The 61,395-nt window shown below is 25.0% G+C and overlaps 6 protein-coding genes across 10 annotated transcripts in view; 3 read left to right on the forward strand and 3 right to left on the reverse strand.

The window, feature by feature from the left end:
- Nucleotides 1–6,243, forward strand: part of LOC126897180 (centrosomin) — a 6,571-nt gene extending 328 nt beyond the window's left edge. For 2 of the 3 annotated variants that reach the window (XM_050670555.1, XM_050670556.1), the window contains exons 2-8: nt 1–117; nt 200–261; nt 1,193–1,374; nt 1,494–1,784; nt 2,566–3,679; nt 3,960–4,003; nt 4,499–6,243. The exon at nt 1–117 is cut by the window's left edge and continues 91 nt beyond it. In XM_050670555.1, the coding sequence (XP_050526512.1) occupies nt 74–117; nt 200–261; nt 1,193–1,374; nt 1,494–1,784; nt 2,566–3,679; nt 3,960–4,003; nt 4,499–5,821 (3,060 nt within the window). In that variant the 5' untranslated portion in view covers nt 1–73 and the 3' untranslated portion in view covers nt 5,822–6,243. The remainder of the gene's footprint in view (nt 118–199; nt 262–1,192; nt 1,375–1,493; nt 1,785–2,565; nt 3,680–3,959; nt 4,004–4,498) is intronic. The other variant, XM_050670557.1, reaches the window with a different exon arrangement.
- A 4,050-nt stretch (nt 6,244–10,293) lies between these two features.
- LOC126897177 (probable serine/threonine-protein kinase DDB_G0275165) lies at nt 10,294–24,100 on the forward strand. The gene is made up of 7 exons (XM_050670546.1): nt 10,294–10,637; nt 19,651–21,913; nt 22,288–22,403; nt 22,881–23,018; nt 23,081–23,312; nt 23,408–23,686; nt 23,750–24,100. Exons 1-7 carry the CDS (start codon nt 10,458–10,460, stop codon nt 23,836–23,838), a joined length of 3,297 nt encoding a protein of 1,098 aa, XP_050526503.1. The 5' UTR covers nt 10,294–10,457; the 3' UTR covers nt 23,839–24,100.
- An 87-nt stretch (nt 24,101–24,187) lies between these two features.
- LOC126897183 (breast cancer anti-estrogen resistance protein 3 homolog) lies at nt 24,188–32,587 on the reverse strand. Its single transcript, XM_050670565.1, has 6 exons — nt 32,233–32,587; nt 31,767–32,126; nt 30,437–31,698; nt 30,188–30,356; nt 29,411–29,681; nt 24,188–28,032 (listed from the first exon to the last, which is right to left on the reverse strand). The coding sequence occupies exons 1-6, from the start codon at nt 32,272–32,274 to the stop codon at nt 27,434–27,436; spliced, it is 2,703 nt and encodes a 900-aa protein (XP_050526522.1). The 5' UTR covers nt 32,275–32,587; the 3' UTR covers nt 24,188–27,433.
- A 1,877-nt stretch (nt 32,588–34,464) lies between these two features.
- Nucleotides 34,465–35,365, reverse strand: LOC126897205 (uncharacterized). The gene is made up of 4 exons (XM_050670616.1): nt 35,163–35,365; nt 34,901–35,092; nt 34,676–34,840; nt 34,465–34,615 (listed from the first exon to the last, which is right to left on the reverse strand). Exons 1-4 carry the CDS (start codon nt 35,253–35,255, stop codon nt 34,508–34,510), a joined length of 558 nt encoding a protein of 185 aa, XP_050526573.1. The 5' UTR covers nt 35,256–35,365; the 3' UTR covers nt 34,465–34,507.
- Nucleotides 35,366–35,394: 29 nt separating this feature from the next.
- LOC126897178 (anillin) lies at nt 35,395–44,024 on the forward strand. 3 transcript variants are annotated; one of them, XM_050670548.1, is made up of 15 exons: nt 35,395–35,519; nt 37,033–37,315; nt 38,627–38,868; nt 39,040–39,664; nt 39,752–39,984; nt 40,055–40,231; nt 40,292–40,474; nt 40,811–40,948; nt 41,025–41,145; nt 41,278–41,457; nt 41,643–41,965; nt 42,040–42,225; nt 42,292–42,522; nt 42,583–42,767; nt 43,653–44,024. In XM_050670548.1, exons 1-15 carry the CDS (start codon nt 35,481–35,483, stop codon nt 43,780–43,782), a joined length of 3,276 nt encoding a protein of 1,091 aa, XP_050526505.1. In that variant the 5' UTR covers nt 35,395–35,480; the 3' UTR covers nt 43,783–44,024. The 3 variants fall into 3 exon arrangements, with proteins under 3 accessions (XP_050526505.1, XP_050526506.1, XP_050526507.1); XM_050670549.1 differs by having other exon boundaries at nt 40,055–40,216; XM_050670550.1 differs by lacking the exon at nt 35,395–35,519 and adding an exon at nt 36,698–36,972.
- Nucleotides 44,025–44,263: 239 nt separating this feature from the next.
- LOC126897190 (uncharacterized protein KIAA0930 homolog) lies at nt 44,264–56,531 on the reverse strand. The gene is made up of 10 exons (XM_050670596.1): nt 56,292–56,531; nt 55,304–55,464; nt 53,860–54,039; nt 52,596–52,697; nt 50,527–50,667; nt 47,243–47,381; nt 47,049–47,158; nt 45,326–45,491; nt 44,581–44,730; nt 44,264–44,493 (listed from the first exon to the last, which is right to left on the reverse strand). The coding sequence occupies exons 1-10, from the start codon at nt 56,395–56,397 to the stop codon at nt 44,453–44,455; spliced, it is 1,296 nt and encodes a 431-aa protein (XP_050526553.1). The 5' UTR covers nt 56,398–56,531; the 3' UTR covers nt 44,264–44,452.
- Between the last annotated feature and the right edge of the window lie 4,864 nt (nt 56,532–61,395).

Below are 61,395 nucleotides of genomic sequence, written 5' to 3' on the forward strand. Positions count from 1 at the left end.
AAAATAATTTCTAATTTAAATAAGAAGAACATATTTTCCATTAGTAGTAGAATTTGATGTATAAATAATTGTAATGGATTCTAATAAAAATAATAAGAGTTTGTTACTGAAACAAAGGTATTTTTAACAAGTTGTAATACTTGAGTGCATTAAATTGATTTTAACTTATATAAATACAATCAAATGTAAACGATTTTAGGAAATCTTCAAGTTTTGATGGTGGCGCAAGCTTAAATTGTTCATCTAATTTACCATATAATTGTAAGTATATGAATTATATAAATATATTTACATAAATCTGATATTTTTTTCATGTAGTTCAAAGTATATATACTTAACTAAATGAAAAAGACTACTAAATTTTAATTAAATAAAATTATTAAAATTATATACTTCAATTGTTTGATGATTTTTACTAGCATAATAATTTTTTATAACTATTTATTTTTAGGTTTTATGTATTCAATTTATTAATTAGAACAACTTTAAAAGTCAAAATTTTTAAAATTGATAAATATTTAATGAAACTGAATTTTTTATAATAATAATTCAACAAAAAAAAATATATATTTATTATAAATATTATATTATATTAATAATTATATTATAAATATAAATATATATTTATTTTAATTTATATTTTCATTAAAAATTATTATTAAAAATGTGTTTCATCTTAATGGTTATTCTTATTTTATAATGTAATAATATAATCTTAAGTAGAAGCCTCATATATGTTTTTAGTTATTAAAAATATATCCATTACATTTTATTAAATTGTTATCTTAGTACATTTTTTTTCTTATTTTACCTAGTTTTTAATAATTAAAAAATTAAAATATAGGTACTTTTATATGTTTAAAGACAGTTATGATAAAAATATAATTATATTCCCTTTGAGGACAAACATGCCAATTAAAATTAATTTATCATATTCTGTGTCCTTGATTTTTATTAAAATCTGCATAACAAAATATTCTAAGTTCATAAATGTTTCAAGAATATTATTATGTTTTTACATCACTATTAATAACACTTATTAATAATTTCTAAATTTATTCTTACTTGTATAAAATTATAACTTTATATTTTTGAAAAAATTGATTTTTTTATAATAAATGTCATGCCTTATTTTAGGATTTATTTTTGAAGTCAATTTTTTATTATATTTTAACATATACTATTTTCATAGGTTCAACTACTAACAATATGAATGCTAATAAATATGGACAAACTGTTTCTGTAAAAGAATATGAGGAACAATTAGAAACATTGAGAACTGAAAATTATAATTTACGTTTAAGAATATATATTATGGAAGAAAAATACAACAATGAAAAACACTTGACTGAAAATGAAATCCTTCCTATAAAAGTCAGTAAATATTTAATTTATATTTGTATTATAGAATTGAGTTTTAAGAATAAATATTTATCAATCTCATAAGGCATATATTTTTTATCAGTTGATAATAAGTTTTTGTGATATTTTAGAATTTTGAAGATAAAAAAAGCCAACCTGATTTAAGCATATACAATTCCGACAATGATCAAGATTTAAAAAATTTAGAACAAATCTCAAAAGAGCATAAATGTAATAATATTAATATTAAAGCATTTAAAACAATACAAGATTTATTGAATGTTAACAAAAGAATAATGAAAATAAATTGTCAACTGAAAAAACAGCTTGAAACAGGGCAGTCATCAAACAATTCTTGTAAGGATTCTTTGAAAAGTCCATTATTAGAAGATATAACTGGAAATAGCTCCAAAAACAATGAGGTATCTGAACTTTTTTTTTTATCTATTATAGTATTATTCATTATGTTTTCTGAAAATTTTTCTTAAGTTGTAAATCATTTATTTAGCTTATTTAAATTATAACATAACCATAAAATTACATTTTTAATGTTTAAATATAATATAGTACTTGCTTACTTGCTTCTAGTCAGAATAAAATAGTATTGACATGTCAATCTTAAGTGTGTAGTGTAATTATAAATTTCATCTATACAACACTTTGAGTCTTTGACTATTATTCTGTACTAAACTTCTTTTTTAAGTTTTGGTTACACTTAAAGAAGTTTAATTTATATTAGAGCTGTTAATATAAGATTAGTCTTCATTGGCTGACACATTATATTTTCAAACTATTCTAAATATAACATAAATTATTAATTATTCAAAATAAGTTTTAAATTTTCATATATTACATAACTCAAATTATAAAATCACGATTAAAACAGAAGTTAAACCAAGGTTTTTGGCAAACATACATTATCATTTAATAGGTTTGTATGTAATATTATCTATTATCTTATTACTTTTATTATATAATATAATTTAATATTTATGAAAGATAAAATTGAGTACTACTTTGTCTTAAAACAAAATATTAAAATGATTTATTTTTAAAATCCTAATAAAAATTAATAAATCTTACTTTAGAATACTTAGATCTAATTTCCATGAAAATTTTCTTTAAATTAATTTTTTATGTAAAATTTCTCACAATTTCTTTGAAAGTATTTTGATTATAATTATTATTATTTTTTTTATTAAGGAGTTGATAAAGGAACCTAACAAATATTGTAATGAAATTTCTGACTTAAAAAGTGAGTTGAATAAAAAACACATTGAAATCTGTCAACTTCAGTCTCAACTGGATTCTTTAAAATTACTAGAATCTGATGAAATTATTTCATTGAGATCAAAATTAGTTTTAAAAAATAAAGAAGTGGAAGATCTGAATCAACAAGTTAAAAAACTTCACCATAATCTTCAAGAACTAGTCAATACAGAACTTTGGGAAAAAAATAAAGAAATTTCTAAGTTAATATTAAAAGAAGCAAAAAGAAAACAATTTTTTTGTTCTTTAAACAAATCTAGTAACACTCCTATTAATGAAGGTTGTAAAGTAATTTATAATTCTAGTCAAACTAATGAAAATGAAACTAGTCAACAGTTATTATCTTATTCTGAAGTTAATCAACTTATTGAAAAAATAGGAAATTTATCAACCATGCTCCAAACAAATGATAGTGTTACTTCAACTGTTAATTATGAACAGTTGAAAAATAGGTACATTCAAGTTGTGGAAGAATTAGAGGCAATGAAATGGAAACAAAAAGAAACTTCAAAATCGTATTCTGCATTAGCTTCTCATCTTGATGAACTCTCTGTGTTCTTAGATGTAATAAGCACAAATTTTTCAGAATCAAAAAAATTAAAAAATGAATTAGACAGAATGATTAAAAGTAATAAGGAATTTTCAAAATCATTGACTGAATTATTATTTAAGGGGAGTGATTCAAATATAACTCATGTTCCTGTATTACCAGATTATTCAGAAATAAATTTCTTTAGTTGTGATGAAATTTCACCATCTGAAGAATTAATTATTAATACTAAACATACTTCAAATATTTTTGATAAACACTTTGGTAATGATTCATTAGAAAAAAACAACCAAAATTCTGATAATTTAACTTTGAGTAATAACCAAAATAGAAAAGAAAATATGAATGAAGATAATGAATCTGATAACTGGTCAGAACCTGATAAGTATGTGTCATCTACTCGTATTGGATTGACTGATCTCTCTACCATTCCTAACACTATTAGTGATTCTTCTGAAGATGATTTAAAAGAAAATGAGGAAATTATTCACCATAAAGGTATAATACAATAATTTAAATGATAAACATTCAACACATAATTAAAAAGTAATACGTATACTTTAATTAAATCGGTTATTTTTAGCGATTAAATATTTACTAAATTTAAAGCACAATAAAAAATATATTTATATATAGAAACCAAATAAAATAATATTATAAATTAATTTTCTTTTCAATAAATTTAATTATATTAAATTTTATTGAATTTTTTTGTTAATTGAAAGTGCATTGGATAAAAAAAAATTGTGTTCTAATATTAAATAAAAATCTTTTTCAGAATATCTTAGAAGACAGTGTAATAGTAATCGAGTATCCATAAAGGTGATTATTTAAATTTTTTATGATAAAACCTATTAAATATATTAAGAAATTGTGAATGTTTCTGAAAACATTGTAGTACTTGCTAACTAAATTGTTTAGTTTAAGAAGTCCTAATACTTAAATTTTAATTTAAATGAAAAAGTTCAAACTATTATTTTTATTTTAATAAACACAATGAAAAATATTTTTTTCAAATTTATTCAATTTACACATTTTTCCTAACATAGCGTAAAAAATAAGAAATTACCTATATCTAATTTAAATTAAGATTAGTGTAGATTAACAATTATATTTTTCTTTGTGCTAACATTGAAAATACTCAAAATTCCTTAGTGTCTGGTCATTTTTAGAAAAAAGTTGGGTATGTTCCAACTATATCCTCTTCTAGTAATAAAATAAAAATAAACACATTTCTATTTAATTAACACCATTGGTTTCTTAAAAATTATTATTTATAGTAATTATCTTCTAACTTGTGTATTGTTTAAATTTTAGATAACAAAAGAAGAATATAAAAGGCTCAAATCTGCTCTACAATTTTTCACAAAATACTCAGAAATGCTTTTCCAAAATAGTGCATGTGAAAGGAATATGGAAAAACTTGTTCTTGTTAATGCTTACCTAAGAGAAATAAATGATAAAAATATGGAGAAAATTAAACGACTAGTCTCCCAAGTTAATAATTTGAAGACTAAAAATATTCAATTACAATTTTCTAGTGATAATGTTTTATTGAATCAAAATATTGCTTTGGATGATCAAAAGTGTGCTGTATCACTAAGTGATATACATTATTATTCAGATCAAATGGCAGAACAACAAAAAGCTGAAAATATTCTTCTGAACACACAATTGGAGGAGTCTAGATTTAAATTAGAGCAGATGAAGCAACAGCTAGAAACTTGTCGCATTACTGAAAAGGAATTAGTAGAATTTAAAGAAACCTACTGTAAAGAACTCAAGATAATGTTAGATGCTGAAATGCAAAATAAATTTGATATTTTCAGCAGGAATTATGAAATTCTTAGTACATTAGTGGAAAAAACAATGGCAAAAATAAAAAAATTAGAAGATATGGTAAAAGAGATTTCAACAAACTTTGATAGTATTGAAGAGAGCCAATCAGAAGTCTCTAGACTTACGAATGAATTACAAATTGTTAAAAAAGACTTAGAAATGAAGAATGTTATAACTAGAGAATATGAAGGAGAGTTAAAAAGTGTAACAGAATTATTGAAATCTACACAGTGTCAAAATGAAGAATCCTTAAATAGTGTTTCATATTTAAATGATGTAATTACATGTAAATCTAAACTGATAGATGCATATCAAGATCAAAGAAAAACTTTAGAGAGTAAAATGGCAGAACTTGAAACTGAATTAAATGAAACTCTTAATGCATTAAGTATGCGAGAGAGAGAAAACAAAGAGTTGTATTTAATTTTACTTCAGTATGAAAAAGAAAAAGAAAAAATAAACAATGATTCTATAGCTTATGTAAAAGAAATGAACCAAATTAAAGAAGAACATAGACATGAAATATTGATGCTCACCAAACAACTTTATGAGTATAAAAAAGAAGAAGAAGGAAATTTTGCAATGCATATGAATGTTTTGGATGAATTACCCAAACAAATAGAACTTTTAAAACTAAATAAACAAAAGTGGCAGGAAATGTTTGAAAAATCTGAAAATGATAAGAATCACTTTAAGAGTATGCTTGAGCTTATTTTGAATTTAAGTGATTCAAAATCTCAATGTTTCACTACAGATTCAACTTTGAAAAATCAAAAGGATCCTGTTGATCAAGTATTTTAAATTGTGTTTCTACTTATAGCACATTTCAACATTGACTTAGATCTTAAATATTTCATTTAATATTTAAAAAAAAATTTTAAATACTTTAACACCATAAAAATAATAATCTTAAATGTCTTGCCTTAGTCAATTATCCTAATTATTTAACTTAGAATGGATTGTTTTTACTAGTAATTAAAAAATTAAAATTATTTTCATAGAATTTTATTTTTAATTATGATAGAATGATAAGAACTATCATAACTAACAAAATTAACAAATCTTGTATAGGTTTGCTATCAAAAATTAATTACACTTGTTATAAATCTATATACATAAAATAAGTAACTGTTGCCAAAGATTTGTGCCAATTTTTATAATAAATTAAACTAATTGATTGAATTTTTATATAATATTATTGTTGCCAATGACTTTTTTTATTTTATTTATTTTTAGTCTATGTGTTAAATTAATTTTACTAACTTTATGTTATTAACAAAAATAAATATATAAATATACGTTTTTTTTAATAAACTGTATTTATTTTCTTTTTGTGTATATATTATAAATTTATATGACTTATTCAAAATTATAATAAGGAATATAATTTATCATTAAAATAAACTTTCAGGTTTTTATTTTTCTTAAAATAGAAATATTAAACTAGATATTTTTTATGTAAGACTATTTAAAAAACACATTAAAAGAAACATTTTTGTCAATCATCAAATTAGAATAGTAAAATATTATTTTATTAAAACATAATCTAATATTAAATATTATTTATGTTAAGTTAATGGGGAGTAGCAATACTCCTTGTAACACTTCCAGAGACAAACAAATCTGTTTATCAATGTATAATTTGATATGAATTACATCTTTTATTTGATTTCTGCTCAAAAAATATAATAAAAAATTATTAAATTACAAAGTAAAATGATTTAATTTAGTGGTTGAAACCTATCATATCAAACTTGATTCGTCAATAAATACTTTGAAAACATTAGAAATTAATGATTTTAATTGTCTGTATGGAGAACATGGGATAAGTAACTGTTTAATAAATTTGAATTTTTTTTAATTTTTTAATTATTGAGGGTAATATCTTCAACTAGATATGAATTGTATTAATTTGACGTATCGTTGAAGAAAGTAGGTCAAGTTAGAGCAGAGAAAATAAATGATAGTCACAAAAAATATCTTCTCAGCTTTGCATTGAAGCTAAAACCTAAAATACAGTAAAATAATTTTAATATGAATAAGAAATTACTTCACGCGAGGGGCGACTACAGTGATAGGATCCTTGATCTTTATTGAATATAAAGGAGATAAAAATCAAAGGAGTTGAAAATTTTTTTTAACTTAAAAAGAATTAAGAAAAAAATGCAAAAAATTCCTTGCCACACACGGGTTGAAACTTTGTACCCCAAGCGCGTAACACATAAGTGTTACCGACTCGGCAACTGTACGTCTCATACGAAGTTTGATAAAAATGGCATTTAAGCTAGTTTATATTTCTAAGTTATTTTTCTCGACTTAAAAAAAAAAAACAAAAAAATTTAACTTTCTATGCTATATCAATTTGATTTATATAATATTTATGAAAATCTATGTACTCCTCTTGTCAAGTATTTTAAAATAAAATAAAATACAAAACCCAGCATTTTAACACAATAATAGCATATTTTTAAATACGGTTGCCATTTTCACCATAAAGACAAATCCAGAAGCAAACATTTTTTTTTTTCAAATTAAAGTATATTACATAAGCTTTAATTTAAGGTATATATAAAAGTATCACACTTTCCGGAACATTTTCGAAAGTTATTTTTTTGTGAAAATGTTGCCACTTTGAAACCCTTCCTATAGGCTGTGAAAGAGTCAAATGTTCACAAAAATATATCAAATGATAGGTAAATACCTAAGGTATCTATAAAAAAAAAATTATATTTATTTGGTCATTTTTAAAAAATGTATGGCAGTTTTAAGTAAAAGAAATTGAAAAAAATGGCGACTTTTAAATTTGTAATTTTTGGGGTATTTCCCCCGTTTACGTGGAACGAGGGAATTTTTTTCAATATTTGAGGGTAATGTCTTTGACTAAATACGATTTGTGATCTTTTGACGTATTGTTCATCAAAATCGGTCCAGCGAGAGCTGAGATTGAGCATTCAGACACAAAAAAAAATTACATCATAGTAAAATGAATACCTTCTCAACTTCGCATCAAAGCTAAAATAGTCAATTAAAATTAAGTATTCAAAATTAATTTTACAAAAATTACATTGTTAAAGAAACACATTTCTTTGAACAATGTTTTTAAGCATAACATAAACAAATACATTTACTAAATTATAGACATTTTTAAATAAAGGAAAATAAGTAGGAATTTCCAATTAATATTTATTTTCATGTTTTATTTTCTAATTTTTATGTAATATACCAAGAATATCACTCTTGGTATAAACAAGTTAAAAATTATTATTGTCAATCATAATGTCTAAATATATGCTTCCTAATATATTACTATTACTCCTTATTTCATAACCCTTTAACATTAATAAGTAATTAATATTTATAAAAAGAAAATTATATCACGAGTTTTTTTATCGAATTAGCATAAATATGATATCTATCATTTGGTAGTAACTTTTTAGTTTTTGATTTTTTTTGTCAGTATCAGCTAACACACTAGGCATGCTAATGTAGAATTAAGAGAATCATTATGCTTTTTTAAGGATGTCAGTGAATAGTGAAGAATAAATATTATAAGGCTCAGCAAAACCCAATCCTTTAAGTGTTTTTTAAACTACACAATGATTGACCATTTCATTACAAACAATGGAAAGGGCTGACTGACTAGTTCTTCTTAGTCGAATTAAAAATGTTCCATTGCGTTTTCCTTTTAAAATTCGTTTAGTATCTGCTCGAGAACATTGTTGTATCAACCACATAGTTACAATCGAAATAAGAAACGCTGAACTGTAGGACTATATCTTCTGGTTTGCGAGTTCACCAATCAGTGCTATTAAACACATGATCAATTGCTTCTAAAGATACACAAGGTGTTAAAAGCCACATAACTAATTTTTATTTTTGGTCAGTAAATGATGCAATTTCTTGTTTTAATTGATACATTTGTCGCTCTAAAGTTTGGCTATAACACACTTGCCTAGTGAAAAATAAACAAAACTGTTAGATGTATTACTTAAGACATTTCTATATATTTTTCATTAGAAATAAGATTTCAAATGAAATATCGTATTTAAAATAATTAAACCAGTCTTTGAGAATGTTTGTAAATGATAAATTGTAAATATTTAAATGATTAAATTTTAATTAAAAATGAATTTAAATCATAATTAAATTCGTTGCATCAATAATTTTTGAATACTCTACTTTCAATTTCTTTCTAAATATGTTTATTAGTTTAATATTTTAAACATAAATTGAAATAAAAAAGTGGAAATCGAAATAATGATACTTGGCGGCTGTTAAAACATTAACAACCAAACAAAAAATATATTTTATTTTTATTTATTATTTTATAAATCCAGATAAAATTAATTTTAAGTTAGCATTTATAAAATGTTAAGTACTATTTTAATGTTGAATAAATGAAGGATATAGTGGAAAGATGGTAGTAGTCCATTTCTGTACATTTTTCAAAAGAGTAAAAACAAAGTTTAAATTTCTATCCTTGTAATAATAAAACAGAAACAGACATTATAATAAAAAAAAAATTTTAATGTTTTTCACCAAATTTTGTACTAATCTGATAACTGAAGCAAAGGAGCGGCAAAAACCCTAAAAAAATTGGACAATCATGAGAAGATGTCTTAAGAACGCCTCTCCCCCCAGATTGTGACAATTCAAATCGTAAAATATCTTACATTATGTCTTTATTTTTATGTTATTTTTTAATATATTCATTATTATTTAAACCCTCAAAGTATATTTTATTGGTTTATATTTAATAATTTTGAGTCGATATTCTTTTATATTCGGTGAAGTTTTACATTCATTGTCTGGAAACGGTCCATACTTGGTCAAAAATTATAAAAATAAAATTAAAGTCTGATTTAATTTGTTCTACTCCAAAGTCCTATAATGGTTTTTATACTTGCGGAACATTATTGCAAATCTTTCATTGAATAAGCAGAAGTAGCGGAGAAAAAAGAAAACGGCTACCAATGTCTTTAGTTTTTTAATTGGTCAAAAAGTGATAGGGACGTTAGAAGGAGGAGANGTCCTATAATGGTTTTTATACTTGCGGAACATTATTGCAAATCTTTCATTGAATAAGCAGAAGTAGCGGAGAAAAAAGAAAACTGCTACCAATGTCTTTAGTTTTTTAATTGGTCAAAAAGTGATAGGAGGAGGNTAGTTTTTTAATTGGTCAAAAAGTGATAGGGACGTTAGAAGGAGGAGAAACAGTATCAAGAAATATTATATTTCTTGTCACTTTTCACCTTCTTATTTCCACAGTTCTATCGCTTCTTTTGATGCCACCGGTTTTGTAATATAACAGTGTTAAATATACTTATTAAATAAACTACGTACACGTTATTTTCTATAACCGATATAAAAGTTACTTCACGTGAATTATTATTGTGGTCGATTATCAAATAGAAGTTAAAAATAGATAGTAAACGAAATGAAGACTGTTTTTTTCAGGCGATATCGCCGATTGTCGTTCTTTAAGGCTTTATGTTTTATGGTGGTAGTTTTTACAACATATATTCGCGGAGCTTATGGTATAACAACTAAATTGCAATCAATTAGAAATCATCAACAGATTGATAATTCCGACACTTCTATATCATCCACTTACCAAGTAATACATTTAAGTATTTATAACAATTGTAAATAATTTTTTATCACTGTATTAATTTTTTGTAATTTATTTATTTTATTAATCGTTTCAATGAATTCTATTATTAATTTATTAAACCTAACGGGCTCTGTAGAAATACAATGGCTCTATTTCTTATAGTATTAGATGTTGGTGGTTTTTAATCATGATTTAAATCAGAATACTTACCAATCTAAGGAAAAATTTGTTACGACCAATTATATAACAAATATAACATTTTTTTAATTTTTTGGTAGGTAAGGATACATTTAAAAATTCTAGAAATTTTGGTTTCCTGTAAATTGAATTCATTTTATTTTGCACAGAAACCTTCAATTTATAAAAAAATCTTGAATAATTTCCATAAAAAAAAAAAATAGTGAAAAAGTTAGAATAAAAACACAAATTTGATTAGACATCTTATATAGCAATATATTTATTAGAGAAAAAATGAAATTAGAAAAATAAAACTATACAAATTTAGACTTTCAAAAAACCTATGCGAATTTACTGAGAAAATTTCAACCTTGACATAGGAATATTTTGAATTAGCTCTGTCACAGCTGGCTTAAAAATGTGTTATAAATATTTACATAACTTTATGATAATATAATTTAACTATATATCAATAAAGTAAATTAAGTTTTTGTAATCTATAAGATGGAACGGGTCAAATATAAACTTAGTTCAATCAAACCAGTTAACCAGAGAAAAAAATATGCAAAAAAGTCATCACATCTAAATGTGGATTCGATTTTCTCAAATTCTCTTTTCTGAAATTCGTTCTCTTTTTTGTATGGCTGTCGAAATAAATATTTTTAATATAATTAATATTAACTAAAAAAATAATCATAATGTATCATTCCAAAGGAACTATTAAATCAACGTAAATTTTGCCAAAAGATAAACATTACTTATCGTAGTCTTTTGTCATGTAGGTGACTAGATAGTAGATAATTTAGTTATTTAATATCATAGTTATAATATATATGTAATTTTAATAATATTGTTAGAGGTAGTATTTAAGATAAAACAATTAATTTCGGAGACATATATTACAAAAATTCTAAACGCACCACGCTTTTACTTTTGTTTAATTTCAAATGATATACGCTATAAAATTATGAACAAAATTTAGCGTCTATACTAACAACAAATAAATGTCTATAGTATGTAATAAACAAATAATAGAAATTATTGAATAGACAATGAATATACTAAAATAAAAATGATAAAGGTAATGTAGTGTAAATTGGTCTATAAACAGATTTACGCTTCGAGTATTAAATATTACATTACGAGGTGCTATTATATATAATAATTCTAAACAAAATTATTCTCGTTTCGCTCTTTTGTTGATTCTAATTTTATTGTATCGTAAAAAGTAAACAATATTATGTATTTATTATCCATTGATAAATCACCAAGCAAACTTAAATGATTGCTTCCAAATTAATGTTGGTTTTAAAATGGAATCGACATTATACAAGTACTTACGAAGCGGAAACTATTTATCATGATTGTGATATTTCATGTAACCAAATAATTTACAATGTTTGATTTGTCTGTCGCGTCAAATGCGTAAAAGTAAAAACTTTCATTTTTCGCGTTTGCAAACTAAAAATAAATGACTGGTTATCAAATTAACTTTTTCTTGCTGCTTATATACATTTATCTGTTTTCAATTATTGTTAAAAGGTGAAGGTGAAGTGAACTTTGGTTGACCGGTTATTAGTATTTATTGAAACACGAACACGTGTTTAGAATTATCTTAAACATCTCGCCTTTAAGCCTAAGTTAGAAAAAAATTGCTATTGGAAACTTAAATAAAATTTATAAGAAAAAAATTAACTTATTGTATTGATTATTGTCAATTATTTGTTTAAAATTAAATAACAATTTAATCCGCATTTAGATTTTTTGATGCGTCTTAACTGCGAAAAACATTGTAACAACAGAATCATAATAAATTTGTACGTCCAATTATTCTTTGTTATATTATAGTGATCATTTAAAATTTTAGACTAAAGAACGTAGTATTTCATAAAACAAAATAATCAATTTTATCCAAAGAAAATTTCTCTCATTTCTATTTTGAAATTTAATAAAGTATTGAAATTAATTATTTTATAAATATTTTACATTAAATTTACAGAGTATAATTATATAGATTCTAACTATATCAAATCTGTACATAGCAGCTTAGTAATTTACACGAGTTATTTATTATATAGAGTTTGTATTAACACTCATCTAGTTATTATAGAACTAATAGATCCACATGTATTTGAATAATTATACATTTCTTTAGAGTAAAACAATTTTCTTTCGCCTTAATCTAAATAAATTAAAAAAGAAAGCTTATATCTGTTCAGGATAGAGGAAGGTAATCTCTTTTAGAGGTAATAATTTAAACTTTGATGTTTAAGGTAACTTTTCTTAAACTCATTATTATTACTATTGTATAACAAGAGTAAATAGCAAATGCAAAGTTATTTATTTTAAGTGAATGATGAAAAAAAAATCATTACTTCGAAAAACTCTTAAAATTATCAAAATAACATGAGTTTCAAGCATAGATTATAATACGACTTAAATTTGTTAGTTTTAATTAATCACATGTTTTACCTATTTAATAATAATAATAATAATTACTATAAAGTTATCATTAATCAAAGCCTTCTATTTTTTATGTAATATAAGAAATTTATAGTTATAAATTTTGCTATAAATTAACTGAATAGATAGCTGTATAATTATTGTTCAGCTAATATAAAAGTAAACTCAAAATATATAATTGTCTTAAAATTATAGAATCTCACGTGCCAATTAAAACCGTTTTTCCTTAATGATTTTAATTATTAATTATGGTAACCTGTACTTAAATATTTAATAGAATTATTAATGAATTGAAATTTTGTGCTGACTTTTACATTGAGGAATAATATCATGTGGGCCAAGACGTTCATAATTGAATTATTTAGTTAGGTAACTCTCATCATTGCTTCAATAGAACTTCATTGCAAGTAATACGTTCTCTAATAGTTATTTCTTAACTATCTCGTTCTTTTTATATTAAACTATGTATGTAGATGCATTTATATTCATTGTAAACCAGTAGAAAGGGACTGTAAAATTAGTATTCAATAATCTATTTCAACAAGCAATAAAAAAAATATGAATTTACATCATCACGTGTTTTATGGTTATTTGACACATATTTTTACCATATATTATCTTAAAGTTCAAATTTATTAAACTTTACAACCACATTAAATAAAGTATAATAAACTTATACTTAAAAAAGCAAAAAATCAAAAAAATTACAAAACTATCTCCCGAACGTAAAATATATATCAAACCATTATAACTTTGATTTGCAATCATTAATCCATCTTTCAATTTTAATAGGGTTATATTCTTAACTCTAATGAAGTTAATAATTTAGATTTTTTTCAATGGCTACTTGTAAATTTATGAGAAAATATTGTGTTAACATTACCAAGTGTACTTAAGAATAGTACATGATATTAAAATTGATTTTTTTTTTTTAATGAGTTTCTAGACATTAGATATTTCATTATCGCTTTGTAAAATAATTTAAGGTTTAACTATGACGATCGTCATATCTTCTCTTTTCAATCATCTCTTTTTATGACCCAAACATCCGATACTTATACGAGTTGCAACTTTACATTTAGAATTTTTAAACATCTGGCTTCTAGAGTTGATTTTTCACTTATAAACTTAAAAATACACTCCCGAATAAAAGCGTTAGTTGTTACTTTTTTGAGAACATTTTGAAAATTCATACAATTGTTAACAAATAAAATTAAGGCAAAATAAAGTTTCTATTCATTGTTTTGTTAAAATGAAAAGGAATAAATAACTGCGCTTACTAAAAAATTACTTAGTGGAATTAACCATATTATTAATGATGAATGAACCATTCGTATTATTAATGTTTAGTATCTATTTAATTCTTAACAATTTTCTTTTTCTATAATTCGTTATATATACACTATTTTGAATAAATAATTTTATGTGTAAATAGGTGTAGATCCATTAATGAAAAACATATTAAATTATATAAAATACCAAAATTTAAATGAAATATTTATTTATTTTTAGTATAACGTCTGAATAACATTTCCAAGAAATAATAATAAATAAATTTTATTTAAAGACAAAAATACATAAATATTTATGTGCATGTATAAATACTTAAATATAATCCATACAAAATTGAGAAACATTCATTGCATATAAAACTAAATTAATGCGCACAATGGACCAATAGGTGTGAGTGCATGGACAGTTCTTTCCCAACTCTATAATAACTAAATATATAACTAAATTAATATCTATTTAGTGAAAAAATCTTCTTCGGTTTAAGCTTAAATTATTAATTATAGCATTACCGATCCAATAATAAAAATATTTTTTGAACACAAACACTTTTTAAGTATTATATCATGGTAATAGTAAAAATTATTGATATTGTCTCTTTTCGTCATGTGCTTTAAACGCATAATCAGGAAGACGGCTAATTATTTGGTAATTTATTTTAAAAATTTATCTTAAATATGTTAAAAAGCGTTTAAGCATATCATCTTTTTACACCAAGCCCACATTTTATTTCGAGGTCTATAAATTACACGAAAATAGTGCAAAACAAATATTTTTACTGTAATATTAAATAATTTATATAAAATTTATCTCTTTGATCAAACAAATATTATTTACAACCTTATTTATTATGCAACCAAAATACTTGATGCAAGATACATAATTTAAATATTTTAACAATTATAACTATACAACATCTGATTATAACGAAAAATGAAAGCATTTTGTTAACTGAAAATTAAAAAATATTTCGAATTTAAAATCCACAAACATTTTTTACGGTATTTTCTCATTATCCATCTCACACCATGATAATGACGAACGGTAACACAATTCATTCTCTAGACTTCCGCACAATAATATAATTTCTTTTTTTTAAGTCGCCGGTGTGATATAGTATACATTATAATAAATTGTGCAGATAATCTCAACAGTTAATATGCGTGCGAAGCCATTCGCTTCTTATTGTTCTACTATTTTTACGTATAGAGTAGTAAACAGTACATAATGCATATTTTATCGCATATCATCTACTTGGTTACGTAAAGTTAACTCTAGAAATTACTCTGTAAGGACAATTAATGAGCTCAATGAGTCAAAATTCAATTGTAACCTGAACACTTTCTGCGGGCTGTAATCTTTAAATTGTCTAGGCCATCCGAACAACAATAGGATAACGAGAGAAGCAATTACCCGTGTAGCTTGTTAAATCATTTGTAGTTTGCGTATTGAATTGTAACGAACAGTAGATTTTATCTATTTATATCATTGTAAACATGATTCCCGAAACGTGATTTTTGTGAATATGTTTTCGTGTAATCAGCTTAATGGCGTTTAAGTTTCTTCAGAAACTCTCTAATTTGCATTTTATTGTATCGTTTTCTTTTTTGGAATCGAACGAGATATTTTACTAGGCCTTTGGCATGATATTTAAGATTATTTAAAACTAAACCATTATATTAGATAATAATTGGCCGAGTTTATAGTTATCTACATGACTACCATACGCTTTAAATATTATTATTAATAATACTATGTTATTGCGGATACTGTGGCAGTTTTTTTTTTCTCTTATACATAAAGCTAAAATTGTTTTGTTATTCTAAACATTATTTATTGTGCACTGTCTTAAAAATATACTTTAGAAGTGTCGTGTTTTCTATATTTTAATCGCAAAATGTTATAAAATTTACTCGAATGAATACAGGCAATCCAATAATTGAGAATGTTTAATGGTATCCATGTCGTTGTTTTTGATAAACCATAATTATTGAAAGGCAATTCTTGAGCTATATGGGAGAACGTATAAGGTGGTCGAAGCGGATGATTATCTTTCGACGGTTACTTTTAAATGCATAAAAAACATCTTTATTTGCCTCGTGACATAAGTAAACGGGCACGCGCGTTCTTTCTATTTAAATTCAGCGCATCACGAAGTGCCAAAAGCAACTACGTAACGTATCATCAATCACATTACGACAATATTCTAAACCACATATCACTATAGCACGACTATTTAATGATTTTCATTAGAAAAATGAATACAAATATTATTGTAAAACGACATATTTGTCTACCACGTTAAACGTATGAAAGTACTTCCTTTTCTTTACCAACAACTAATCATCAATTTAAAAATTCCGTGAGAACTGTCGGTATATAAAATTATAAGCGCTGTTATTGCCGTTTTGCTTGTAGAAAGTGGTTTTTTGTTTGTTAGCGTTTTCCCGCTAAATACTGTTGCGCCGTCATCGCAACGGCAGCATTGACATTGAGAATCTCAGACGATTCTGGCCGATTTTACTTTCCTTTTCCACCTTACAACGGTCTGTAAATACTCACATGACTACTATGTACACGGGAGTTTAAATTATTAGAAGTAACACCGTGTCCAAAAGTATTAGAGCAACACAATAAAATCCCCGAGTTTTGGTTATTGTTTCGCGCAAAGCGAAAATAAGCCTATTAATATTCCAGTAACGACTAATTATTATTCATGAATGCACACTATACTTGACTTGAGATTTTCATACGCTTACCTTATTTTATCGGTTATTGCATGGGCTATTAACTTACCATAGAATTGAAATTCGAGAGAAAATAATAACGACTCATCTTAAATATATACGGTTAATTATTCACTTAATTTATTTACATTTATTATGGAAATTCAGTAGTTAATAATTATCAATTAAACATTGCAGCATTTACGACTCGGTGCTTATTTGCATGTACTATTGTTTTAAACGTTACATCCGTATGAGAGCTATTATATTTTCTATCCAATAATTCTAAAAAGAAACCATAGGTTATAAGTTAAATGTTGATTCGCTAGATGGATACTTTAAACAAAGTGGATAGTACAAATGTGTTACACTTTTCTTGTCTTGTATATTTTAGTTCAATGGAGAGTGTACTCAATACATTGGCGTTCACCGTGACACATACAAGGAAAAATAAGATGAATAGTTGATGTATATATTTATCCTATTGTTCGTAAATGCTCTACCGTATTACAACAATATTGTAACTATTTCCCATGTTCAACACATCGTATAAATACTTCAATTTTAGGTGTAACAACATAGTGGTGCGTGCGTCTTATACTTTGGTAGATAGAGCAGAATGTGAAACATCTTACAATGACAGAGATAACGGGATGAATGTTAAGTTGCACTAAATATTATTGACCGATAATGATGACTATGCAAATAACTAACAGAAATCGATACACGTTTTTGATTGATCGATCTGAAATAACTTTTTATTTAAGTGATTGTTTCAAAAAAATAATCATATAAATTTCTCTATGTTTTGTCTGTAATAAAAAGAAAAATATAGTTGATTATATAATATTCGGTATTACTATAAATAAAATGTATTATCTTTATTTGGATCTATAATTGATGTTGGTTTTAAGGGAATATTATAGGAATATCAAATTAGATAAATTTGAATATTACACGCACATAACTTCTTAAAGCTTAGAAAAATTTAATCTTTAAACTTACTTATTTAATCTCATTAGAATTTTTTATTTATTATTAACTCGATTCTTGTTTTAACTAAATCAAATAAATATTTTACAATGAGTTTTGAATATACAGTTATTAAATAAAAATCTATGAATTCTATATTCAAATGAATTGTTTTGTATTCAGAGTTTATTAAGCTTTATATACAATAATAATTACTATGGAAGTTTCATTAGGTATTCCTATAATAAACTGTTTCTATATTTACTCGAAGTTAACCTGCTATCTCATGTTCATATTTTAGGCATCCATTAACTTTTACTTTAATTTTGAATTAAAAAATATCGGATAGATTTCGTATCATTTTTATAGACTTCTCACTTTATAATCTAGAACTGTTTTTCCATTTCTTTAATATAAATAAAGAAATTTTGTCTAATATTGCATACAAATATTTTTTCTAACAGTTTTGTTCGTTTTTGATTAAATCGAATTCTTTAAAGTTAATTTTTTTGAAAATTCCATTACGTTTTTAGTTTTTAAATAAACGATAATAGGATTAATGGTGACTCAGAAATCTCCAACAAGTAATTTTTTTGTGTTTTTGTACCTCTATTAAATAATTCATATCAAAAGACTCAGTAAAATAACATGTTCAAGGTTAGATTATTTTTTAATAACTTATACGATTATGCCTCTAATTCTTGTATACAGTGGTTGAAGTCATCAGTTAAACCAATTTGTGTATCAGATTTTCAGTTATAATTATAATAAAAACTTGTTCATATAAACTAATAAATTAGAATTCCGATATTATACGGCACAAAAAATATAGGTTATATATTTGTGTTTATTAATTTATTGTTGGGTACCTATTTGACACTTTTGTTTAGTTTTCTAAATACATTATATATCTATTGTTGACGCAGTATGCCATACTATTTTCTCTTGAAGTATGCTACAAGTACCTATTGGCCATCAAGTAGTTCATCTATGGTGTTTTATATTTCTGTTATATTGTACTAGTTCAGTGTTTAAATACGCCAAGTTAATAATTAAAGCAACACCGTAAACCTTTCAGGTAAATAATGTTTTAATATTAGTTATCTAAACTTCTAAAAATAGAGTTTAACTAATTTAATTATTCCTTTTTTAAAATTTTCTTGAAACAAGTAGGAACGATTAAAAATTTTTTTTTAGTCTAATCGCCAATACAACGTTTAAGTAGGTATATTTTATAACTTATCAATTTAAAACATAAATTGTTAATTATATAATAAAAATATTTCAAGTTTTACAATCAAACATCATAAAATTAATAATAGACTTTTGAAATTATAAAATATAATTTATTAATAGCAATCTTAAAAATTAATAAATTTATTTTATAGGATGCTCATATTCAGCAAATCGGACTAAATCCTGAATTGTTTTCGCAAGATAAAATAAGTCCTTCTTTATCTCCTGATCAACAAAAACACATTTTAGAGGATGTCCGTCAATCTGTAATTGACAACAGTAAAGAATTTGAAACTGACACTTCACATACAAGTAACGGTCAACCGAAACAAAGGTCTTTGACCTATTTACAAACCAGTGGTGGAAATGTACATCACCATAACTCACATAGATACCATGGCCAAGAAATAATACAAAACCATAATAATTATCACCATATTAATAAAAATAATGATGTCAATATATTATCTCCACCTCCACCACCTTCTAATCCACCATTTCAGCCTTCGCAGACATTAACAGACTTAGATCGAAGACGTATAACTAATGAAGGTGTTAATAATCAAAAATATCAATTGCAACAATATTCTCAACAACATATTTTAGGTTCACCATACAGGTCTCAGCAAGTATTACCACCTTCTGATTTTAACAGTCATGCGGGACATTACATACATGCACAAGCGGATGAAAAAGATAACTTATTTTATAGACCCGATAAATCGTCAGAAACGATTAAAAATGGCGCATTCCAAGAGTCAACTATATCGTCACCTCCAAAATATTTTGATCTTAACAATAAATATGTTGTTAGTACATCAACGCCTTCGACAATACTTCCATCTTTCAAACCATCGGTTGCTATTGATACAGAGCCACTACGAGAACAAAATGACGACACCTCAGAAATAGAACAGCAAATAAGAAAACAACTACAATATAACGAACCTTCTATTATATCTCCAAATTCAAAGTCTTCTTCTGCTATAAATAACTTATTAAAAAATCAAAATCAAAACACCAAGTTCACCATACTAAATGCACCAGAAGATTTTAACCCAGCTAACTTATCATCTTTGCCTGGTTTTCCAGCAGATTTTTTGGGAGGATCTTCGTCAGGTCAAAATGAATTGGTACAATTACCTCCTGGAGTTGATATTTCCAGCATACCAGAATTAAGCAATGGTATAAAAGGCATTTCTAGCACAATAGATAATAAACGTATACTATCCAATACAGCCATAAAAACAATTGTGATTCGACAAAAACCAAATACAAAGTCAGAAAGTCTCACTACTACAACTACTACTACCACTACGGCTAAGCCACCCAGTGTAGTTCTCGATGAGTTAACAAAAAATGTACTTCCCCCGGGAGCAGATTACCAAGTTATAAGACATGATCCTGAGATGGGTCTTTTAGAACAGGTTCAATTAGACAAATTGACCTATGGTTCAACATCAGCTGATTCTAACTCATCGCCGTCAAATAAAAAGGTGACATTTGTGATACTAGAAGAAAGGCCAGACGGAACAGTGCGTGTTCAAGGAGTTCGTGATAATAGTGGAGGAAGTAATAATGATATTTTAAATGTGGGTAACATTTCAGGGGATAATTCTGCATCGGCTTCTTCATCAGCTTCATCTGAACTAAATACAATTATTGATAAATTAAATAGAGGTGAACTCAAACTTCCACCCAGCAGCATTTCAAATTCGAAGAAAACAATGGCTAATAAATCATCAGTACTACTGAAACCAGCATCAACAACGACTTCTAAAGGTACTCCAACTTCAACTACAGTGCCCGTTCCAACTCCCCTTTTAGTAGACAAATTTAACGATCAAGATAATTTTGCACAGTTACGACCTGTTTACAAAGGACCCTCAAAAGTTGGACCTAATCGTTTAAGTACGATTAAAAACAAAAAACCTTCAGACTATAATAGTAATGAATATTCAGAAGAATTCGATCCTATTAAATCCTCAACGACTAATCCTTTTAAACAATACCAAAATAATGATATATTTTTGCCGACCGCAATAACTACAGTTAAAACAATTAATCCAATAAGTACACTTTATCCTACCAGTACCGCGTCAACGCCAATAACCTGGAGTAAACCTATCCTGAGCAAAACCAAAGAAAATATATTTCCTTCTGTAGACCTATTTAAACAATCATCTAACACTCCTTCAGAACCTTCATTTGTGCTTGACGACAATGTTAATATTTTCAAACAAAATGAAGAAATTGAGGATTCATTTCAACATGATTTACACGACACCGATTTACCTTTAAGCTCGTCTCACCATCCGTCGACTTTAAGTAATGTACTAAAAAACAAAGGATTCTATGCTATGGCTAAGTTTTTAAAAAAATCTGGACTGGATTCTATTCTCAATGATACTATGGGTATGTAGTCAATTTCAAATTAACCAATAAATAGAAAAGTGCCGTATCTAAAATTTTGCCATCTGGGTGTAGCATAATTATACAGTTTCTGTAATTTTTTTTTAAGACTTATTAAGAGAAGCTATAGACTTTTTTTGTCTTAAGCATGGCAAAATTCTACTTCTAAGATATGGATAATGCCTATATCTATTCAAACCTCTCTCTTAAATATTAATTTCTAATTATTTATTTAAAAAACTTTTAAAAAAGAAATTAATTAAAAAAATAAAACAGTTCATAAATATTAATAAAAAATTTTAAATGTATAAAAATAAAATATTTTATAATTGTATATAAATTTGAACTTGGGATTACCCATAAAAATTCTTTTACAGGACCATTTACAATTTTTGTACCTACAGATAAAGCGTTTCGATCGCTGTTAGTTCAATTAGGTGGGCCTGACAAAGCGGATGAGAAGTTCCGAGAAAATCCTCGTCTATTGATTGGCGTAAGAAAACAATTATTTACTAAATTTAATACATTTTGTCTAAATTTATTTTATTTACTTTATATTATATCAACTTTTTATTAATATTCTTCTTTTATTATTATGAAAAAAAATCACTGTATATTTTTAGGGCTTAGCTCCCCAAAAAATCATAAAATTATATTTATATGCAAAAACATATTTTAGGGTTGGGGGCAGTAAAGATTGAAATATTTCTTTAGCTCCTCATGGATTTTTTATTATATTTGCACCTGTTATTTTTCATTAAAAATCTATTACTTATATAATATTCGTGAATACATGTATGAATTGTGTTCAGACCACAATCTTTCAATAACTCCAGATTAAAACCAAATGGTCACAATTCTTTAGATTTTTATCTAAAGAATCATTTACATTTCACTCAAAGATATTTCGCTTATAATTAAATATAATATGCATTAGAAAATTATTTTAAAATATTACTTGTTTATATAGCTATTATTACATCATGTGATACCCGGAGCTTTCAATGTTAAGTCGCTACAAGATGAAATGACTGGAGTAAGTTTGGCAGGAACTCAATTGCGAGTTAATACATTTACGACACAAGATGTTGAGTGGAATGATATTAAAGTATAATCTTAGGTCTTATTTTTATAAGTAAGTCTTTTTCTATGAATAATTTTATGTTATAGGTAATTACTATAAACGGAGCACGTATTTTGGATGATAAAAAAGATATAGTTGTTAATTACCCATCAGATTCTTCATCTTATGGAGTTCATAGTATAGCACATGCTATTGATAGGGTTCTTTTCCCTTTACCAGTAGGTGATTTATTACAAACATTACAATCGGATCGCGATCAAAAATACACAGAATTTTTAAAATTAATCAGATTTTCTGGAATGACATCGGTTTTATTAGGTAGTACTTAATTACTAATCAAGATGTTATTTGTTCTATTTTGCATTAGGTTTTTTTTATTTACAATTTAATATTAATAGTTTTATAATTTTTAGGTTCTAAAACACATACTTTATTTGCTCCTGTTAACCGAGCTTTTATGGGAAATAGTAATGCATCTAGACTTTTAGAACACATCGAATCTGCTTCAGCAGGATCCAATGATCCAGTTGAATTATTGAATATTGAAGAAGCAAAAGCTTTGGTCATGAGACATCTTGTACCAAATGCTGCTTTGTATACAGCTGGCATGAAATTTTACCAAGTTAAAGATAGCCTTCTGCTTAAATCTATCCCGTCATCATCAGCTCAATTAACTATATATAAAGACTCTGGTAAGATAGATTAAAAATTAACCTTGTATGTATATCATTGATGGTTAAATTGTGAATTTTCAGGAAAAGTAAGAGTTAATTCTGCTAATATTATAGCACGAAACATTCCAGCTACAAATGGAGTAGTACATGCCATTGATTCCTTATTGTAAGACTTGTAAAAAAAAACATGTTAGTTATGCTTTTACTAACAATTAACTAGTATACATGAATAATCATTAATATTACCTATAAATGGATGCCAATTTATTTTTAAATCTATTTTAATAAGCATTTGTAATATACTTACATTATGTGTATTTATTTTTACTTATTTTATAACATTATATTTGTTTACTTTTTTGTTTAAAAAGCTAAAAACCCAATCCTCAAGTCATTTTGATTTAAAAAAATTAAGATGACAAATTATTGGTTGTAAAAAAAATTAGTTATAATACTTATTTATCTTTGTAAAATTACAAAATAATAAATAAAGAATAAAATAATTTGTATAATTTGTATTAAAAATGCTACACATATTATAAAAACAAGGTAAAATTAATAATAGAAAAGATTTAACTTTAAATGTAGTTTTTACATAAAAAATACAAAATATTAAAAATCTTAAAATTTCATTAAAAAAGTACAAAAATCACAATATGCTAAGATTAATATTTTTATGCATCATAATAAAACTATACGATTTTTAATTATACCAACTTGATACTAGTTCTACTACAAAAGTTAATCTACCATCTAATATTATAAATTTCAGAAAGATAAATATTTGTTATGAATAATATTAAATATTGGCACATTTAAAAAAATTTTAATTTTAAAAATTTACCATTTAAACATTGATAAATATATAAGATTTAAAAAACAACACATAATAAATGAATATAAATAAATATTTAAAAAGTTATAGTTATAATTTTCAATATTATTATTATAACTTAAAATGTAAAAAAGAGATCTCTAGAAACTAGGAAACCTATATTTATAATAGTCACAATGGTTATAATTAAGATTAAAACATTTAATACTTATTTATTAAGTAAAATTAATACTAATATTTGTAGCAGAATATTCACAGAGAAGTTAAGTTTAACTTCTCTGGATGGACTATATCCAGTCAGATCTAGTCCATTTTTTTGAGAACTCTACAAGGGCAGGATCTAGAAATCTCGGTTCATTGTGCAAAACAATTTTTATGGTACCAAAGTATTTTTATTAGTAAAAAGGAATCTTTTTTTTGAGCATAAACTGGATTGACACTTTGCACTACTAGCGCGCCAGCCTTATGTAGCGATATCTAATCTTAGATTTTTACAACTAAATGTACAAACCAAGAGAGAATAAGTGGCGCAACATGAGTACCAAATTTAACGAAATTAAAGAATTCATTGTGAAATGGGACATACCACTTCACAAAAAGAAACTATTATAAACAGACTCGGAATAGGTCCACTAATGATTCACTGTCACTTAATTACAAAAGTAGAGCCTCCAATTAGTATAAGCTGCAACACCCCCAAAACCAATTGTTTTTTCGAATAGTATAAATATACACTTGCAATCATAAACTGTTTTGTAGGCTAATGATCTAGTTATCAGGTTTAGATCAGTCATATATATACATATATTCCTTTAATAATAAAATAAAAATATACACTATAATATTAACAAAATGAAATATTTTTCATAAAAGAGATTCCATTACTTGATACTATAGTTAATGGACTAATAAATCATTTTCCCTTTTACCCTTCATATGTAAATTATTTTTCTAACATATTATCCATCTAAAATTGAAGATTCCCATTAGAGAAAATTAAAAATTTTTAACCCCGAAGGGATAAAAAAAAAACTATTTAACTACATATCATTGTAGAGTTTTTCAAACTAAACAAAGCATTATCTTTAGTAAAAATTTCAAATTTTTAATAATTTTCAAGAAGATGAGAGTCTTATCTTTAACAAATTATTGTGTATATAATATATATTATAATCAAATGTTTGTATTTATATGAAAAATGCATAACACTAGGCAACAGTTATTTTGCTGTCTACAATATTTAGGTGAATTCTATAAGAAATTTCAATAGTGATTCTAATGTAGCAGTAGATTCAATCAAATCTAACTTTTAAGATAATTACTACTCAGTGATTAAAAAGTATTAATTAAATAAATCTTTATAAAAAAATGAAAAAAATTTTTTTTTAACTTGTCTTATATGATGTTCCATAAATTTTGCAAATAAGAGGCATACATGTCAAATTAAACCATTTTTAAAGACTCTTAAATTTCAGTTTTTTTAGTGTAGCTTTTTGTGAGTATGAAAAAAAAAATTAACAGCCTTAATAATATAATTACATTTGGTATATAATAATTATTTCATGATTTAATTAGTTTTTTGACTTCCAAACTTAGTGAAAATTACCAATTGTAATTTGCAAAAATTTGTGACTATTTTTACAACTTTAGTTAAATAACTGAATAACTAAGTGTCATACACCAAATCTATTTACATCACTGTAAAGTGGTGTAAAAATTAAATTTTTTTTCAACCTCACGAAAACTGTAATAAAAGAAACTTATACTAATAAAATTGAAGTACATAAATTTGTATGTATATTTTTTTCATGAATGTGCTTTTCCAGTTATTTGTTATGTAAAAACAAAACATTTATATTTTTGAGTTTCTTACAAAATTATCTACTAACTGGTAGCAACAACATAATCAAGATGTTAAACCAAAAATAGTTACAATAGAAAATTCAACTTTTTTCTTTGAAAATGTCCTTCAAACTCGTTTAAATAACTACAAAAATAGTTAAAGTTGACAGATAATATCCAAATTTTGCACAACATTTCTTGACAACATTAACAAATTATATTAAAAAAGTTTTTAAAAAATATTTTATTATTTGTTTAATAATAATTTAATTGTTTAGTTTATATATATTTACTAATTAGTATTAGTAAATAAAAAATAAAAACATCTGAAGCCAGATTTGAAATCAGTGCCGAAATCCCTTATAAATTACACATATATATTGTAGATAGTAGAAACAAGTTTATTATTTGTTGTGACATCTAATCAATCATCAACAAATAAAAATATCATAATACTCTTAAAATTTATCTGAATTGTGTTATATTTGAATACATAGAACATTGTGATATTACTGTTTCTAAATTTCCCTTTCTATATTAGAAATAATAATTACTTGTATACCTAATCGTTTTTGTCTTCAAAATTATTGTATAATGGATAAGATTAAGAAACATATTTTTAATACACCTCTAAACTCTTCCGTTATCTTTCATTAACAAAAATATTTACAATATTTACAGATTAATAATGGATTATGGTTGGACTATCAGTTAATAAAAGCCTCTTTCATATATGAAAGAGAAACAAACATCTTTACAATAAATACTATATTGATTTTTAAATAAATATTTTTCTTGCTATTGAATTATTAAATAATAAATTATTTGGAGTCATCGAGATTGTGTTTAATCCACAGAGTAAAAATTATAAAATAATATTACTCTACCATTTTTTAAATATTTTATGAATAGTAAATACTAGTAATGAACTAAAAACCTATTCTTGTACGAATTTCATTGGATCTATTGTATAGAAAGGTAGCTACAAATGATGTTACAATAGAAATTAATAAATTAATTACTGAGGTTCAGTAAAAATTATAAAATTCTGTATAAATTATATAAGAATTATTACTAATGTTGAAAAACTAAACAGCTGTTTTCAATGTATCTTTAGCTATAATACCAATACCATTCTCAACTGATATATCTGATTTAATTTGTATTTCACACTTTTCTGACATCACATGTAGTATTTCTTTAAATTTTACATGTCTTTGCTGAATACATTGTGAATCATACTCTAAATTAATTACATCTACTTCTTCACTTATTGGAGATGGTATATTAGTATTATTATCAAGAGAATTTCCATAGTAATCTTGGGTTATTATTTGACTACTCATAGCTTTGCTACCCCATAAAAATTTTAATAAAAATTCTGTACTAAATAAATCTAATAAAAGCTGATCCATTGTGGTAGAACTAAGCATAGACCATTGAGGTATTGATTTACTAGGAGACAAGTTTATCATAGGTAATACAGTATCAGCATTTCGTCTATATTCACCAAGAGATTGTAGGTGTGATCGGGCTGCTTGCATATGATTTAATAAAGTTTGTAATTCAAAACCCTCATTAATAGAATTAAGGCTTGCACTAGCATTTTCTCCATGGGTGCCATTATATGAACTGATTTCATCTAATGATAATTGGTTACACAATGAAGTCATTGATTTCATAAACCCTATGAAAATAATAATTATTTTAGTATTATCACAAAAAAATACTTAAAATATAATTTTAAACAGAAAGCTACTATTGGTATAACTCTTTTATTATTTACAACAGTTAAAAATTATTACAACAACAAAAAAATAAATGACATAAGTACAATTAAGTATCTAACATTCATTATTCAATTGTTAGGAACTATAAACAAAGATCTTTATAAATAATTAATTGATATTTAAAAGCTTCATTCAATTTAATTATCATGATTTTAAGATCAGTATAAAGCCAGAAATTAACAAAGTTAAAATTATATTCTTTTTCACTTTAAATGTAGGTTGACATAAAAATGCCATCAAACTTTTATAGACAATTTTGAAAAATTCTTAGGATTAAAAAAATTGGTGTTATAAAAACATTATTATTATTATTTTTTAATTTTTGCACAATTTTTTTTATAGAATTAAATATTTAAAAATGTAAAAATCATAATATTTTAGCTTTGATGTAAGATAAGATATGTTTGATTTTATTGCCTATCAATATAAAAATAATTATATTTGAAAACAGGACTTTTTAAAAAAAAACCAATAAAAAATTGGGACGTGTCAATTGAAAAAAAAATTGGTCGTTGACAACCATTTTAATTAAAAAGTAATAAAAATGAATAATGATTTTAATTTAAAAAGTTAATGCAAGACTTGAAAATTGAAAAAAAAAGTGTAGTTTTTTAAATTAGACTATTATAATTTTATTATTTAAAAAAGTGAACTGTAGTTGTTATTTTTAAAAACTTAATGAACTATTCATTTATATTTTTTTTCATACAAAGAATATTTTGCTTATCAAAAAAAAAAATACAATAATTTTTAAGCTAGGTTAAGGACATTAATTTAATAGTTTATACTAAAAAATCTAGCAAAAAAAATAATTTGTATATAGTAAAATTTTTTATTTTATTTTGACTCTCCTGTAAAATTTGTTTTTTTTTAGTTATGTCACTATTTTTGCTGATTTTTTATATAGTATTGTTAAATATTCTTTAACTGTATTAACATTCATCGTTTTTCGTTTTTACCAAATTTTTTGTTTTATTTTGCTTAACAGTATTGATTTCATAGATTATTGATATAGTTTTGATTTTTGTTTTACAGTTCTATTACTTTTATACATTTATAATTGATATGATTATATTATTATAATGTATTTAATAATTCAAATTCTGTTTTAAGATAGTTTCTACATGACTCAAAAAAAAGTTGTGAAATTATTTTGATAAATTTTATAAAATTATAATTTATTCTGCTCCAAGCATAATAATTTAAATTATTTTAATATAAACTAATATTTAATTTCTATTAGTATTATCTTATATATTATCTTCCTATACATACCATTATACTTTTGTTCATTGCTGTCTATATTTTTTTTAAGATTTGATCTGTTAGTCAAGTTTTGATTTTGCAGATAATCAACATTACAAAAATAAATTTTTTCATGAAGCCATATTATAGGCATTAGATGAGGAATAGTAGTATTAGGAGCTTGTGGATTAATACCACGATTCATGTTTAGCCATTGAGGACGTAATTTTGCTTCAAAATTAAAAGCCGAGTCAGTATAATTTTTCCTAAGGGCTAGCCATAAATTATTCAATCGTTGTATCTATAAAATAAGGATTTACTAACATTACTAAAATTGTAAAAACATATATTAATTTATGTTTTATAAAATTTAAATGTTATGAGAAAAGTAAAACAGGCATTATAATAGAATAATATAATAGTACATATAGTACAATGATTTAAACAAAATATTTTAGGTACCATTTTAAATATTAATTAATTAATAACTGAATTATTTATAAAATATAAGCGAAGTCTTGTTTAGAATTGCAAAAAATTCTACAAATATGACTTTTAATTTCACATTTTTGTTTACAAATTATCTGATCTTGCCCTAATTTCCTAAATGGGAAATAGGTTACTTCATTAATTTAATACTGGGTAAATCATTTAAACTAATCTAAAATTTCTATTACAATGTCCTTTTTTTTCACTTTAATGTAACATCACCACTAGAAAAAAAAGGTATAACACGTAAGAAAGATACTTTAGTATAGAATTCTTATTTTTCAAATTTTCAGATATCTAGTGTAACAATATACTTACATTAAAATCACATAATCCAGACATGATAGAAGAAAAACCATATAAATTACCCAAAGCAGTTTTTAAATCTATAGCTACTTGAATCCATTTATCCAAAAGTTGTACTCTATTTTCTAAATTTTTACATGTTAGTATAGTTATTGCAACCAGTAATTTAATGCATTCATTCCTAAAACAAATATATATATATATGTGTATCTATTAAAAATTATACTCTTATAATTAATTAGGTATAAAATGACTAATTACCTTTCAATTAGATCTAAACGTCGACGATGGCCATTAGGTAAAAGACATAGTTCTAAAGGACAATTATAAGTAGTGAAATTAAATTTTTTATTTTCACCATTAGAACATGCAGAAAGTTTGCAAACAGTTTTAGTATTTTCATCTTCAACAATCTCAGATCTCTCTTTTTTATTATCAATACAAAATAATGTCACAGATAAATCAATATAAGTTAAGTGATTTGCTAACACTCTTGAGCAAGTATCTTGTATCATTAAGTGAACACCTTCTAAAGCTATATCATCTAATGGTTTATTTCCTTCTAAAGTAGATGGTAACAATAAGGTTTGAAAGTTATCTAAGTCACTAAACAATGATTTAGAGCATAAATAGTTTTCAGACGGTGTTAGACTAACATTTTTTCCTTCTGGTATGATAGTCATAAAAGATTGATTTAATTCTTTACTTTGATTACAAATAGATAATGGATGTTTAATCAATACACCGCCTTTAAAATTATTAGAATTCAATTGTTTTTTTAAAGTGCCATCATTGCTTTCATTTTCTTTTCTAACTGAAAGGTCGCTTAATGATATGGATTCAGTTTTCAAATTTGTTGTTGGATAATTTGTATATATATTTGATATATTACCAGATGATCCCATTTTAATATCTGTACTATTATAATTGCTACATGTGAAATTAGAAGACAAATTTGATGTGATGCATGAATTACTATTCAAAGAGTCTTTTATCACTTTATTTTCAACTTTATTAGATCTAGGAATTGTACTTGTATTAATTATATTAACAGCATGATAAGATGATTTGGAAAGTGTTTTACTGCTACTTTCACGTGGTAAAGAATTTGTAGAAGAAATGCAAATATTTGCAGTTGGTGTATTTCTATTAAAAGGTAGTTTTTTAATAATATTTTGCATATTAACTGCTTGTTTAGCAGGTAATTTTGGAGGCAAGTTGTTTGGAGTATTTTCTGGTGGTATTATGGGATATTTGTTCTGTAAAATATTCTCAAGTGAAGATGAAAAGTTATTTTTAAATAAATTATTAGAATTTCTAAGATTGCTGTTATTCTCAATATTTTCCACAACAGTCAATGGATATTTTCTATTGCAAGGAGTACGAATACGTACTAAAGACCCACATGATATTGGTTGTCCACTACCAACATAAAATGTTATTAAATCTGGAACTGTATCAAAGGAATCTTGTTCAAAACGATATTGAATATGCTCATATACTGTATCTGCTTGTAAAACGATCTAAAAATTTGTAAGTTAAAATTAAAAAACTATCCATCAATTTAAAATAAATAATCATATTTTTTTACTTTATTAATAACAAAATGTAAAATTTGGTATGTTCCATTTCCATTAATTTTTTGTACAAGACACGATAAAACATAATTTGATAATTGTGTAGTACAGTCCCGAACTAAAAAAAGACTTCCAGAGTTATGATCAATAGATTCAGTTAAGCAAACATTAGTTTTAACGTCATTCTCAAATTCTTCTATTAGCAGTTCTTCAGCTTTAGACCTTGTTATGCTACCATGATACCAGGCATGGGAACGTAAATCTCTGGCGTCTAAACTCATTTCCCATTCTAATGTTTTCTTAAACAACAAATGATCTTTTTCCATTTGAACCTCTTTTTCTATTTTTACTGTATTTACTATGGATTCAATATTCTGATGATTGGACATTATGAAATTATAAAATTGTATAATTTGAGCCGTAAGTAAAAGATTACTGATAAATAGTTTTAAAAGGTTTATAAATAGTTTTTATATATACCTCTTGGCTAGAGTAAAACATGATCAAGAGGTTAATAGTCATATTTTAATATACTCATAAATCTTACTCAATCATTTTATTTACAAGATTTAGCTGATACTAAGAAAAATAACGAGTATTTTTTAAATGATTTGATAATTACAATTCAATCGATATGCATACACAATATGTTACCAGTATTATTTAATCCATTCATAAATACTATCATAATATATATCTTCTAAACATTATTATCAGAATATAAATATAAATAATACCAGTTATAAATTGTTCCGGTAGAATGCGTGATATGATAATTTGTTAATACAATCCTACATCAGTTTCTTTTTATATTTTTATACTTTCGTCTATGTGTTTTATTTCATTTCAGACAATGTCTACCTTACAGTGCTGGCGCTGTTTTATAGCGCAAATAAACATAATTATAGTATCCCTGTATTTATCAGACAGGCGCCCCAACAGCCCGAGTACCTCATAGTTACTCGGGTCGCCTTGGATGAGGCGGCTTCTACCCCGTGGAAAAGGAGGTAGGCCGAGGCTACTCATCATGTAATAGCCTAGACCCGGAAAAACAGGAACAAGTGAAAGGAAAGTGGTCTGGGCCTAATGGACCCACACCTTCGAGACGAGGAGGCTCCCGTGTCGAGGGGGGACGGCGATGTTCACCCAACGCCAACCCGCGTATTCCTTTACCGTAAAGAAGGGTGATGAAGTAAGTTATATCCCCTCATAAAAATAATTACTTGATAAAAATACAATTTTTTTTAAGGTAATAAATAATTTTTATTTGTCCTTTTCCCTAAAAAAAAATTAAAAATATGCTATTATTATTATAATAATAATAGTTTAAAATTAAAATTAAAATATAAGTATAAAATATTTTTATCATATAATCCATAAGGGCAATTTAAACAAAATGTTAGCAATCTAATTTAATTTATCCCCCTTACATGTTTTAATATAAATAACATGTAATTTTTATAATTTCTCTTTGGCACCCAAATGCGCCTATGATCCTATGCTTTTAAAAAAAAAGAGCTCTACTTAATTTTTACCAAAGGTTCTTTTTTTACTCTCTTCAAAAGTTACTCCTGAGTGTAATATTTATAGAAAGGATTCAAATCCCAAGTTATCAAGGATTTGAACAGATTTTTTCAAAAAATGCCCTCTCTTGGATGTGCTTTTTTTCACCACTACTTTTGCATTTTAAATCGATTTAAAATTATTTAATGAACTAAATTAAGACAACAAAAAAAACCCAGCACAGTGGGGTCGTGGCATAGTTGGGTCCAGTATAGATGATATCTGACAGTGATTAAAATCACTATCATAAAAAACGCTTCGATGCAAATCTGTAGATAGTGTTTAATTAAAAAAAAAAATTTGTTAAAATAGCATATTTTTGTATATGGTAGCCATTTGCGCATAGAAGATAGGTCGTCGGGAAAAGAATTGTTTTTTTCATTTTATAGTACATAAAATAAGCTTTAATTTGATATATGTTTAAAGGACGCAGTATTTCCGGAACATTTTCAAAAATTAAGTTGAAAAAATTAATTTTTGTAAAAAAGTTGCCATTTTAAATCCCCCCCAATGAGCAGGTTAAGTGATAGATTTTCAAAAAAATGATATCAAATGAAAGGTAAATATCTAAGGTTTTAGTATAAAAAAAAATTATGTTGATTTGTTGATTTTTGAAAAAGTTATGGAAGTTTTAAGAAAAAAAAGTGAAAAAATTTCGAAAATTAGCGATTTTTAAATTTGTAATTTTTTTGGATATTTCCCCCATTTGCGGGGAACAAGGGAATTTTTTTCAATTTTTAAGGGTAATGTCTTCAACTAGATATGATGTGCAGAAATCCCTTTTGCGATGTCACTTGTAGGGTTTCTGTAATAAACAAATTATTCCAAAGATGCGATAAGTCATATAAATAAGACGCACAAATGGGATTTCTGCACAATTTGATGCGTCTACTAATAGAATACAAGAAAATACAAAAAAAGTTGTTTTACAATTTTTGTAATTTATGGGGTTTCTGAAATAAACGATGATAATAATTTATTCATCCCCATATCCTGTAGTTAAAAATTCGACTCTCCATTTTCTATTTATTTTTTTGCCTATAGACACTTTAAAAATTATATTGACAGAAACCTTAACAATTCACAACTTTTTTTTTTTGTATTAAAATATATAAAAAATAAATTAAATTTTATTATAAAATTTACAATAATATTAAATATTAATATCATACAATATTTACACAAAAATAGTCTATTTTTTTAGTACTGGTAATTCTAATACATTTGGTATACCATTATAATTGACTTTATAAGCAAACACCATTATTCTTCTTGCTAAAAACATTCTACTTAAATAATCCTAAATAAAACACATAATGTTAAAATATATAATTATTGTTTAGATTACTATTATTCTTACATCAACATTTCCATGTATTATAATAAGGTCATATTTTCTTTTCAAAACATCAATATTTTCATAAGTAATACCCATATCTTTATGATTAATGTCACATCTCGGATTAACCAAAATAGTTCTACCGCATAACAAAGCTGGTTCTAAAGACAATAGATTTAATTCCAGCTAAAAACAGGTTTTAAAAGTTAAAAATATAAATCAAAATAAATTAACTTTATAGATTACTTCTACAAGACAATCATTCTTTCTGACATCCAATAGAATTATAACAAGATCTGTATAAATATTGGGAGATGTAGATAAAATTGATTTTATACTATTTGCTTTCATAACTTGTATTTTATGCGAATGATTATTCTCATGATAGTCAACCATAGCATATTCCAATTTGCTACTCCAGTTTGTATTGCCTATTATCTATTACAGAACAAATTAATTTTAGAAAATTCTTGAACAATATAGAGTTTTAATTAATTTAAGTACAAACCAATAATGAAAATGGCTGTTTAGTTGCAGCTTTTGAATGACATTTGAAAATTTTTTGTTCTTCTGAATCTGACCGAATCGTTGAGCTACTCATTTTTTGAACATAAGTTTATCTATCGGATTGTAGTTAACGAAAAATTCGACTGAAGAGACTCGGAGAAGCGAGTTGATGAATCAATTCTATGGTAACACTGATTAAATCTTTATTATCATTAATCAGTATTAAGTTTTTTAAGTTGCTATCAATAGATTACATGGATTCAATTATAGATATATAGTAAAACTAGATAGTCGTCTTGGTTATAATCATCATTATTCAATGAAACACGCCGCTATATGCAGTAATATGGAAAAATCGGTAAACAAACGTTATCAATATTTATCTTCTATTTAAATTATTAATATAAAATTGTAGATTATTTAAAATAAAAATTGAATTGTTCTATTCGTTGTTAGTAACAAATCCAACTGGTTAATGAAATATTTAATTAAATGTATGAAGTACAATATTACACTATAAATATTATTATACAAAACATTATATAATTAAGTACAAAATTCGTATAATTCTTAAAATAAAAATTCATAAAATACGAGGCGTGTTCAGAAAATTACAAGAATTTTCGTTTTTTTTTTTAAATATTTATTTATTCGTCTACATTAATATTGTCGCCTTCAAAAAAATCCCCATTAGATATTATGCACTTGTGCCAAGGCTTCTTCCAATCCTTCAAACACTTCTCAAGTGTTCAATTCTCAAACACTAAAGCTTAAACCTTTGAGTTTAAATAGTAATTCGGACGATGCCAATTTCGCAATAAATATTAATCGTCAATTAATCAGTCTCTAGAAGCGGATGCGCTGTCTGTGTTTTATTATAATAATTTTCTACAATAATGGTAACGTGACACCATCACAGTTTGTTAGCAAAGTTTAAACTTTGTTAACAAACAAAAATGTTTAACAGTAATTAAATACACTAATTAGTGTATTTCGCAATTCTATATAATTAAAAATTAAAAAAAATTATTATTCCTTATTTCGTCAGTTGATTGAATAAATTTTAGTGATATTTGTGGAATAAATTTAAATCTCTAAAAAGTATAGTGGATAATAATTATATTAATTTTAAATTTTATTGTGTTATTATATTTGAAGTAAAAATTTAACAAAATTATGTTTCAACTAAAAAAGTTTCTTAATCGTAAAAATTATAATAAGTAACTATGTTAATAAAAGCATTGTTTATATTTCAATGAATTTATGAGAAAGTGTAATACATGAATGAAAATCAGAAACCTTTAGCTATAGCAAATTGCTATGATGAAACTTAAATAATATCTAGGATCTCAATATTTAATTAAATATTATGTAAATGGAATTATAGATAAAAAAAAAGTGAATCATCTATCCTAAACTAATGCACGAATCTACGTAATTTTAAATGTATTATTAATTTATAAATCGTTAAATCAATCATTTTTGTGTATAGAACCTAAGGAATAGTACACCAAAATGATTCAAATATCCCACCATTAACTCTGGCCGTTACAAATATTTCCTCTCATTACTGACAGCATAATAAAACAAATATCAACTTATGTGAACACTCAGTTGATAATATTTATTAAGTGAGTAGTGATGGCAACACTGTTCACGCCTAGAAAGACCGTTAAAAAACGGACTTAGTAATTTGTTGATAAGTTTATTCTTTTATCTTTTGTTGTTCGTGATCTAATAAATAACAAATTTTACTTATTTTATGAATTTTGTTCTTATAAAATAAATAAAAAATGGACGAATTTACCCAGGTAAACAATATATTTAACAATTTTTCTTTTGATTTTACTTGATGTTTTTTTTGTATATAGCGAATGATGTCTAGAACTAAAGCTAGACAAAACCTTTTAAACTCTGTAGCATCGAAAAGTCAAGATTTTGAGCAATGTAAGGATACAGAAAAAATGATTGATATTGAAAAATCAACCCAAAATTCTACAATCAAGTCATGTCTAAAACACCAAGATGATAATTCCATTTCTGTATTATCTAAAGAAGATGCTACCAATTATATTTCTCCACCAATATCAAGGAAAGATTTACTAAGTGACCGTACCAAACATTATTTAAATCGTTTAGGAGTACTTCATTCTGGTAATATTATGCACTAATTTTGAATGTATAAATTATAATATATAGTATATGCACTTATATTGTACCGTGAGTGTAACAGCTCAATATATTACATTTTTATAATCTATAGTAAATTATAATGTATTAATTTAAAACAAGTGTCTTAAATAACTCTTTGAAAGTTTGGTATCATATAAGTAATGTAAAAAAAAATTTTTGTCAGAAAAAAAGAATTATTTCCTGTTATTGATAATAATATCATGCATTTAATATTGTATTTATGATATATTTCAATATTGCATTATAAGGACGCCACTTTTACTATAAGAAAACATTTAATTTAAAAATAATTTTAATAATCATAACTTTTTAAGTAATGTACAACTAGACAATTTTTTTATTTTAAAATACCTTATGAAGGGAGGCCACGGTTTTTCATTAAAATGATTTTATCTCATTTAGATTGAATGAATTCAATGAATATCAAGAACCCCGTCACTGTAGTTTACCGTTTTATATCTTAATTTAATATTTTAATATTTATAATATATTGTCTAGTTACGAATTCTTTAAAATTCACAGAACACGTACTTCCATACATAATCAACAATCATTAAGTTCCTCACAAATATTTTCATGGAATGTTTCCTTAGATAATATTCTCCCTAGAGTGAAATCAAATTCCTATTTTGTAAAATGGTAATAGTATATCATTTTCCACTTAAATAATTTTTAAAAGCTGAATCTTTACAATCAATAATTTTTGCAAATTGTTTCAATCACTTTCAAAAAATCCATTAAAAAACTTGAGTTAAATAACAAAATTTAATATAAAATGTATTTGAAATACAAAATATACCCAAACAATATATCTCAAATAAAAATAAAAGAAAAAATTCTATATAAAATATATATTTTAAAATCTTTTAATTAGTAAAATTTAATAAAAGTATTTTTGGACCCTATTGCTTTGCATGTACAGTGCATAGTTATAATTTATTTAATATAAATAGAAAAGTACGAGATTGATTGGTAGCATTTTCTTATATAACAAAAATTGAATTATCTTTTTGAAAATTGTAGACATGAATTGATTGTAGAAAGTGGTTGCTTTTTGGAGAGTGATATTCCAAATGTAAAATTTATTTTTATGTATCTTAATTAATCTTATTAAATTAATTTTTTAACACTATAAACAAACCCTAATTGATAAATTTCATTGTTGAACATGTTTTCCTAAAATATTAATAATATGATATTATTAATATAAAGCATAATTCATATATTATGAATAATATATAAAAAAATAATTAATCAAAAAAATGTTTACAGATTCTGACCAAATTAACTTATCTTCACCTGTGCATGCTGTGCATGATATTATATTAGATGATGGCACTGTTAGCAAAACTAAAGTCCTTGATGACAATGAGAGTTCAGAACAAAATATATTAAAGCAAACTGGTTGTAAATTAAGTAAACTTTCACAGTTGGTCAGTAAAGTCAATGAATGGCAAGAAAATGATGGTCAAACATTTCATATTAACTCTAATATTAAAAAAGATGTTGCACAAGTTAGTAATTTTTGACTGGTGTACTTTTCTCTAAATTAAATAAAATGAATATGTTAAATATAAGCATTCTCTACATGTACTAAAATTGTTGTTAATTTTTTTGTTTATTTAATAATCTATAATATATAAAATAAGTTTTATATTATTAATAGCATATAATTAATATTTTAGGAAAAAAAACAGCCAACTATGAAATTTGTCAATACATGTTTATCTTCATCTCCTAATAAAGATAAAAAAATCACCACACAAAATGACTTGAGTAAAGTAAAAGTAAAAAATTCTGTAACATTTGCTCCAATACCTTCCTTAGATAAAGAAAAAAAAACAACTTTGTGTTCACCCAAAAAAATAACAATGCCTACTATACATTCTACTGCTCTCAGCAACACTGAAAGTTTAAAATCTACTTTAAGTCCCAAAAAAGTTGATTCTCCTTGGCAACTATCTGTAGCTCAAAGAAAAGCTCTATTTGAAAAGCAAATCTCTAATGGAGGGTTGGCTGTACCAGCTCCATTCACTTCAACTCAAAACTCTTCTAATGTAAATCCATCCAATGTTAAAACAAAAGAAACAGACAATAACACTAAATTGTTTGATGATAAACCACAAGTAAAGAATGTAATATTCAAATGCAATAATACTGGCAATGCTAAACTAGATAGCAATACCAATCAACTTACAAAGACAGAATTTACTTGTACTGGTCATGAGCAAATTTATTCAAAAATTCAGGAAAAGTCAAAAAGTACAATTGAATGCCCAGAAACTACTGTCCCTACGACAATGACATCAGGTATTGTGTATAATTACATAATATATTATTCATTATATAACCACTGGCAGATATTAATACTAATTAAATTTCTGTTATTTATTATAGCACTTATCAAAAATAGTAGTACAAGTTCATTATTAAATGATATTAAGATTATCAGAGCTACACCTCCAAAACCTGGATGTTTATATCCAAATATATCTTTTGACTCTGATCATGAATGTGATGTGGATGACCAAATAGAAGAATCTATGGATACTAATGAAAAGGAAAATTATTATACCAATGATATATCTCCTATTATATCAAATAAAGAAAAAAGCAATAGACCACAAAAGGTTTAAATAATAAATAAGTTTTTCAAATTATATCTTCTGATTTATATTTAAAAAGTATTTCACTTTATAGAGACACATCAATTCTGTTTTAAATAAGACACTGGAAAGTTCTACTTCAAGTTTAATATCATTCAATGAAATTGAACAAAATCAATGTATAAATGGTGTTACAGACATAAAACGTTCTAAAAATTATGATACATTGCATGAACAATTAAATAATTCTTCAAATGTAGGACTAGAAGTTGTAATATATTTTTTTTAATCTCTTGTATATCAATATATCTCCACTTTAAATTTTTTTTAGGATTCACCTTTTAGCGGTCCTCTTTCTACAGCAAATAATAGTTTATTGGGTAGTCCACTTCAGTCTTCCAGTTTTACTTATGTAGATCATGCCAAAAGTCAAGAAAATAATAATTCTGCAGTTTTTACACCTTTGGTTCATACTGTGAGCACATATAGAAAACAACAATATCAGCAATTAAAGGTTAATAATTAATAATAGCATACTTAATTAATTTAATCAAATAGTTTCTTAGGTTAAAATATTAAGTTACCAGAATAAAATTCTATTTTTTCCTCTTATTTATTAATATTTGATATTCTCAATTAATTAAATTAAGCCTTGTTATTTAATAAAACTTAATGAATGTTCTTCACTTAGGTTGATGTTCAAAAATTTTTCCTTTTACATTGTAAAATTTAATTGAAACTAATTGATTTAATTAAATTTCAAAGAATGGAAAAATTTATATTTATTAATTTTATATAAATTTTTAATATATTATTTAATATGAATATTTTATATTTTAACTTTATATAGCCATTAGCTCCTATAATTAAACGAACAGCTGCTATAAAAGAAAATTTTCAAGAGTCTGATGAAGAAATAGTTAAAGATTCTGATAATGAAGATGAGTTAGACCGTGTAATTGAGAGAGTTCATGAATTAGAAGCACAAGTTGTTAAAAAATTATAAATTATTTTAATAATGTCAATAATATTTTATGGTTAACAATAAAAATTGTCCTGTATAGATACCAGTTCAAGAGTCTATTATATCACAAGCTACCCAAGCCCTTAATCTCTGTCAGGCCACAACTGAATTTGCAGGATCTGCTGAACAAGTACAAGCAGAGCGTCTTTTATTAATTGCTGGTAATGTATTTGAATACTTTAAACACATAGTTATCAGATGAATAACAGATATTCTTTTATTCAGATTAAAGTATTGTTCAATGTATTTTAGACTTGTTTATTATAATGAATAATTATGAAATTTTAAAATAGGTCTTAAACGAAATGCTTGCCTTATGGAAGTTCAACGTTTGCGAGTTGAAAAAACTCTTTATCCTAGAAGTCATGAAACTAAGTCCTATTTTTTAAAATCATCTATTACCACATCTCTTATAATCAAAGAATTAGCTGTACCAGTACGTTGGGATTATATTCGTAATATATCAATTAGAGGTAAGCTAGTTGAAAAAAATGTTCTTATCATGTATTCAAAAAAATATAAATTATCAAGAGTCACTTTACAACATTTGTCATATTTAGTGCACAGTAAGCTTAAAAATCTTAGGGACTTACAGGCACATAAATTAAAACTATAATATTTTGTAGTTTATACTGATGAATACATTTTTTTTATATAGAAGACAAAAGATATCATTTTGTATGTGTTGCACAATGTACTGGAATTTTAACTGCCACTGCTCAAGTTGTAGCTACACAAAGTGTAGAAGCGTCTTATACTGGTAATGGTAATCGTAGTAGCAGTAAATCAAATGCACCAGGCATACCTGTTGGTTACATTGAATTCCCTGGAGAATTGCGAGTAGATTTAGGAAATATAGATGAAAATGAAGTTAATCAAGATTTTAAGTGTACTGTTGAAGTATATGGTTTGGTAGTTGATCAAAGTAAACTTAGTGGTTCTGATAAATTTGGAGCTTCTTCATCATCTCATTCAAATACAGTAAATGTTTCATCATATCAATATCATTTAAAAAAATCATATAGCATTTCATTGTCATTAAAATTATATTATAGCGGAGTGATAGTAAATTTTGGTTTACTCCTACTAAAAACAGTAAGAAGAAATGTTCTGCTTTTCATGGTGGAAGTATTGAGTCCCCTGGTGGACCAACAGCTGTGCGATCAACATCCTTTCAACTATTGGGGTATTTTGTATTTTCAAAACGTGAATTACATCGAACTCAATTTACACTTAGCAAAGTGTGTTTATAGAAATCTACTAGTTATATAATTATGCATTATTACATTAAAAATCCAAACTTACAGGTTTTATACAATGGACCATTATCAGAGGGTGTAGTACAAGTTAAATTAGAACTTGATGACAATGAAAACTTCAATGAAGAAAGTTTATCAGAAGGTTTATCATATGAAGGTTTCTTAACTATGTTTAACGATGTAAGTGGTTTTGGCGCATGGCATCGTCGTTGGTTTAGGTTACGAAATGGAATGTTGTCATTTTGGAAGTACCCTGAACATGCTGAAGATGATTCTAAAGTACAACTAATAGTAGATTTAACATTTAAATTTTTTAAACATGTAAAACTTCTATTTTAGATACCTTTAGATACAATAGATTTAAATCAGTGCATTACGCAAGAAGTTGGTCCATGTAGTGTAGAATTATGTGCTAGACCAAATACCCTGTTATTTGAGTGTACAAGACCATATAATAAAAATGATGGTATGTGTGATTCATTAATAACTCGAACAGATCCCCGAACTGGATTAACTACTATAAGGTACTATATAAAATATTTAAATTTTTTCTTAATAAGTTGAAATTTTGTGTTAATTATCATGTGCAGAGTTGGAAAGAAAGCTGTGACCCCCGAAATCTTTATTAAAATAAAATCATGTGTAACAAATTAAAATATGAGCAAAAATATTTTGCAGTTAACTCTTAAAAACCAAGACAACATTTTATAAAACAGTTTTTTAAACAGTATGTTTAGTAACAGTTTTGATGATAAAGGGTCCCTAATATTTTTATCTTCTTCTTTTTCCTTGCTTTAATCCCAACTACTTGGTTACTTGAGCAGTAACTATCGCTCCGAAGATGGACTCTGCAATGAGTCCGAAACGTCAACAATCAACTGCAAACATGGATAAATCCTCAAGCTTTTCAAATAATATGACAATCCATGAAAGTTTCAACACATTCATAACTTCTAATCTTACTAAAAAATTCCTGTCACTCTGCCCTCATTTTTTATCCTGGTACAAATACCATTATACATATCCTCTATTATATTAATGTAATAACCACTTAAAAATCTCTCTTTTGCTATTCTATCATACGTTTTCTCCAAATCTATAAATACCATATACAGCTCTTTCTTCTTTTCCCTATACTTATTTATTAGTTGTCTCACACAAAAATCTGTCTCTATTGCTGTTTTTACAGGCAAAAACATAACTGGTCCTTTGTTATTTATGTTTGTTCTATTATTCTCTCATCTATTACCTTTTCCCAAATTTTCATACTATGACTTATAAGCTTTATGCCTCTATAATTTCCACATTCCTGTATGACCACTTTACCTTTAAATATTCGCACCACAATAATATTCATTTGGAATTTTCCCTTCTAATAAGATTTCATTTAAATGATAATTTTTTTGTAGACACCTTTTATCAGCTGACACTAAACAAGAACGTCAAGAATGGTGTGATAAATTGAATTCAACCTTATCTGTAATGAGACGACGACATCAACAGAGACGCAAAAAAAACAAAAATCAAAACAATAAATAGACTTATTAAATATTAGTTATCTTATATAGACACAAGATTATATGATCTTTTAGATTTTATACATTCAATATTTTAATTTTAAACTGAAATAATATATTTATTTTTTCCTCTAAGTTAACTGTAAGTATTTTTTATGTTTATATCTATGATTTTTGAATAGTACTATTATGTTAAGCCAATCTTAACTATTGTTGATGAATTATTTTATAACTTTTTAATAGTATTATATTTAAATTTATATGTTTTCTTAAAACTTTATAAGTGTATTTTTTTATGGGTACAAATTGTGATCATTTAACCTAATTTAATATTAAGGTATAAATATTAATTATATCTAAAGTAATTTTAAACATTCTGGTTAAAGTTAAAGTTGTTTTCTCTTATTAATCTTATTGCTACTCATCTTACACATACTTCAAATAATTTTATGTCAACTTAACAAAATAGTTCTCAAAACGTTGATTTAATAATTGAAATCACATCTGACAAAAAATTTGTAATAAATATATTTACAAAATTGATTAAGTAATAATAAATTAGTCAAATGTATACAAATTATCTAAATAAAAGTTTTAAATATATAATGCTATATAGTATTAATAGATTTAATAACAATGGCATTTTATAATTTTGATAGTATTATAAAATAAAAATAAAAATAAATATTTTATTAAAAAGTAAGAATTGGATTATCTTGATCAGCTAAGATATCTAAAAAAAGATATAAATAATTCAAGAGTTAAATAATAAAATAAAAGTAATTAAATTCAATTTAATAAAACATGTAATAATTATGACCTTCAATTATACTCCACCAAGGCAAAGTAATGTATGTTAGGAACATGTTTAATGGAATAGACTGTGCCCTTCTGGTTTCTTTCCAAAAATGAAAAGTTTGTGCAAATCCTTTCATTGTCCACAGTGGATTATATACACCATCATCCAATTCTAAAAATAATTCAACTTTTATTATTATTTTTCTAACTTTTTATTATATTTCAATTGAAAAAAAAAAACTATAAATTCAATATTTAAATCCCATGAGAGAAATGATTTAAATAACAGATTTTAATAATTCACAAAAAGGTTATATGAATATTATGATGTTATATTATAATATAAAATTTTATACAAAATTTAGAGAAGCTAAAAAAGTTTAATTTTAATAATACCTTCTAAGAGAATTACATTTAAAGTATAAATGAGCCAAAAAGACAATTAAATTTATTATTCTTAATTTTAAGGAACTAAACCTCCTTAATTTCCTTCAATGCTATACAAAATGATTTCAAAAACTAAAGTATTTATGTTCCAAATGTTAGAATCAAAACACCAATAAAATAAATATAATTTGAAGTCCATTAAATCTTGATTACACTAATGGTGTACTGGAAATTGCTCAGTTATTTTGATATCAGTTAATAATAGTACATCCATTAGAAGCATAATTTTATATTTACAGTTTAAATTTAAGTAATTTTTTTTTGTGTTAAAAATTAAATGCAATTTTAAATAAAGGATTTTATTTTTTATTTTGAATTACCATCCTTAACATTTCCAGCTTCTATTTCAGGCAGTCCATTGGCCAAGTTATCCAATCCATCACTTTCTGATCTAGTTCTCTTTGACATATTATTATCATTAACTTTTAACTTTAAATTACCATTTGTAAATATGTTAATATTAGTGCATGGATCACTTAACCGTCTCTGTAGAAAATTTAAACAATTATTATTTATCCAGAGGCAATAAACTATAGACAATAAATTGAAACAGAATGCTCTAGCTACAATGCGTTAACAAGCGTCAGTGTCCATTGTATGTACATTATAGTTAACAAATATTTTCTAAAACTAAGAGAATCAAATTTTTGCACATTGAATATTTGAAATAAAGAGGTATTGGAAGCTGTAGCATCAATCAAAAAGAAGTTAGGAAAATATTAGGCGTTGTTAGCTTAAAGTAATTGAAGGATCTTTTTAATAAAATCCTATTGGAAGGGAAAATACAACACGGAGGAAAAGTATTGTGGTGTCAGTATTTAAAGACAAAGGAGACATACAAGAGTGTGGAAATTGTAGAAGCAAAAAGTTTATGAGTCATAGTATGAAAATTTGGGAAAAGGTAACAGATAAGAGAATAATAGGACAAACATAAATAACAATGAACTAGTTAGGTTCTTGCCTGTAAAATCAGCAATAGAGATAGATTTTTGTGTGAGACAACTAATAAATAAGTATAGGGAAAAGAAGAAAGTGCTGTATATGGTATTTATAGATTTGGAGAAAACGTATGATAGAATAGCAAAAGAGAGATTTTTAAGTGGTTATTAATAAGAAAGGAGTCTCAAAAAGATACATTAATATAATAGAGGATATGTATGATGGTATTTGTACCAGGACAAAAAATGAGGGCAGAGTAACAGACATTTTTTGGTAAGAGTAGGAGTGCATCAAGGTTCTATATGGCTTCACTTATTTGTTCGCTGATGATATGGTGTTAATAGGAGAAAATAGAAAGATAATTAATCAAAGGCCAGAGGTGTGGAGATCAGCTNCAGTTAGTTCAGTTCAGACTGTCTAGTCCGCGATACGCTACACGACCGCTACACCCCGCCGCTGTTGTCATCGTGTATTATGTTTACTTCGATTATTTTATTTTTCCTTACTGTATATACATATATTTTCTTTTAGTGTTTATACGTCTATTTTAGTGTTATAATTTTGTTTAATAAAAGTCTACCGCCATTTAAATAATTGTGTGTTGTAAGATATAACCCACAGGAGTAATATAGAGTACGAGTTTGACAAATGAGAACACGAGGTAGGTGAAATGGGAGAATAGTGACAATAAGCGAGTACGTATAGGAGAGGTAGAAAGTTTTAAGTATTTAGTATTAGTTGTGTAAAAGAACGGAAGTATAGTCAAGAATGTAAAACACAGGATTAAGTGCTAGTGGGTGAAATGGGAGAATAGTGACAATAAGATAATATCTTCTAAAGTATGTAATACTTCATGTAACAAATAATCACAAAATAGTACACTTGATCATAAAAAATGTTTTTATTATCATATTGTTTCATTCTTAACAAGAGAAAATTTAAAAAAATCTCATTGATTTAATTGATAATACTTAATCAGTATTGATGTAAATTCAGAACTACCAGATTAAAAATTCAAAATATTCAGTGGTTATAAGTATAATATTTAATGTTATGTTATATTTAATAACTAATGAAAAATATATATAAAAAAAAAAAAATTACCTGATGTCTGCAAAAATAAAACTCTTCTAAATCAGCATTTAGGTCTGAATCCCAATCTAATGCATTGTAACCTGGTTCAGATGTAGGTGTTTCTACGTCACAACCTGATCCTAACAACAAATACCATTACAAAAAATAATAATAAAAAATGGAACAACTAAAAACAGTAAAATAAATAATTATTAAAAACAAACCTAAAGGTTTTGCAACAGCCAATTCAGCATAACCTTTACCATAGGGTCCTTTGAGCCTGACAAATTCAATTCTTTTAGTTGATGACCCAGAAAATAAACCAAATATCATTTGTTGAGCTGTTTTATTTGTCATACTCATCTAAATGAAAAACTTCTAGTGTAAAAGTACCTAGAGATTTATGCACTTTCTACATAATATAATTAACCTAATAATTTTTTTTTCAAAAATGGAATACTTAGAGTGTAATAATTATTTCCCCTATTTAATATTCTAATTTAATAATAAAATCATGATTATTTTGATTTATATAAAATATTTAAACAAAAAAAATATTGTACATTTAATCAATCACTATATTGAAAAATCACATTAAATAATTAATTATTCCAAGTTAATATGTCAAATAAAAAAATAAATATGTCTCATATTAATTCTGAAATAAACAACTGCTAATTTAATCTATAAAGCAAAATATAAAAAAAAACGGTAACACAGTGAGGCCGCAGTACAGTGTGAGGGTAGCATAGTTGGGACTAGTATAGATGATACTAAGTATCATACAGTATCATTGCCACAGGCAATGATTAAATACTAAACCCAAAATTTTATTATAAGAATAGCATATTATTGATTATGATAACCATGATCACTATATCTCGAAATTTTTTTTTCATAGTAAGGTATATTACAAATATTTAATTTAAGATTAAATAAAAGTGTCAATATTTCCGGAAAATTTTCAAAAATTGAGTTGAAAAAGTTTAATTAATAATAAAATAATAAAATTTGAAATTGTAAATTTTAACACCAAAATTGCATGTTTTTTTATCTATGGGAACCATTTTCACATAGAAGATAAGTCGTCGGACTATTTTTTTTTTTTGAACTTATAGTTAGCTTTATTTTAGCATATGTTTAAAGGTCAAAGTATTTCCGGAACATTTTTAAAACTTAAGTTGAAAAAGTTAAATTTTTGTGCAGAAGTTGCTATTTTGAATCTCTCATGTTGGATAAAGGGTCAGATTTTCAAAAAATTTATATCAATTGAAAGAAAAATGTCTACGATTTCAATATATAAAAAACTTATTTTAATTCTTTCATTTTTCAATAAGTTATGGCAAATTTAAAAAAAAATTTTTTTTAAAAAAATGTCGAGATTTTCCGATTTTTCAAATCTTAATTTTTCATGGGGGATTTTCACTATTTAAGGGGAACAAGTGTAAAATTTTCAATTTTGAGAGTAATGTCTTCATCTAGACACGATTTATGATCTTTTGACGTATCATAGAAAGAAATTGGTGTGGTGAGAGCTAAGAAAAAGTAGTGACAGACACAAAAAAAAATTATATATATACACAGTGATATATATAGTGTTCAGTAAGCAAGGTAACGGATTTCTGTTTTTCCCATTATTTGTAACAATTTACCTGATTTCTTACTTACTGAATACTCTGTATATGTATACATAATGATTTTTTTAACGCTAGCTAATAACTTCCGAATTACTGGTCCAAAAGTGTTATCGACCAGTCATTTTCTATTTTATAAGCTATTTTAATATGTATGTTGCCATTTAAAAAAAAAATCCAGCACAATGGGATCGCGGCACAGTGGGGACGTGGCATAGTTGGGTCTAGTATAGATTTAATCTGACAGTGATTAAAATCACTATCATAAAAAACGCATCGACGCAAATCTGTAGATAATGTTTAATTCTAAGAAATTGGTGGTTAATTACAAAAGCAACATCAACTATTTTCTTCATTATATCCAGATTAGTAATTCTTAGATTCAAAAATGTAATATAAAATTATATACTGTATAATTGTTATAATTAATTCTTTTCAAATTATTATTGATTTTTATTTTTAATATGTTAAAAGTAATCATTTTTAACCTACTTTATTTCGTCCTTTAAAGTAAAAGATTATAATTAAAAAAAAAAAAAAAAATGAATTTATTACCTTAACTTTTAGATCAACTTGAAAGTTTGAAATTGACATTATTAAATAGAAAAAAATGAAATTGTTAACATTAATATGCAGGCAGGAAATTTTATAATTACTCTTTGCAGTAAATTTATCAGAAAAGTTCGATTTTTTTTTTACATTATTATCGTAATAGATTATTTAAATAAAAATCATAGTAATCATTTCTAATTAATTTTTGGTGTTTAAAAAGATTCTAAAATGGAAATATTCAGAACTTAATTAATTTAAATGATTTATTTTAACTAAAAGAACCAATAAAAAAAAGTTGTTAAAAAGATTTACTCAATTGAGCGTATTATAAAATTTGATTATAATTGTAAAAATCTATCGTTAAATTCAGGTGAAACTAAAAATCATTTTTTTTTTTGTAATTTATGATTTATATAGCATCATGTTACAAAAAAATTCGGAATACTATAGACTGGTAGTAGCTCACACAAATACTGTAGAGTAAAAAAATTAATAAATTACAAAGTAAAATTATTTACTTTTGTAGTTGAATACTTTTATCATATCAAATCTAATTCGACAATAAATACTTTAAAAATATTAGAAATGAATAATTTTAATTGTTTGTATGGAAAAAGCTGGTTAAGCTACTTTTTATGTGAATAAGGAATTTTTTTTCAATTTTTAAGGGTAATAACTTCAACTAAATACGAATTGTAATCATGAAGTAATTATAATGTTCATCTCTTATGTCTTATAGGGATGTCAACTTTATTTTTCAAATAGTAGCTTACAAAATTAATTAACTTTCTTATTAGGTAATAATCAAATTAAGAAAATTACTGGTCGATATCAACTTTTGGACCATTATTTTGGAAGTTATTAACATTTCTTTACTTATACGGTAAGAGGGATAAGGCCCAGAAAAATCTAATGATAAAAATAGCATCACCTATGACATTACTTTAAGTTATTAATAACTTCCAAAATACTGGTAAAAAAGTTGATATCGACCAGTAATATTCTTAATTATCTAATAAATAAGTTGAAACCATCTTATATCAATAGGTAATATAACATAACAAATACTTCATGATTGATAAATTGAGAAAATATATATATAAAAAAAAAAAAACATTATTTTTATTTCATCAAAATATCTTATTGTTCATTAAATTCTGATTATCCATGTTACATATTAATAAATATTGTATGAAACAATATCAGGAATTTTTCACTAAACGTGTGTATATAAATAAAGTTAATATAAAAAAAAAAAGGGCAATTTAAAATACTACAAAGAGGTCTAAATAATTATTACTTATAAATGATAAATATATTACTCTGCTATTATAGACTGTTTTAAGAGCTTCATATCTTATAGATCCTATAAAAATAACATTTCGCATTTTTCCACTTCTATCAGAGGCAACAAGTTCAACACATACCATTTCACCATCTCTGACCAAAATATCACAAAAAACCTAAAACATTGCAATACATTTTATAATTTTATATAAATGAACCTATTAAAATTACTTCAGCATGTTTTAACGAGTGAAGTGATTAAATGATATTTGACAATTGAACATTTTTAGGGTTTTGCCAATATGTAATTAAATATTAAATATAGGCAGATATATGTGATATTGCTTTTTTTTAATTCGATATTTACACTAATTTTATAAAAAGTTATAGGTAAAAATTGTATTAAAATACAATAATTAGGGTGATTTATTATCAATAGAAAAAAATGTTTAGCAAAAAATAAAAAATTATGAATTTTAAACAAAATATGCTATTTTTAAATTTTCGATGTTTTATGAAAAAATTCAGTAGTTTTTCTGACACGGTCACTTTATTATTTTATATAGTGATAAGAGCTACCGGTTTAGTGTGTCAACACAAGTAATCAGAATAACTAAGGTAAGCTTGGTATGTTTATTTATAAAACTGTTAATGCTTATTGATTTACATCCTATAATGTTCAGTTCTGTTATACTTTTTTCTTAATAAACCCTTAACTTTAGAGACTCATGAAGTGCTTAATATTAAATAAAATAAAATATTTTTTTTTTTATTAAACTAAATCTAATGAAGTAAAACAAAATAGGGCTACCATTTGAAAATATTAAGTTGATTTGTGATCTTTTGACGTATTATTGAAAAAAATTGGTTCGGTGAGAGCTGAGAAAAAGTGGTAATAGACACAAAAAATAAAAAATTAATAAAAAAAGAACATCATAGTAAAATAAATACCTTCTCAGTTTCACATCGAAGCTAATAACATAAACATAAAGTTCATTATAGACTACTACTTAAATCTATTAATATCCTTGGTAATCCTATTTTTTTTTAATTAAGTGTGAGAAATAGTTAATCAATATACAAATTATTAATTTTTAATAATTTATAAAATTTATTAATGTATTAATACTTTCATAGATTGTTGTACTATTTAAAATGATTACATAAATATTTATGACATGAATACATGAATATATCTTTACATATTTTACATTTACTATTGCTTTTTACAATTCTATAAAATTGTTGTATTTTAATAAAGTTTTATGCTATATTTTTCATTAACTTTTATTTTCAATAGAATTATTTGAAGTTATTTTTTTGTTATTAAATATTTACTAAATAAATATTTTTCTGTTAAAACTAGTTTTTAGTAAATGTAAAGTTAATAATTTTTACTAAATTATTAAAAGTTTCATTAATTATTATAGTATTACTTATCAATATAAGATGTTGTAAAATGTTTGAAAACATAAATGTACATAGTGGGATTTAAGAGTTAAAAATACATTTAATGATTGATACGTCGCTATTTAGGGGTTTAGCCTAAATGCCCGTCGACAGTATTCTAAGGGACCAACGGGGGATAGCTGGCTAGGCTATATCTACCTTAGGTACTGAAGTTTCCTATTTAATTTATATTCCCTTAGAGGAACTACCAAGGGTCGCACTACAATATATATATATAACACTTTAGGTTAACAACGATATAAATAAATATTTATTAAGCAATTGAAATATTAAATAGATAATACAACCTGCTGGACACCTAGAGATGATTAATCCAACAGGGAGCTGACGGCGACACACACACACACTATAATATACGGAGTAGCAAAGTTAAGTTAATTAGCAGACAAAGTAGTGATCGCGAAGATGGTAAAAGGTCAACTGTCGATAGGGATATCTTATTGTGGCACATTGGCCGTGAATTGCAAAAAGTGTTTATGTGTGCAGTCCGCCCTCCTGTTAGTATTGTTGTATGTCACTGTGTTAATTATATATATATATATATATATATGTCTATTAAACGGTACAACGATGTTATGGGAGACAGAGATATGGGCACATGATCGTATCAATGATGTATTCTTAAATTTATTACCTCATTAAAGTTGTCAACCATGAAACATACATAAGGATAAGTGATTTCTTCCAAATCTCCTTTAGTGTCCATTCTACGTTTACTTGGAGATGCGTAAACTTTCTAAAAAATCAATCATAATTCTATAATATTATATTCAAATAATTTGGAACTTAGAATACACAAATATACAAAATTTTACATGTTTAGCTATTTTCCAAAAAAAAAAATGTTATTTTTAGTAATTTTTTAGGATAACAAATTAAAAATTTCAATGAAGCCTAATGGAAATTTTTACTTTAAAAGTACAAAAAACAAAGCTTTCCAAAAAAAAAAAAAATAACTTTTTTGGCACATAACATATAATATCTTACTCTATACAAATTACAACAAATCTTAATCACCTATATTTGTGACATGTCATTTTTGATTATGGACTATAGAATTCAATTTTAGATTAATTAATATTTTTATAAATCATATGATTGCTTAAATAAACTTAACAATGGATGATTCAAAATCATTGAACATATTTTCTATATGTATATAATTTATTTATTTTTTAAAATGACACTCCCAATTTCTTGAATTTAGGGGTGTAATTTCAGATTATGTTAGACTAGCAGAAACTTTTGACCGGTCCTTCATTTTACAAAGCTAATTGCTTCACTTAAGATTTATCTCTCATAATTAAACCACTAAACTAATTTTATATAAAAAGAAAAACATTTTCAATGAATGACTATTAGATTTTTCTTTTTTCTTTACAGTTTTGATAAACATAATATGTATTTTTTAACATTGTTGTTTTAGAATAACTTAAATAATTGTACATATAAAAACTTTAAATTTAAAATGAAGTGATAATTGATAACAAAATATTGGACTACCTATGATTGCTTTATAACCCAGTGTTTTCAAAATTGTTCAATTTATCAAAATTTATTAAGAAAAAAATATTTGTCTTATCAAATGAAATTTTATTTTGACTACAGTTTAGATTTTTACTGATTTACAAATATTATTTAAACTATCCTACGTGACTCAGCCCAGTATGAGTATAGGTTGACTAGCCTTGATTTATACTGAAATTTTAGACTAGAGCAAATACACAAGTTGCCTTCCCCCAAATGATGCCACTGGAAGAAATTTTGCTTCAGAGATTATTCCATTATATAAAAAATAAGTAATAGATGTTTAAATTTTACTAAACAAGATTAAAGTAGTTTAAATATTAAGTAAACTTATTTTTTTTTAATTTAATTTTGTTATAATTTGTCCATACTTGAGAATGTCTATGTAAAACTTGCAGTTCTTTTGGACTTGTTCTTGTACAAATAGCAAGGGTTAAAGTATAATCAAATTCATGAATAATAAGATTTAAATACACAGTTTCTTCCCAAATAATATCTGGATCACCAACTGGAAGTCTCTTACTATCTTTTCGAAATACATCCATTTCAGTCTGTAAGTATATTTATTTATAAAATATCTAAAAACTGAGAAAAAACAATTTAAAAAACACAAATATAAGAATATTAATTAAATAAGTTCTCATGTTTTTTCTAAAATAGTTGCAACCAAATATACTATCACTCAGAAATTATATAAAAAGATAAGCTCAAATATTAGCAAGGTATACATTGATATTATATTTCTTAATAAAACTAACAAACAGTAAAAATTATTATTAAACTATACTCTAGGTTTTGTTTTATTCTATTATAAATTAATAAAACTAAATAAAAGCTAATTAACAAATAAAAAAACCCAGCACAGGGGGATCACGGCACAGTGATGACGTAGTATAGTTGGATCAAGTATAATGATATCTGACAGTGATTAAAATCACTATAAAAAAAAAAACGCTTCGTTGCAAATCTTTAAATAGTGTTTAATTTTAAAAAATTGGTGGATTATTTCAAAAGCTACATGATCTGCTATTTCCTTATTAATATCTTGATTAAGATAAAGTATGTTGAATGAAAAGGGGATATAAATATTATTTTTGATGAAAAAATTGTGTTGATCCATACACTTTTCAATAAGTTATAGCATTATAAAATTAAAAGTTAAAAATATAAAATCGAGAATTTTCACACAAAATAGCATTTGGTAGACATTTTCATTGTGAAGACAAAATAAAGTGCGAAATTTTTTTTTTTATAATAAAGTATATTACATAAGCTTTTTTTTAAGATATATATAAAAGTGTTAGACTATCCGAAACAATTTCAAAAGTTAAGTTGAAAAAGTTGTCATTTTAAATCCCCCTGTGGGCTGGTAAAGGGTCAGATTTATAAAAAAATAAACCAAATGATAGATAAAGACATCATGCATCATTTCAAATATTAGCGATTTTTAAATTTTTTGGAGGTTTCCCCATGTACGGGGAACAAAGGAAATTTTTAAAATTTTTGAGGGTAATGTCTTCATCTAGACACAATTTGTGATCTTTTGACATATCATTGAAAGAAATTGGTGTGGTGAGAGCTGAGAAAAAGTGGTAACAGACACAAAAAATAAAAAATTAATAAAAAATAAAATAAAAAAAAACATCATAGTAAAATAAATACCTTCTCAGCTTCACATCGAAGCTAATAAGCAATTGTATAAAAGTTAGTTCTCAGAAATTATAATCTTAAGAATAACGGTTAGGATTATGAAAATATTTTTTTATTAAAAGCTAACCTCAGCTACTAGGATCACAAAACAATAGTTTATCTTACTTCAAATGCTGGTAAATATTTTAAGCTGCTTTTTATTCTTTTTTTCCTGATAAAAAATAGCAAATCATCAGCATCAATCACATGTTCAGTTTGAAATAAAAAGTAACGAACAAATAAATCTGTCCAAAATGCTGATCCATGGTTTTGAACAAACTCACATCCTAAATCAAATTCTTAAATTATGATATATTTGTCTAACAAAAATAAATTGATAAATCATAAAAATACATGAATTTTTTTAATTGAACACTTGATAGATACTGTGTTTTATTTACAAAGGCTTTATTACAATAATTATAAATTATGTTTAATTGAAAATAAATTACTTAATATACTTTAGTTAAATTAGTTTCATTATTCTTACAGAAAATATGTATTACAACAAAAAAATAATGAATACTGAGTATGAGGTATAAGTGATACTTAAAATTGAACGAAGTGCAGTCATACGGATAATTAATAAATATACTTCATAGAAAGAATGGAAAAAAATTTTTTTTGGAAACAAAAACTTTGACACATGATTTAATTTAATGATAAATTTGTTATATGTGTCCCTTGCTTTCTATGAGCCTTATGTACAATAATCAAAAACTCAATCTGATGTTTTAACAATGCCAATGAAAAAATTGACTATACTTAGTACCAATTAAACTTACAAACTTACAAATCCAAATTATAGAAATAAAATTACTTAGGGAATAAGATTTATAATTTAATGTTATTATCTTAATATTTTAAAACTAATATCTTTCATGGAACAGAAATAATAATTTTCGTTTGTATTAAGTTGATATTTTCAATATTGATTTTACACGAAATTAAAAAAACAATGATTATAATATTAAGAAAGCTGTATGTTAGAAACAGCTTTATTGACATATTTTAATAAAATTACAACAGTTTTCCAGCCGAAACAGCCGAAGTTTTCAATTTAAGTACAAAATCAAGTATATTAATGTTTGGTCGTCGTTAAATATTATCATACCATCAATAACCAACTGTCGAATTTCTTTAGATCTTTGAAAGCTTATGTCAGCTAACAACTGTTGAAGTATTGTGATCTGATCATGAAAACCTAAATTTTGAGACATTAAATTAAAAATGTAATAAAAATTCAAGAGAGAAATAAAAAAGTTAGTTTGTTTGTAGTTTCTAAAACATAGGACTTATTTAAATTAAGATCCTTTTATCTACAAATTCTTATCGTCAATGAATTTTTTAAAAAACTTTTTATGATCTTAAAAAGTTATATATGATATCGCTAGATATTACAAAATATAAATGTATTAAAATAAAAATTATGAATTGTATTCATATATTTATTTATATAAAATTTTTAGTCTTCATTTTAGAGCTTATGAATAAAAGTTTTTTAATTAAATAAATTATTATGGTCTAATATTCACAGACCACTGTCTATATAACCAGTGTAGCCATTATTATAAAACATCATAATCGTTTAAAACTTTTAACAAGATCGTATTTTATACAAAAGAAAAAAACTCTCATATAATAATGATTCAGAATATGTATAAGATATAATCGATCTAAAAACCAAAGTAAACCAATCCAAATAAAACATATTAACTAAAATAAGTGTAGAAAATTTTTATATTTATAGTATAAAAACAGCAACTGTTACCTAACGCGTATATTATGACAGTTGAAAAATGTTTATTGAAATTAGTATTCAAATTTTCATTAAACCACATAAATTATTTTATAAATTAATATATATATTTTTAAATTATTTTATATAATTATATAAATAAACATTTTATAAATTACATGTCTTTTGTTCTATCAAATATACATAGTGATCGATTTATCATAAACCACTCCATTACTCGCAAAATAAATACAAAAATATAGAATTTATTCTCATTTTTATACCAAGACCGGAATAAATTTTTAAAAAAACATTTTATGATCTTAAAAGTTATATCTGATATCGCTAGATAATACAAAATATAAATGTATTAAAATAAAAATTAAAAATTATATTTATATTTATATATATAACATTTTTAGTCTTAATTTTAGAACTTATGAATAGAAATTTTTAATTAAATAAAATTGTTAATAACATTCGAAGTACTGATCCAAAAGTTGTTATTGAATAGTAATTTTCTTAATGAAATTTTCTATTTTATAAGCTAGTATGTTGCAATTTGAAAATATAAAGTTGAGCACCTCTTTAGGTTATAACGAAAAATTCTTAAAGTCATTATTAGCTGATATATCAAAAAATATATGTAACTAAAAGAAATCAAAATTTTAGCTTCGATGCGAAGCGGAGAAGGTATTAATTTTACTATGATGTGTTTTTTTTTTTTTTTATGTCTGTTGCCACTTTTTCTCAGCTCTCACTGGACCGATTTCTTTCAACAATACGTCAAAAGATCACAAATCGTATCTAGTTGGACACATTACCCTTAAAAATTGAAAAAAATTCCCTCGTTCTCCGAAAATGGGGGAAATATCCAAAAAGATTACAAATTTATAATTCAGTTATTTTGTCATTTTTTCACTTTTTTTTTCTTAAAACTTCCATACCTTTTTCAAAAATCAACATATCAACATAATTTTTTTTTATACTAAAACCTTAGATATTTCCCTTTCGTTTGATATCATTTTGTTGAAAATCTAACACTTAACCTGCTCATGGGGGGGGGATTTAAAATAGCAACTTTTTTGCAAAAACTAACTTTTTCAACTTAATTTTTGAAAATGTTCCGGAAATACTGCGTCCTTTAAACATATATTAAATTAAAGCTTATTTTATGTACTATAAAATGGAAAAAAAAAATTTTATCTTCTGCATGTAAACGGCTGCCGTAGTTAAAAAAACGCTATTTTTGTGTTAAAATTTTCGATTTTCGATTTTAAATTTTCAACTTAAAAGTGCTATAACTTTTCGAAAAATGTAATTATCAGCACAAATTTTTTTTTTCTAAATACATTATAAGTACATCTTTCATTTGACATACTTTTTATTAAAATTGGACAATTTCCCCTTATATAGGGGGCGTTCAAAACTTAAAATATTGTAAAAAACATAGATCTTTTTCAACTGAACTTTTGAAAATGTTCCGGAAATACTGCGTCCTTTAAACATATATCAAATCAAAGGTTATGTTATATACTATCAAATGAAAAAAAAAAATTTGTCCCGACATCTTATCTTCTATGTGCAAATGGCTGTCGAAAATTCTAAAAAAAATGTAATGTTTGCGATAAAAATTACATTTTATCGGGATGTTTTTTGTACTTAAAACTGCCATAACTTTTTCAAAAATGAACAAATAAAAATAATATTTTTTTGTATTGAAACCTTAGATATTTCCCTTTCATTTGATATAATTTTTTTTGAAAATCTAACACTTATTCTGCTCACTGGGAGGATTTAAAATAGTAACTTTTTTACAAAAAATAACTTTTTCAACTTAATTTTTGAAAATGTTCCGGAAATACTGCGTCCTTTAAACATATATCAAATTAAAGCTTATTTTATGTACTACAAAATGAAAAAAAAAAATTTGTCCCGACACTTTTTTTTCTACATTTAAACGGCTGCCGTAGTTAAAAAAACACTATTTTTGTGTTAAAATTTTCGATTTTCGATTTTAAATTTTCAACTTAAAAATGCTATAACTTTTTGAAAAATGTATATATCAGCACAAATTTTTTTTTTCTAAATACATTATAAGAACATCTTTTATTTGACATACTTTTTATTAAAATTGGACAATTTCCCCTTATATAGGGGGCGTTCAAAATTTGAAATATTGTAAAAAACATGNTCCAAAACTTAAAATATTGTAAAAAACATAGATCTTTTTCAACTGAACTTTTGAAAATGTTCCGGAAATACTGTGTCCTTTAAACATATATCAAATCAAAGGTTATGTTATATACAATCAAATTAAAAAAAAAAATTTGTCTCGACATCTTATCTTCTATGTGCAAATGGCTGTCGAAAATATAAAAAAAAATGTAATGTTTGCGATAAAAATTACATTTTATCGGGATGTTTTTTGTACTTAAAACTGCCATAACTTTTTCAAAAATGAACAAATAAAAATAATATTTTTTTGTATTGAAACCTTAGATATTTCCCTTTCATTTGATATAATTTTTTTTGAAAATCTAACACTTATTCTGCTCACTGGGAGGATTTAAAATAGTAACTTTTTTACAAAAAATAACTTTTTCAACTTAATTTTTGAAAATGTTCCGGAAATACTGCGTCCTTTAAACATATATCAAATTAAAGCTTATTTTATGTACTATAAAATGGAAAAAAAAAATTTGTCCCGAAGACCTATCTTCTATGCGCAAATGGCTACCATATTCAAAAATATGCTATTTTAACAAATTTTTTTTTTTTTAATTAAACACTATCTACATATTTGCATCGAAGCGTTTTTTATGATAGTGATTTTAATCACTGTCAGATATCATCTATACTGGACCCAACTATGCCACGACCCCACTGTGGCACCACCCCACTGTGCTGGGTTTTATATTATTACATATAATATTAACATATAATATGATGTTATCATTTGTACATGTATGTCACATATCATGATTATACAAAATCATCAAAACAGGGTTCTCTTATTTAAGATACAAAATAACCCTTTAATTATACGATAAAATCTCCCTCTTGTAGAATCATTAAGTAACGCCTACACGCAAGGAACCCATTTTAATTAACCAATTAAAATACAAAGCCTCAGCTTCCAGGATAACGGTAGAGATTACTGGGCTACCCCCTTCAGNGATCACGGTAGAGATCGCTGGGCTACCCCCTTCACACTATAAAAAGCCATTTTTCCCCATCTAAACCAGTTCTTTTGACGATTTTAAAATACACAAAATCTACGACACTCTACTCAAGATTTCACTCTCCGGGACTTAGTCAATTTTTTAATTAATTTGGACTTAGAATATTTTTCTTTAAAGCTAAATGATANACTTAGAATATTTTTCTTTAAAACTAAATGACACTTAGAAATTTTAAAGTGAATTTTGTTTTGGTGAATCTTTTAATTTAATTTAATTTGTTCAATCATTAATAATATTTTATTTTTCTTGTTGTGGAAATAAATATCAAATAATATTTTAAATATTACATCTTTTTTAAAATTATTTTATTTTAATAATAAATCCAACCTAACTTTAGATTTTTATTTGATAATAAAAATTTATTGTGAGCTTTTTTTATTGGGTAGCTAGTCTCGTTGCTAATGTCTTTGTTTTAACAAACATCGCGCCGGCAGACAGAGTAAAGGTTGCAACTAAATATTGTTCTAGAATTAGGTATATTAGGTTAGAATATATTTGTAAGCCTATGCGTATTGGGTAGCTAGTCTCGTTGCTAATGTCTTTGTTTTAATAAACATCGCGCCGGCAGACAACGCAGAGAAACTTACGAATATATTTGCAGTGTTTAATTTTTGTCTCGGTGATTATTGTGCCGCATCCTTTCAAGGTGCTTTATTTTAGGACCGGGACATATTGGGCCACCACAATTCCGCCTTGCTAAATTTTTTACATAGATATAGATATTTCTGAATCTTGTTTTGGCCAGGCCAGAGGAAAATTTAAGAAATATTGGTGTCGATCTCTCAATAAAATATACTCTCTAAAAAAATACTTATTCAACAAACGTAAAAAAAATCAATAAGTAAAAAAAATTAAAATTGTATTTATAATAAAATACAGAGTGTTTGGAATCATTCATAAATAAGACTGTTGTAGACTTTGTGTAATTAAATCATATTATTTAAAGTCTTGAATTGTTTTTTGTAAGTAATTATATAGACTATACAGAGTGGCCCACCACTCACTGACAACTTAAATAACTTTTGATCCAGTTAATATTTTTAGTTGATTTTTTTTTAAATAATAGTTATACGTTAGGTCTATAGCTATATCTCAATAATTAATTTTTTTACATTTTATTAAAAATATTAATTATTTTTAAATTTTAAATAAAATGTAAAAAAAAAATCTAAGATAGCTATTTTGTAGAGTAGAATTTAAGAAAAATTTTAGTAAAAAAATATCTTATTAATATT

The sequence above is a fragment of the Daktulosphaira vitifoliae genome, unplaced genomic scaffold (genome assembly GCF_025091365.1).
Source record: "Daktulosphaira vitifoliae isolate Bord-2020 unplaced genomic scaffold, ASM2509136v1 Scaffold_2, whole genome shotgun sequence".
NCBI classification, from domain to species: Eukaryota; Metazoa; Arthropoda; class Insecta; order Hemiptera; family Phylloxeridae; genus Daktulosphaira; species Daktulosphaira vitifoliae.

Coding starts and splice junctions, on each gene's coding strand:
- LOC126897177 (XM_050670546.1), top strand. CDS start 10,458: ATGAAGACTGTTTTTTTCAGGCGATATCGCCGATTGTCGTTCTTTAAG. Junction 21,914..22,287: donor TATTCTCAATGATACTATGG/GTATGTAGTCAA, acceptor ATTCTTTTACAG/GACCATTTACAATTTTTGTA. Junction 23,019..23,080: donor TTGAGTGGAATGATATTAAA/GTATAATCTTAG, acceptor TTTATGTTATAG/GTAATTACTATAAACGGAGC.
- LOC126897183 (XM_050670565.1), bottom strand. CDS start 32,274: ATGACTATTAACCTCTTGATCATGTTTTACTCTAGCCAAGAG. Junction 32,127..32,232: donor TGTTTTACTCTAGCCAAGAG/GTATATATAAAA, acceptor TCCAATCATCAG/AATATTGAATCCATAGTAAA. Junction 28,033..29,410: donor CAATGAACAAAAGTATAATG/GTATGTATAGGA, acceptor TTATTTTCATAG/GGTTTATGAAATCAATGACT.
- LOC126897205 (XM_050670616.1), bottom strand. CDS start 35,255: ATGAGTAGCTCAACGATTCGGTCAGATTCAGAAGAACAAAAAATTTTC. Junction 35,093..35,162: donor AACAGCCATTTTCATTATTG/GTTTGTACTTAA, acceptor GTTCTGTAATAG/ATAATAGGCAATACAAACTG. Junction 34,841..34,900: donor AGAATGATTGTCTTGTAGAA/GTAATCTATAAA, acceptor ACCTGTTTTTAG/CTGGAATTAAATCTATTGTC.
- LOC126897178 (XM_050670548.1), top strand. CDS start 35,481: ATGAAACACGCCGCTATATGCAGTAATATGGAAAAATCG. Junction 38,869..39,039: donor TTAAAAAAGATGTTGCACAA/GTTAGTAATTTT, acceptor TTAATATTTTAG/GAAAAAAAACAGCCAACTAT. Junction 41,966..42,039: donor CATCATCTCATTCAAATACA/GTAAATGTTTCA, acceptor ATTATATTATAG/CGGAGTGATAGTAAATTTTG.
- LOC126897190 (XM_050670596.1), bottom strand. CDS start 56,397: ATGTCTCAAAATTTAGGTTTTCATGATCAGATCACAATACTTCAACAG. Junction 55,465..56,291: donor TCGACAGTTGGTTATTGATG/GTATGATAATAT, acceptor AATTTGATTTAG/GATGTGAGTTTGTTCAAAAC. Junction 45,492..47,048: donor TTTATTTTTGCAGACATCAG/GTAATTTTTTTT, acceptor AATTTTCTACAG/AGACGGTTAAGTGATCCATG.